Genomic DNA, 72,089 nt, shown 5'->3' on the forward strand with positions numbered 1-72,089 from the left:
GCTGAGCGCTTTTTCTGAATTGTGCCGCTCCCGTCACTCTGGTTAGGTTGGCATCGAAAAAAACGCTCTCGGGTGCTTTAGAGTGCCGAGTTATTCACTGCGCATGAAGAAATGACCACCTCCAACGTTTGGTTTATGTTTAATAAGCATTTTTAATTGTATTGCTTTAATCGCATTTTCTCGGCGAGCTGAGCACTTTTTCTGAATTGTGCCGCTCCCGTCACTCTGGTTAGGTTGGCATCGAAAAAAACGCTCTCGGGTGCTTTACAGTGCCGAGTTTATCACTGCGCATGAAGAAATGACCACCTCCAACGTTTGGTTTATGTTTTATAAGCATTTTTAATTTTATTGCTTAAATCGCATTTTCTCGGCGAGCTGAGCACTTTTTCTGAATTGTGCCGCTCCCGTCACTCTGGTTAGGTTGGCATCGAAAAAAACGCTCTCGGGTGCTTTAGAGTGCCGAGTTTATTACTGCGCATTAAGAAATGACCACCTCCAACGTTTGGTTTATGTTTAATAAGCATTTTTAATTTTATTGCTTAAATCGCATTTTCTCGGCGAGCTGAGCAATTTTTCTGAATTGTGCCGCTCCCGTCACTCTGGTTAGGTTGGCATCGAAAAAAACGCTCTCGGGTGCTTTAGAGTGCCGAGTTATTCACTGCGCATGAAGAAATGACCACCTCCAACGTTTGGTTTATGTTTTATAAGCATTTTAAATTTTATTGCTTAAATCGCATTTTCTCCGCGAGCTGAGCACTTTTTCTGAATTGTGCCGCTCCCGTCACTCTGGTTAGGTTGGCATCGAAAAAAACGCTCTCGGGTGCTTTAGAGTGCCGAGTTTATCACTGCGCATGAAGAAATGACCACCTCCAACGTTTGGTTTATGTTTTATAAGCATTTTTAATTTTATTGCTTGAATCGCATTTTCTCGGCGAGCTGAGCACTTTTTCTGAATTGTGCCGCTCCCGTCACTCTGGTTAGGTTGGCATCGAAAAAAACGCTCTCGGGTGCTTTAGAGTGCCGAGTTATTCACTGCGCATGAAGAAATGACCACCTCCAACGTTTGGTTTATGTTTTATAAGCATTTTTAATTTTATTGCTTAAATCGCATTTTCTCGGCGAGCTGAGCACTTTTTCTGAATTGTGCCGCTCCCGTCACTCTGGTTAGGTTGGCATCGAAAAAAACGCTATCGGGTGCTTTAGAGTGCCGAGTTATTCACTGCGCATGAAGAAATGACCACCTCCAACGTTTGGTTTATGTTTAATAAGCATTTTTAATTTTATTGCTTAAATCGCATTTTCTCGGCGAGCTGAGCACTTTTTCTGAATTGTGCCGCTCCCCTCACTCTGGTTAGGTTGGCATCGAAAAAAACGCTCTCGGGTGCTTTAGAGTGCCGAGTTTATTACTGCGCATTAAGAAATGACCACCTCCAACGTTTGGTTTATGTTTTATAAGCATTTTTAATTTTATTGCTTAAATCGCATTTTCTCGGCGAGCTGAGCACTTTTTCTGAATTGTGCCGCTCCCGTCACTCTAGTTAGGTTGGCATCGAAAAAAACGCTCTCGGGTGCTTTAGAGTGCCGAGTTTATTACTGCGCATTAAGAAATGACCACCTCCAACGTTTGGTTTATGTTTTATAAGCATTTTTAATTTTATTGCTTAAATCGCATTTTCTCGGCGAGCTGAGCACTTTTTCTGAATTGTGCCGCTCCCGTCACTCTGGTTAGGTTGGCATCGAAAAAAACGCTCTCGGGTGCTTTAGAGTGCCGAGTTTATTACTGCGCATTAAGAAATGACCACCTCCAACGTTTGGTTTATGTTTTATAAGCATTTTTAATTTTATTGCTTAAATCGCATTTTCTCGGCGAGCTGAGCACTTTTTCTGAATTGTGCCGCTCCCGTCACTCTGGTTAGGTTGGCATCGAAAAAAACGCTCTCGGGTGCTTTAGAGTGCCGAGTTTATTACTGCGCATTAAGAAATGACCACCTCCAACGTTTGGTTTATGTTTTATAAGCATTTTTAATTTTATTGCTTAAATCGCATTTTCTCGGCGAGCTGAGCACTTTTTCTGAATTGTGCCGCTCCCGTCACTCTGGTTAGGTTGGCATCGAAAAAAACGCTCTCGGGTGCTTTAGATTGCCGAGTTTATTACTGCGCATTAAGAAATGACCACCTCCAACGTTTGGTTTACGTTTTATAAGCATTTTTAATTTTATTGCTTAAATCGCATTTTCTCGGCGAGCTGAGCACTTTTTCTGAATTGTGCCGCTCCCGTCACTCTGGTTAGGTTGGCATCGAAAAAAACGCTCTCGGGTGCTTTAGAGTGCCGAGTTATTCACTGCGCATGAAGAAATGTCCACCTCCAACGTTTGGTTTATGCTTAATAAGCATTTTTAATTTTATTGCTTGAATCGCATTTTCTCGGCGAGCTGAGCACTTTTTCTGAATTGTGCCGCTCCCGTCACTCTGGTTAGGTTAATTGGCATCGAAAAAAACGCTCTCGGGTGCTTTAGAGTGCCGAGTTTATCACTGCGCATGAAGAAATGACCACCTCCAACGTTTGGTTTATGTTTAATAAGCATTTTTAATTTTATTGCTTAAATCGCATTTTCTCGGCGAGCTGAGCGCTTTTTCTGAATTGTGCCGCTCCCGTCACTCTGGTTAGGTTGGCATCAAAAAAAACGCTCTCGGGTGCTTTAGAGTGCCGAGTTTATTACTGCGCATTAAGAAATGACCACCTCCAACGTTTGGTTTATGTTTTATAAGCATTTTTAATTTTATTGCTTAAATCGCATTTTCTCGGCGAGCTGAGCACTTTTTCTGAATTGTGCCGCTCCCGTCACTCTGGTTAGGTTGGCATCGAAAAAAACGCTCTCGGGTGCTTTAGAGTGCCGAGTTTATCACTGCGCATGAAGAAATGACCACCTCCAACGTTTGGTTTATGTTTTATAAGCATTTTTAATTTTATTGCTTAAATCGCATTTTCTCGGCGAGCTGAGCACTTTTTCTGAATTGTGCCGCTCCCGTCACTCTGGTTAGGTTGGCATCGAAAAAAACGCTCTCGGGTGCTTTAGAGTGCCGAGTTTATCACTGCGCATGAAGAAATGATCACCTCCAACGTTTGGTTTATGTTTTATAAGCATTTTTAAATTTATTGCTTAAATCGCATTTTCTCGGCGAGCTGAGCGCTTTTTCTGAATTGTGCCGCTCCCGTCACTCTGGTTAGGTTGGCATCGAAAAAAACGCTCTCGGGTGCTTTAGAGTGCCGAGTTATTCACTGCGCATGAAGAAATGACCACCTCCAACGTTTGGTTTATGTTTTATAAGCATTTTTAGTTTTATTGCTTAAATCGCATTTTCTCGGCGAGCTGAGCACTTTTTCTGAATTGTGCCGCTCCCGTCACTCTGGTTAGGTTGGCATCGAAAAAAACGCTCTCGGGTGCTTTAGAGTGCCGAGTTTATCACTGCGCATGAAGAAATGACCACCTCCAACGTTTGGTTTATGTTTAATAAGCATTTTTAATTTTATTGCTTAAATCGCATTTTCTCGGCCAGCTGAGCACTTTTTCTGAATTGTGCCGCTCCCGTCACTCTGGTTAGGTTGGCATCGAAAAAAACGCTCTCGGGTGCTTTAGAGTGCCGACTTTATCACTGCGCATGAAGAAATGACCACCTCCAACGTTTGGTTTATGTTTTATAAGCATTTTTAATTTTATTGCTTAAATCGCATTTTCTCGGCGAGCTGAGCGCTTTTTCTGAATTGTGCCGCTCCCGTCACTCTGGTTAGGTTGGCATCGAAAAAAACGCTCTCGGGTGCTTTAGAGTGCCGAGTTTATTACTGCGCATTAAGAAATGACCACCTCAAACGTTTGGTTTATGTTTTATAAGCATTTTTAATTTTATTGCTTAAATCGCATTTTCTCGGCGAGCTGAGCACTTTTTCTGAATTGTGCCGCTCCCGTCACTCTGGTTAGGTTGGCATCGAGAAAAACGCTATCGGGTGCTTTAGAGTGCCGAGTTATTCACTGCGCATGAAGAAATGACCACCTCCAACGTTTGGTTTATGTTTAATAAGCATTTTTAATTTTATTGCTTAAATCGCATTTTCTCGGCGAGCTGAGCACTTTTTCTGAACTGTGCCGCTCCCGTCACTCTGGTTAGGTTGGCATCGAAAAAAACGCTCTCGGGTGCTTTAGAGTGCCGAGTTTATTACTGCGCATTAAGAAATGACCACCTCCAACGTTAGGTTTATGTTTTATAAGCATTTTTAATTTTATTGCTTAAATCGCATTTTCTCGGCGAGCTGAGCACTTTTTCTGAATTGTGCCGCTCCCGTCACTCTGGTTAGGTTGGCATCGAAAAAAACGCTCTCGGGTGCTTTAGAGTGCCGAGTTTATTACTGCGCATTAAGAAATGACCACCTCCAACGTTTGGTTTATGTTTTATAAGCATTTTTAATTTTATTGCTTAAATCGCATTTTCTCGGCGAGCTGAGCACTTTTTCTGAATTGTGCCGCTCCCGTCACTCTGGTTAGGTTGGCATCGAAAAAAACGCTCTCGGGTGCTTTAGAGTGCCGAGTTTATCACTGTGCATGAAGAAATGACCACCTCCAACGTTTGGTTTATGTTTTATAAGCATTTTCTTTAGGCTGAAGTATCTCTTGGAGCGTACGCTCGGCCGGGTTGAACAACGTCTCGCACAGCGCGTGCTTGGTCAATGGTATGCCTCGCTCATTCACGTAAGGAATACCTTTTTCGGTGCACATGTTCTGCAATTGCCCCAGACTGTGAGTCCTCATCGCGTTGTCTATGCTCATCCGTTGTTGCGGTACATGGTCCGTGAACAGCATGGCGCACAGCTCCGACTTTGTCATATCCCGACCGTTGATGGTGGTTTCGAATCCTTGCCGTCGCACGTGCTCCGCTATGTCGGAACGCGTATTCCGCATGCACGTGTTGTATGACGTATAGAGGTTGGATCGGTTCCTCTTGGTTGTAGCCATGGTCGCGTCTGTACGATGTACCGAAGCCTCGGTACATCGCACATGCACGCAGCCGTGCGATGGGATTCACTTTTTCTGAGCGATGCCCCTATCCATGATCACAATGTCCGGGTCGCCGCACATGAACTGAAGTTGAGTAGTGTTGTATCTAGCCAGGACGCGGTCGACGGCCTCGTGGTGGGGCGAGCCGCTCATGGTGCAATCATTTTCTTTAGGCTGAAGTATCTCTTGGAGCGTACGCTCGGCCGGGTTGAACAACGTCTCGCACAGCGCGTGCTTGGTCAGTGGTATGCCTCGCTCATTCACGTAAGGAATACCTTTTTCGGTGCACATGTTCTGCAATTGCCCCAGACTGTGAGTCCTCATCGCGTTGTCTATGCTCATCCGTTGTTGCGGTACATGGTCCGTGAACAGCATGGCGCACAGCTCCGACTTTGTCATATCCCGACCGTTGATGGTGGTTTCGAATCCTTGCCGTCGCACGTGCTCCGCTATGTCGGAACGCGTATTCCGCATGCACGTGTTGTATGACGTATAGAGGTTGGATCGGTTCCTCTTGGTTGTAGCCATGGTCGCGTCTGTACGATGTACCGAAGCCTCGGTACATCGCACATGCACGCAGCCGTGCGATGGGATTCACTTTTTCTGAGCGATGCCCCTATCCATGATCACAATGTCCGGGTCGCCGCACATGAACTGAAGTTGAGTAGTGTTGTATCTAGCCAGGACGCGGTCGACGGCCTCGTGGTGGGGCGAGCCGCTCATGGTGCAATCATTTTCTTTAGGCTGAAGTATCTCTTGGAGCGTACGCTCGGCCGGGTTGAACAACGTCTCGCACAGCGCGTGCTTGGTCAGTGGTATGCCTCGCTCATTCACGTAAGGAATACCTTTTTCGGTGCACATGTTCTGCAATTGCCCCAGACTGTGAGTCCTCATCGCGTTGTCTATGCTCATCCGTTGTTGCGGTACATGGTCCGTGAACAGCATGGCGCACAGCTCCGACTTTGTCATATCCCGACCGTTGATGGTGGTTTCGAATCCTTGCCGTCGCACGTGCTCCGCTATGTCGGAACGCGTATTCCGCATGCACGTGTTGTATGACGTATAGAGGTTGGATCGGTTCCTCTTGGTTGTAGCCATGGTCGCGTCTGTACCGAAGCCTCGGTACATCGCACATGCACGCAGCCGTGCGATGGGATTCACTTTTTCTGAGCGATGCCCCTATCCATGATCACAATGTCCGGGTCGCCGCACATGAACTGAAGTTGAGTAGTGTTGTATCTAGCCAGGACGCGGTCGACGGCCTCGTGGTGGGGCGAGCCGCTCATGGTGCAATCATTTTCTTTAGGCTGAAGTATCTCTTGGAGCGTACGCTCGGCCGGGTTGAACAACGTCTCGCACAGCGCGTGCTTGGTCAGTGGTATGCCTCGCTCATTCACGTAAGGAATACCTTTTTCGGTGCACATGTTCTGCAATTGCCCCAGACTGTGAGTCCTCATCGCGTTGTCTATGCTCATCCGTTGTTGCGGTACATGGTCCGTGAACAGCATGGCGCACAGCTCCGACTTTGTCATATCCCGACCGTTGATGGTGGTTTCGAATCCTTGCCGTCGCACGTGCTCCGCTATGTCGGAACGCGTATTCCGCATGCACGTGTTGTATGACGTATAGAGGTTGGATCGGTTCCTCTTGGTTGTAGCCATGGTCGCGTCTGTACGATGTACCGAAGCCTCGGTACATCGCACATGCACGCAGCCGTGCGATGGGATTCACTTTTTCTGAGCGATGCCCCTATCCATGATCACAATGTCCGGGTCGCCGCACATGAACTGAAGTTGAGTAGTGTTGTATCTAGCCAGGACGCGGTCGACGGCCTCGTGGTGGGGCGAGCCGCTCATGGTGCAATCATTTTCTTTAGGCTGAAGTATCTCTTGGAGCGTACGCTCGGCCGGGTTGAACAACGTCTCGCACAGCGCGTGCTTGGTCAGTGGTATGCCTCGCTCATTCACGTAAGGAATACCTTTTTCGGTGCACATGTTCTGCAATTGCCCCAGACTGTGAGTCCTCATCGCGTTGTCTATGCTCATCCGTTGTTGCGGTACATGGTCCGTGAACAGCATGGCGCACAGCTCCGACTTTGTCATATCCCGACCGTTGATGGTGGTTTCGAATCCTTGCCGTCGCACGTGCTCCGCTATGTCGGAACGCGTATTCCGCATGCACGTGTTGTATGACGTATAGAGGTTGGATCGGTTCCTCTTGGTTGTAGCCATGGTCGCGTCTGTACGATGTACCGAAGCCTCGGTACATCGCACATGCACGCAGCCGTGCGATGGGATTCACTTTTTCTGAGCGATGCCCCTATCCATGATCACAATGTCCGGGTCGCCGCACATGAACTGAAGTTGAGTAGTGTTGTATCTAGCCAGGACGCGGTCGACGGCCTCGTGGTGGGGCGAGCCGCTCATGGTGCAATCATTTTCTTTAGGCTGAAGTATCTCTTGGAGCGTACGCTCGGCCGGGTTGAACAACGTCTCGCACAGCGCGTGCTTGGTCAGTGGTATGCCTCGCTCATTCACGTAAGGAATACCTTTTTCGGTGCACATGTTCTGCAATTGCCCCAGACTGTGAGTCCTCATCGCGTTGTCTATGCTCATCCGTTGTTGCGGTACATGGTCCGTGAACAGCATGGCGCACAGCTCCGACTTTGTCATATCCCGACCGTTGATGGTGGTTTCGAATCCTTGCCGTCGCACGTGCTCCGCTATGTCGGAACGCGTATTCCGCATGCACGTGTTGTATGACGTATAGAGGTTGGATCGGTTCCTCTTGGTTGTAGCCATGGTCGCGTCTGTACGATGTACCGAAGCCTCGGTACATCGCACATGCACGCAGCCGTGCGATGGGATTCACTTTTTCTGAGCGATGCCCCTATCCATGATCACAATGTCCGGGTCGCCGCACATGAACTGAAGTTGAGTAGTGTTGTATCTAGCCAGGACGCGGTCGACGGCCTCGTGGTGGGGTGAGCCGCTCATGGTGCAATCATTTTCTTTAGGCTGAAGTATCTCTTGGAGCGTACGCTCGGCCGGGTTGAACAACGTCTCGCACAGCGCGTGCTTGGTCAGTGGTATGCCTCGCTCATTCACGTAAGGAATACCTTTTTCGGTGCACATGTTCTGCAATTGCCCCAGACTGTGAGTCCTCATCGCGTTGTCTATGCTCATCCGTTGTTGCGGTACATGGTCCGTGAACAGCATGGCGCACAGCTCCGACTTTGTCATATCCCGACCGTTGATGGTGGTTTCGAATCCTTGCCGTCGCACGTGCTCCGCTATGTCGGAACGCGTATTCCGCATGCACGTGTTGTATGACGTATAGAGGTTGGATCGGTTCCTCTTGGTTGTAGCCATGGTCGCGTCTGTACGATGTACCGAAGCCTCGGTACATCGCACATGCACGCAGCCGTGCGATGGGATTCACTTTTTCTGAGCGATGCCCCTATCCATGATCACAATGTCCGGGTCGCCGCACATGAACTGAAGTTGAGTAGTGTTGTATCTAGCCAGGACGCGGTCGACGGCCTCGTGGTGGGGTGAGCCGCTCATGGTGCAATCATTTTCTTTAGGCTGAAGTATCTCTTGGAGCGTACGCTCGGCCGGGTTGAACAACGTCTCGCACAGCGCGTGCTTGGTCAGTGGTATGCCTCGCTCATTCACGTAAGGAATACCTTTTTCGGTGCACATGTTCTGCAATTGCCCCAGACTGTGAGTCCTCATCGCGTTGTCTATGCTCATCCGTTGTTGCGGTACATGGTCCGTGAACAGCATGGCGCACAGCTCCGACTTTGTCATATCCCGACCGTTGATGGTGGTTTCGAATCCTTGCCGTCGCACGTGCTCCGCTATGTCGGAACGCGTATTCCGCATGCACGTGTTGTATGACGTATAGAGGTTGGATCGGTTCCTCTTGGTTGTAGCCATGGTCGCGTCTGTACGATGTACCGAAGCCTCGGTACATCGCACATGCACGCAGCCGTGCGATGGGATTCACTTTTTCTGAGCGATGCCCCTATCCATGATCACAATGTCCGGGTCGCCGCACATGAACTGAAGTTGAGTAGTGTTGTATCTAGCCAGGACGCGGTCGACGGCCTCGTGGTGGGGTGAGCCGCTCATGGTGCAATCATTTTCTTTAGGCTGAAGTATCTCTTGGAGCGTACGCTCGGCCGGGTTGAACAACGTCTCGCACAGCGCGTGCTTGGTCAGTGGTATGCCTCGCTCATTCACGTAAGGAATACCTTTTTCGGTGCACATGTTCTGCAATTGCCCCAGACTGTGAGTCCTCATCGCGTTGTCTATGCTCATCCGTTGTTGCGGTACATGGTCCGTGAACAGCATGGCGCACAGCTCCGACTTTGTCATATCCCGACCGTTGATGGTGGTTTCGAATCCTTGCCGTCGCACGTGCTCCGCTATGTCGGAACGCGTATTCCGCATGCACGTGTTGTATGACGTATAGAGGTTGGATCGGTTCCTCTTGGTTGTAGCCATGGTCGCGTCTGTACGATGTACCGAAGCCTCGGTACATCGCACATGCACGCAGCCGTGCGATGGGATTCACTTTTTCTGAGCGATGCCCCTATCCATGATCACAATGTCCGGGTCGCCGCACATGAACTGAAGTTGAGTAGTGTTGTATCTAGCCAGGACGCGGTCGACGGCCTCGTGGTGGGGTGAGCCGCTCATGGTGCAATCATTTTCTTTAGGCTGAAGTATCTCTTGGAGCGTACGCTCGGCCGGGTTGAACAACGTCTCGCACAGCGCGTGCTTGGTCAGTGGTATGCCTCGCTCATTCACGTAAGGAATACCTTTTTCGGTGCACATGTTCTGCAATTGCCCCAGACTGTGAGTCCTCATCGCGTTGTCTATGCTCATCCGTTGTTGCGGTACATGGTCCGTGAACAGCATGGCGCACAGCTCCGACTTTGTCATATCCCGACCGTTGATGGTGGTTTCGAATCCTTGCCGTCGCACGTGCTCCGCTATGTCGGAACGCGTATTCCGCATGCACGTGTTGTATGACGTATAGAGGTTGGATCGGTTCCTCTTGGTTGTAGCCATGGTCGCGTCTGTACGATGTACCGAAGCCTCGGTACATCGCACATGCACGCAGCCGTGCGATGGGATTCACTTTTTCTGAGCGATGCCCCTATCCATGATCACAATGTCCGGGTCGCCGCACATGAACTGAAGTTGAGTAGTGTTGTATCTAGCCAGGACGCGGTCGACGGCCTCGTGGTGGGGTGAGCCGCTCATGGTGCAATCATTTTCTTTAGGCTGAAGTATCTCTTGGAGCGTACGCTCGGCCGGGTTGAACAACGTCTCGCACAGCGCGTGCTTGGTCAGTGGTATGCCTCGCTCATTCACGTAAGGAATACCTTTTTCGGTGCACATGTTCTGCAATTGCCCCAGACTGTGAGTCCTCATCGCGTTGTCTATGCTCATCCGTTGTTGCGGTACATGGTCCGTGAACAGCATGGCGCACAGCTCCGACTTTGTCATATCCCGACCGTTGATGGTGGTTTCGAATCCTTGCCGTCGCACGTGCTCCGCTATGTCGGAACGCGTATTCCGCATGCACGTGTTGTATGACGTATAGAGGTTGGATCGGTTCCTCTTGGTTGTAGCCATGGTCGCGTCTGTACGATGTACCGAAGCCTCGGTACATCGCACATGCACGCAGCCGTGCGATGGGATTCACTTTTTCTGAGCGATGCCCCTATCCATGATCACAATGTCCGGGTCGCCGCACATGAACTGAAGTTGAGTAGTGTTGTATCTAGCCAGGACGCGGTCGACGGCCTCGTGGTGGGGTGAGCCGCTCATGGTGCAATCATTTTCTTTAGGCTGAAGTATCTCTTGGAGCGTACGCTCGGCCGGGTTGAACAACGTCTCGCACAGCGCGTGCTTGGTCAGTGGTATGCCTCGCTCATTCACGTAAGGAATACCTTTTTCGGTGCACATGTTCTGCAATTGCCCCAGACTGTGAGTCCTCATCGCGTTGTCTATGCTCATCCGTTGTTGCGGTACATGGTCCGTGAACAGCATGGCGCACAGCTCCGACTTTGTCATATCCCGACCGTTGATGGTGGTTTCGAATCCTTGCCGTCGCACGTGCTCCGCTATGTCGGAACGCGTATTCCGCATGCACGTGTTGTATGACGTATAGAGGTTGGATCGGTTCCTCTTGGTTGTAGCCATGGTCGCGTCTGTACGATGTACCGAAGCCTCGGTACATCGCACATGCACGCAGCCGTGCGATGGGATTCACTTTTTCTGAGCGATGCCCCTATCCATGATCACAATGTCCGGGGTCGCCGCACATGAACTGAAGTTGAGTAGTGTTGTATCTAGCCAGGACGCGGTCGACGGCCTCGTGGTGGGGTGAGCCGCTCATGGTGCAATCATTTTCTTTAGGCTGAAGTATCTCTTGGAGCGTACGCTCGGCCGGGTTGAACAACGTCTCGCACAGCGCGTGCTTGGTCAGTGGTATGCCTCGCTCATTCACGTAAGGAATACCTTTTTCGGTGCACATGTTCTGCAATTGCCCCAGACTGTGAGTCCTCATCGCGTTGTCTATGCTCATCCGTTGTTGCGGTACATGGTCCGTGAACAGCATGGCGCACAGCTCCGACTTTGTCATATCCCGACCGTTGATGGTGGTTTCGAATCCTTGCCGTCGCACGTGCTCCGCTATGTCGGAACGTGTATTCCGCATGCACGTGTTGTATGACGTATAGAGGTTGGATCGGTTCCTCTTGGTTGTAGCCATGGTCGCGTCTGTACGATGTACCGAAGCCTCGGTACATCGCCCATGCACGCAGCCGTGCGATGGGATTCACTTTTTCTGAGCGATGCCCCTATCCATGATCACAATGTCCGGGGTCGCCGCACATGAACTGAAGTTGAGTAGTGTTGTATCTAGCCAGGACGCGGTCGACGGCCTCGTGGTGGGGTGAGCCGCTCATGGTGCAATCATTTTCTTTAGGCTGAAGTATCTCTTGGAGCGTACGCTCGGCCGGGTTGAACAACGTCTCGCACAGCGCGTGCTTGGTCAGTGGTATGCCTCGCTCATTCACGTAAGGAATACCTTTTTCGGTGCACATGTTCTGCAATTGCCCCAGACTGTGAGTCCTCATCGCGTTGTCTATGCTCATCCGTTGTTGCGGTACATGGTCCGTGAACAGCATGGCGCACAGCTCCGACTTTGTCATATCCCGACCGTTGATGGTGGTTTCGAATCCTTGCCGTCGCACGTGCTCCGCTATGTCGGAACGCGTATTCCGCATGCACGTGTTGTATGACGTATAGAGGTTGGATCGGTTCCTCTTGGTTGTAGCCATGGTCGCGTCTGTACGATGTACCGAAGCCTCGGTACATCGCACATGCACGCAGCCGTGCGATGGGATTCACTTTTTCTGAGCGATGCCCCTATCCATGATCACAATGTCCGGGGTCGCCGCACATGAACTGAAGTTGAGTAGTGTTGTATCTAGCCAGGACGCGGTCGACGGCCTCGTGGTGGGGTGAGCCGCTCATGGTGCAATCATTTTCTTTAGGCTGAAGTATCTCTTGGAGCGTACGCTCGGCCGGGTTGAACAACGTCTCGCACAGCGCGTGCTTGGTCAGTGGTATGCCTCGCTCATTCACGTAAGGAATACCTTTTTCGGTGCACATGTTCTGCAATTGCCCCAGACTGTGAGTCCTCATCGCGTTGTCTATGCTCATCCGTTGTTGCGGTACATGGTCCGTGAACAGCATGGCGCACAGCTCCGACTTTGTCATATCCCGACCGTTGATGGTGGTTTCGAATCCTTGCCGTCGCACGTGCTCCGCTATGTCGGAACGCGTATTCCGCATGCACGTGTTGTATGACGTATAGAGGTTGGATCGGTTCCTCTTGGTTGTAGCCATGGTCGCGTCTGTACGATGTACCGAAGCCTCGGTACATCGCACATGCACGCAGCCGTGCGATGGGATTCACTTTTTCTGAGCGATGCCCCTATCCATGATCACAATGTCCGGGGTCGCCGCACATGAACTGAAGTTGAGTAGTGTTGTATCTAGCCAGGACGCGGTCGACGGCCTCGTGGTGGGGTGAGCCGCTCATGGTGCAATCATTTTCTTTAGGCTGAAGTATCTCTTGGAGCGTACGCTCGGCCGGGTTGAACAACGTCTCGCACAGCGCGTGCTTGGTCAGTGGTATGCCTCGCTCATTCACGTAAGGAATACCTTTTTCGGTGCACATGTTCTGCAATTGCCCCAGACTGTGAGTCCTCATCGCGTTGTCTATGCTCATCCGTTGTTGCGGTACATGGTCCGTGAACAGCATGGCGCACAGCTCCGACTTTGTCATATCCCGACCGTTGATGGTGGTTTCGAATCCTTGCCGTCGCACGTGCTCCGCTATGTCGGAACGCGTATTCCGCATGCACGTGTTGTATGACGTATAGAGGTTGGATCGGTTCCTCTTGGTTGTAGCCATGGTCGCGTCTGTACGATGTACCGAAGCCTCGGTACATCGCACATGCACGCAGCCGTGCGATGGGATTCACTTTTTCTGAGCGATGCCCCTATCCATGATCACAATGTCCGGGGTCGCCGCACATGAACTGAAGTTGAGTAGTGTTGTATCTAGCCAGGACGCGGTCGACGGCCTCGTGGTGGGGTGAGCCGCTCATGGTGCAATCATTTTCTTTAGGCTGAAGTATCTCTTGGAGCGTACGCTCGGCCGGGTTGAACAACGTCTCGCACAGCGCGTGCTTGGTCAGTGGTATGCCTCGCTCATTCACGTAAGGAATACCTTTTTCGGTGCACATGTTCTGCAATTGCCCCAGACTGTGAGTCCTCATCGCGTTGTCTATGCTCATCCGTTGTTGCGGTACATGGTCCGTGAACAGCATGGCGCACAGCTCCGACTTTGTCATATCCCGACCGTTGATGGTGGTTTCGAATCCTTGCCGTCGCACGTGCTCCGCTATGTCGGAACGCGTATTCCGCATGCACGTGTTGTATGACGTATAGAGGTTGGATCGGTTCCTCTTGGTTGTAGCCATGGTCGCGTCTGTACGATGTACCGAAGCCTCGGTACATCGCACATGCACGCAGCCGTGCGATGGGATTCACTTTTTCTGAGCGATGCCCCTATCCATGATCACAATGTCCGGGTCGCCGCACATGAACTGAAGTTGAGTAGTGTTGTATCTAGCCAGGACGCGGTCGACGGCCTCGTGGTGGGGTGAGCCGCTCATGGTGCAATCATTTTCTTTAGGCTGAAGTATCTCTTGGAGCGTACGCTCGGCCGGGTTGAACAACGTCTCGCACAGCGCGTGCTTGGTCAGTGGTATGCCTCGCTCCTTCACGTAAGGAATACCTTTTTCGGTGCACATGTTCTGCAATTGCCCCAGACTGTGAGTCCTCATCGCGTTGTCTATGCTCATCCGTTGTTGCGGTACATGGTCCGTGAACAGCATGGCGCACAGCTCCGACTTTGTCATATCCCGACCGTTGATGGTGGTTTCGAATCCTTGCCGTCGCACGTGCTCCGCTATGTCGGAACGCGTATTCCGCATGCACGTGTTGTATGACGTATAGAGGTTGGATCGGTTCCTCTTGGTTGTAGCCATGGTCGCGTCTGTACGATGTACCGAAGCCTCGGTACATCGCACATGCACGCAGCCGTGCGATGGGATTCACTTTTTCTGAACGATGCCCCTATCCATGATCACAATGTCCGGGTCGCCGCACATGAACTGAAGTTGAGTAGTGTTGTATCTAGCCAGGACGCGGTCGACGGCCTCGTGGTGGGGTGAGCCGCTCATGGTGCAATCATTTTCTTTAGGCTGAAGTATCTCTTGGAGCGTACGCTCGGCCGGGTTGAACAACGTCTCGCACAGCGCGTGCTTGGTCAGTGGTATGCCTCGCTCCTTCACGTAAGGAATACCTTTTTCGGTGCACATGTTCTGCAATTGCCCCAGACTGTGAGTCCTCATCGCGTTGTCTATGCTCATCCGTTGTTGCGGTACATGGTCCGTGAACAGCATGGCGCACAGCTCCGACTTTGTCATATCCCGACCGTTGATGGTGGTTTCGAATCCTTGCCGTCGCACGTGCTCCGCTATGTCGGAACGCGTATTCCGCATGCACGTGTTGTATGACGTATAGAGGTTGGATCGGTTCCTCTTGGTTGTAGCCATGGTCGCGTCTGTACGATGTACCGAAGCCTCGGTACATCGCACATGCACGCAGCCGTGCGATGGGATTCACTTTTTCTGAGCGATGCCCCTATCCATGATCACAATGTCCGGGTCGCCGCACATGAACTGAAGTTGAGTAGTGTTGTATCTAGCCAGGACGCGGTCGACGGCCTCGTGGTGGGGTGAGCCGCTCATGGTGCAATCATTTTCTTTAGGCTGAAGTATCTCTTGGAGCGTACGCTCGGCCGGGTTGAACAACGTCTCGCACAGCGCGTGCTTGGTCAGTGGTATGCCTCGCTCATTCACGTAAGGAATACCTTTTTCGGTGCACATGTTCTGCAATTGCCCCAGACTGTGAGTCCTCATCGCGTTGTCTATGCTCATCCGTTGTTGCGGTACATGGTCCGTGAACAGCATGGCGCACAGCTCCGACTTTGTCATATCCCGACCGTTGATGGTGGTTTCGAATCCTTGCCGTCGCACGTGCTCCGCTATGTCGGAACGCGTATTCCGCATGCACGTGTTGTATGACGTATAGAGGTTGGATCGGTTCCTCTTGGTTGTAGCCATGGTCGCGTCTGTACGATGTACCGAAGCCTCGGTACATCGCACATGCACGCAGCCGTGCGATGGGATTCACTTTTTCTGAGCGATGCCCCTATCCATGATCACAATGTCCGGGTCGCCGCACATGAACTGAAGTTGAGTAGTGTTGTATCTAGCCAGGACGCGGTCGACGGCCTCGTGGTGGGGTGAGCCGCTCATGGTGCAATCATTTTCTTTAGGCTGAAGTATCTCTTGGAGCGTACGCTCGGCCGGGTTGAACAACGTCTCGCACAGCGCGTGCTTGGTCAGTGGTATGCCTCGCTCATTCACGTAAGGAATACCTTTTTCGGTGCACATGTTCTGCAATTGCCCCAGACTGTGAGTCCTCATCGCGTTGTCTATGCTCATCCGTTGTTGCGGTACATGGTCCGTGAACAGCATGGCGCACAGCTCCGACTTTGTCATATCCCGACCGTTGATGGTGGTTTCGAATCCTTGCCGTCGCACGTGCTCCGCTATGTCGGAACGCGTATTCCGCATGCACGTGTTGTATGACGTATAGAGGTTGGATCGGTTCCTCTTGGTTGAAGCCATGGTCGCGTCTGTACGATGTACCGAAGCCTCGGTACATCGCACATGCACGCAGCCGTGCGATGGGATTCACTTTTTCTGAGCGATGCCCCTATCCATGATCACAATGTCCGGGTCGCCGCACATGAACTGAAGTTGAGTAGTGTTGTATCTAGCCAGGACGCGGTCGACGGCCTCGTGGTGGGGTGAGCCGCTCATGGTGCAATCATTTTCTGTAGGCTGAAGTATCTCTTGGAGCGTACGCTCGGCCGGGTTGAACAACGTCTCGCACAGCGCGTGCTTGGTCAGTGGTATGCCTCGCTCATTCACGTAAGGAATACCTTTTTCGGTGCACATGTTCTGCAATTGCCCCAGACTGTGAGTCCTCATCGCGTTGTCTATGCTCATCCGTTGTTGCGGTACATGGTCCGTGAACACCATGGCGCACAGCTCCGACTTTGTCATATCCCGACCGTTGATGGTGGTTTCGAATCCTTGCCGTCGCACGTGCTCCGCTATGTCGGAACGCGTATTCCGCATGCACGTGTTGTATGACGTATAGAGGTTGGATCGGTTCCTCTTGGTTGTAGCCATGGTCGCGTCTGTACGATGTACCGAAGCCTCGGTACATCGCACATGCACGCAGCCGTGCGATGGGATTCACTTTTTCTGAGCGATGCCCCTATCCATGATCACAATGTCCGGGTCGCCGCACATGAACTGAAGTTGAGTAGTGTTGTATCTAGCCAGGACGCGGTCGACGGCCTCGTGGTGGGGTGAGCCGCTCATGGTGCAATCATTTTCTTTAGGCTGAAGTATCTCTTGGAGCGTACGCTCGGCCGGGTTGAACAACGTCTCGCACAGCGCGTGCTTGGTCAGTGGTATGCCTCGCTCATTCACGTAAGGAATACCTTTTTCGGTGCACATGTTCTGCAATTGCCCCAGACTGTGAGTCCTCATCGCGTTGTCTATGCTCATCCGTTGTTGCGGTACATGGTCCGTGAACAGCATGGCGCACAGCTCCGACTTTGTCATATCCCGACCGTTGATGGTGGTTTCGAATCCTTGCCGTCGCACGTGCTCCGCTATGTCGGAACGCGTATTCCGCATGCACGTGTTGTATGACGTATAGAGGTTGGATCGGTTCCTCTTGGTTGTAGCCATGGTTGCGTCTGTACGATGTACCGAAGCCTCGGTACATCGCACATGCACGCAGCCGTGCGATGGGATTCACTTTTTCTGAGCGATGCCCCTATCCATGATCACAATGTCCGGGTCGCCGCACATGAACTGAAGTTGAGTAGTGTTGTATCTAGCCAGGACGCGGTCGACGGCCTCGTGGTGGGGTGAGCCGCTCATGGTGCAATCATTTTCTTTAGGCTGAAGTATCTCTTGGAGCGTACGCTCGGCCGGGTTGAACAACGTCTCGCACAGCGCGTGCTTGGTCAGTGGTATGCCTCGCTCATTCACGTAAGGAATACCTTTTTCGGTGCACATGTTCTGCAATTGCCCCAGACTGTGAGTCCTCATCGCGTTGTCTATGCTCATCCGTTGTTGCGGTACATGGTCCGTGAACAGCATGGCGCACAGCTCCGACTTTGTCATATCCCGACCGTTGATGGTGGTTTCGAATCCTTGCCGTCGCACGTGCTCCGCTATGTCGGAACGCGTATTCCGCATGCACGTGTTGTATGACGTATAGAGGTTGGATCGGTTCCTCTTGGTTGTAGCCATGGTCGCGTCTGTACGATGTACCGAAGCCTCGGTACATCGCACATGCACGCAGCCGTGCGATGGGATTCACTTTTTCTGAGCGATGCCCCTATCCATGATCACAATGTCCGGGTCGCCGCACATGAACTGAAGTTGAGTAGTGTTGTATCTAGCCAGGACGCGGTCGACGGCCTCGTGGTGGGGTGAGCCGCTCATGGTGCAATCATTTTCTTTAGGCTGAAGTATCTCTTGGAGCGTACGCTCGGCCGGGTTGAACAACGTCTCGCACAGCGCGTGCTTGGTCAGTGGTATGCCTCGCTCATTCACGTAAGGAATACCTTTTTCGGTGCACATGTTCTGCAATTGCCCCAGACTGTGAGTCCTCATCGCGTTGTCTATGCTCATCCGTTGTTGCGGTACATGGTCCGTGAACAGCATGGCGCACAGCTCCGACTTTGTCATATCCCGACCGTTGATGGTGGTTTCGAATCCTTGCCGTCGCACGTGCTCCGCTATGTCAGAACGCGTATTCCGCATGCACGTGTTGTATGACGTATAGAGGTTGGATCGGTTCCTCTTGGTTGTAGCCATGGTCGCGTCTGTACGATGTACCGAAGCCTCGGTACATCGCACATGCACGCAGCCGTGCGATGGGATTCACTTTTTCTGAGCGATGCCCCTATCCATGATCACAATGTCCGGGTCGCCGCACATGAACTGAAGTTGAGTAGTGTTGTATCTAGCCAGGACGCGGTCGACGGCCTCGTGGTGGGGTGAGCCGCTCATGGTGCAATCATTTTCTTTAGGCTGAAGTATCTCTTGGAGCGTACGCTCGGCCGGGTTGAACAACGTCTCGCACAGCGCGTGCTTGGTCAGTGGTATGCCTCGCTCATTCACGTAAGGAATACCTTTTTCGGTGCACATGTTCTGCAATTGCCCCAGACTGTGAGTCCTCATCGCGTTGTCTATGCTCATCCGTTGTTGCGGTACATGGTCCGTGAACAGCATGGCGCACAGCTCCGACTTTGTCATATCCCGACCGTTGATGGTGGTTTCGAATCCTTGCCGTCGCACGTGCTCCGCTATGTCGGAACGCGTATTCCGCATGCACGTGTTGTATGACGTATAGAGGTTGGATCGGTTCCTCTTGGTTGTAGCCATGGTCGCGTCTGTACGATGTACCGAAGCCTCGGTACATCGCACATGCACGCAGCCGTGCGATGGGATTCACTTTTTCTGAGCGATGCCCCTATCCATGATCACAATGTCCGGGTCGCCGCACATGAACTGAAGTTGAGTAGTGTTGTATCTAGCCAGGACGCGGTCGACGGCCTCGTGGTGGGGTGAGCCGCTCATGGTGCAATCATTTTCTTTAGGCTGAAGTATCTCTTGGAGCGTACGCTCGGCCGGGTTGAACAACGTCTCGCACAGCGCGTGCTTGGTCAGTGGTATGCCTCGCTCATTCACGTAAGGAATACCTTTTTCGGTGCACATGTTCTGCAATTGCCCCAGACTGTGAGTCCTCATCGCGTTGTCTATGCTCATCCGTTGTTGCGGTACATGGTCCGTGAACAGCATGGCGCACAGCTCCGACTTTGTCATATCCCGACCGTTGATGGTGGTTTCGAATCCTTGCCGTCGCACGTGCTCCGCTATGTCGGAACGCGTATTCCGCATGCACGTGTTGTATGACGTATAGAGGTTGGATCGGTTCCTCTTGGTTGTAGCCATGGTCGCGTCTGTACGATGTACCGAAGCCTCGGTACATCGCACATGCACGCAGCCGTGCGATGGGATTCACTTTTTCTGAGCGATGCCCCTATCCATGATCACAATGTCCGGGTCGCCGCACATGAACTGAAGTTGAGTAGTGTTGTATCTAGCCAGGACGCGGTCGACGGCCTCGTGGTGGGGTGAGCCGCTCATGGTGCAATCATTTTCTTTAGGCTGAAGTATCTCTTGGAGCGTACGCTCGGCCGGGTTGAACAACGTCTCGCACAGCGCGTGCTTGGTCAGTGGTATGCCTCGCTCATTCACGTAAGGAATACCTTTTTCGGTGCACATGTTCTGCAATTGCCCCAGACTGTGAGTCCTCATCGCGTTGTCTATGCTCATCCGTTGTTGCGGTACATGGTCCGTGAACAGCATGGCGCACAGCTCCGACTTTGTCATATCCCGACCGTTGATGGTGGTTTCGAATCCTTGCCGTCGCACGTGCTCCGCTATGTCGGAACGCGTATTCCGCATGCACGTGTTGTATGACGTATAGAGGTTGGATCGGTTCCTCTTGGTTGTAGCCATGGTCGCTTCTGTACGATGTACCGAAGCCTCGGTACATCGCACATGCACGCAGCCGTGCGATGGGATTCACTTTTTCTGAGCGATGCCCCTATCCATGATCACAATGTCCGGGTCGCCGCACATGAACTGAAGTTGAGTAGTGTTGTATCTAGCCAGGACGCGGTCGACGGCCTCGTGGTGGGGTGAGCCGCTCATGGTGCAATCATTTTCTTTAGGCTGAAGTATCTCTTGGAGCGTACGCTCGGCCGGGTTGAACAACGTCTCGCACAGCGCGTGCTTGGTCAGTGGTATGCCTCGCTCATTCACGTAAGGAATACCTTTTTCGGTGCACATGTTCTGCAATTGCCCCAGACTGTGAGTCCTCATCGCGTTGTCTATGCTCATCCGTTGTTGCGGTACATGGTCCGTGAACAGCATGGCGCACAGCTCCGACTTTGTCATATCCCGACCGTTGATGGTGGTTTCGAATCCTTGCCGTCGCACGTGCTCCGCTATGTCGGAACGCGTATTCCGCATGCACGTGTTGTATGACGTATAGAGGTTGGATCGGTTCCTCTTGGTTGTAGCCATGGTCGCGTCTGTACGATGTACCGAAGCCTCGGTACATCGCACATGCACGCAGCCGTGCGATGGGATTCACTTTTTCTGAGCGATGCCCCTATCCATGATCACAATGTCCGGGTCGCCGCACATGAACTGAAGTTGAGTAGTGTTGTATCTAGCCAGGACGCGGTCGACGGCCTCGTGGTGGGGTGAGCCGCTCATGGTGCAATCATTTTCTTTAGGCTGAAGTATCTCTTGGAGCGTACGCTCGGCCGGGTTGAACAACGTCTCGCACAGCGCGTGCTTGGTCAGTGGTATGCCTCGCTCATTCACGTAAGGAATACCTTTTTCGGTGCACATGTTCTGCAATTGCCCCAGACTGTGAGTCCTCATCGCGTTGTCTATGCTCATCCGTTGTTGCGGTACATGGTCCGTGAACAGCATGGCGCACAGCTCCGACTTTGTCATATCCCGACCGTTGATGGTGGTTTCGAATCCTTGCCGTCGCACGTGCTCCGCTATGTCGGAACGCGTATTCCGCATGCACGTGTTGTATGACGTATAGAGGTTGGATCGGTTCCTCTTGGTTGTAGCCATGGTCGCGTCTGTACGATGTACCGAAGCCTCGGTACATCGCACATGCACGCAGCCGTGCGATGGGATTCACTTTTTCTGAGCGATGCCCCTATCCATGATCACAATGTCCGGGTCGCCGCACATGAACTGAAGTTGAGTAGTGTTGTATCTAGCCAGGACGCGGTCGACGGCCTCGTGGTGGGGTGAGCCGCTCATGGTGCAATCATTTTCTTTAGGCTGAAGTATCTCTTGGAGCGTACGCTCGGCCGGGTTGAACAACGTCTCGCACAGCGCGTGCTTGGTCAGTGGTATGCCTCGCTCATTCACGTAAGGAATACCTTTTTCGGTGCACATGTTCTGCAATTGCCCCAGACTGTGAGTCCTCATCGCGTTGTCTATGCTCATCCGTTGTTGCGGTACATGGTCCGTGAACAGCATGGCGCACAGCTCCGACTTTGTCATATCCCGACCGTTGATGGTGGTTTCGAATCCTTGCCGTCGCACGTGCTCCGCTATGTCGGAACGCGTATTCCGCATGCACGTGTTGTATGACGTATAGAGGTTGGATCGGTTCCTCTTGGTTGTAGCCATGGTCGCGTCTGTACGATGTACCGAAGCCTCGGTACATCGCACATGCACGCAGCCGTGCGATGGGATTCACTTTTTCTGAGCGATGCCCCTATCCATGATCACAATGTCCGGGTCGCCGCACATGAACTGAAGTTGAGTAGTGTTGTATCTAGCCAGGACGCGGTCGACGGCCTCGTGGTGGGGTGAGCCGCTCATGGTGCAATCATTTTCTTTAGGCTGAAGTATCTCTTGGAGCGTACGCTCGGCCGGGTTGAACAACGTCTCGCACAGCGCGTGCTTGGTCAGTGGTATGCCTCGCTCATTCACGTAAGGAATACCTTTTTCGGTGCACATGTTCTGCAATTGCCCCAGACTGTGAGTCCTCATCGCGTTGTCTATGCTCATCCGTTGTTGCGGTACATGGTCCGTGAACAGCATGGCGCACAGCTCCGACTTTGTCATATCCCGACCGTTGATGGTGGTTTCGAATCCTTGCCGTCGCACGTGCTCCGCTATGTCGGAACGCGTATTCCGCATGCACGTGTTGTATGACGTATAGAGGTTGGATCGGTTCCTCTTGGTTGTAGCCATGGTCGCGTCTGTACGATGTACCGAAGCCTCGGTACATCGCACATGCACGCAGCCGTGCGATGGGATTCACTTTTTCTGAGCGATGCCCCTATCCATGATCACAATGTCCGGGTCGCCGCACATGAACTGAAGTTGAGTAGTGTTGTATCTAGCCAGGACGCGGTCGACGGCCTCGTGGTGGGGTGAGCCGCTCATGGTGCAATCATTTTCTTTAGGCTGAAGTATCTCTTGGAGCGTACGCTCGGCCGGGTTGAACAACGTCTCGCACAGCGCGTGCTTGGTCAGTGGTATGCCTCGCTCATTCACGTAAGGAATACCTTTTTCGGTGCACATGTTCTGCAATTGCCCCAGACTGTGAGTCCTCATCGCGTTGTCTATGCTCATCCGTTGTTGCGGTACATGGTCCGTGAACAGCATGGCGCACAGCTCCGACTTTGTCATATCCCGACCGTTGATGGTGGTTTCGAATCCTTGCCGTCGCACGCGCTCCGCTATGTCGGAACGCGTATTCCGCATGCACGTGTTGTATGACGTATAGAGGTTGGATCGGTTCCTCTTGGTTGTAGCCATGGTCGCGTCTGTACGATGTACCGAAGCCTCGGTACATCGCACATGCACGCAGCCGTGCGATGGGATTCACTTTTTCTGAGCGATGCCCCTATCCATGATCACAATGTCCGGGTCGCCGCACATGAACTGAAGTTGAGTAGTGTTGTATCTAGCCAGGACGCGGTCGACGGCCTCGTGGTGGGGTGAGCCGCTCATGGTGCAATCATTTTCTTTAGGCTGAAGTATCTCTTGGAGCGTACGCTCGGCCGGGTTGAACAACGTCTCGCACAGCGCGTGCTTGGTCAGTGGTATGCCTCGCTCATTCACGTAAGGAATACCTTTTTCGGTGCACATGTTCTGCAATTGCCCCAGACTGTGAGTCCTCATCGCGTTGTCTATGCTCATCCGTTGTTGCGGTACATGGTCCGTGAACAGCATGGCGCACAGCTCCGACTTTGTCATATCCCGACCGTTGATGGTGGTTTCGAATCCTTGCCGTCGCACGCGCTCCGCTATGTCGGAACGCGTATTCCGCATGCACGTGTTGTATGACGTATAGAGGTTGGATCGGTTCCTCTTGGTTGTAGCCATGGTCGCGTCTGTACGATGTACCGAAGCCTCGGTACATCGCACATGCACGCAGCCGTGCGATGGGATTCACTTTTTCTGAGCGATGCCCCTATCCATGATCACAATGTCCGGGTCGCCGCACATGAACTGAAGTTGAGTAGTGTTGTATCTAGCCAGGACGCGGTCGACGGCCTCGTGGTGGGGTGAGCCGCTCATGGTGCAATCATTTTCTTTAGGCTGAAGTATCTCTTGGAGCGTACGCTCGGCCGAGTTGAACAACGTCTCGCACAGCGCGTGCTTGGTCAGTGGTATGCCTCGCTCATTCACGTAAGGAATACCTTTTTCGGTGCACATGTTCTGCAATTGCCCCAGACTGTGAGTCCTCATCGCGTTGTCTATGCTCATCCGTTGTTGCGGTACATGGTCCGTGAACAGCATGGCGCACAGCTCCGACTTTGTCATATCCCGACCGTTGATGGTGGTTTCGAATCCTTGCCGTCGCACGTGCTCCGCTATGTCGGAACGCGTATTCCGCATGCACGTGTTGTATGACGTATAGAGGTTGGATCGGTTCCTCTTGGTTGTAGCCATGGTCGCGTCTGTACGATGTACCGAAGCCTCGGTACATCGCACATGCACGCAGCCGTGCGATGGGATTCACTTTTTCTGAGCGATGCCCCTATCCATGATCACAATGTCCGGGTCGCCGCACATGAACTGAAGTTGAGTAGTGTTGTATCTAGCCAGGACGCGGTCGACGGCCTCGTGGTGGGGTGAGCCGCTCATGGTGCAATCATTTTCTTTAGGCTGAAGTATCTCTTGGAGCGTACGCTCGGCCGGGTTGAACAACGTCTCGCACAGCGCGTGCTTGGTCAGTGGTATGCCTCGCTCATTCACGTAAGGAATACCTTTTTCGGTGCACATGTTCTGCAATTGCCCCAGACTGTGAGTCCTCATCGCGTTGTCTATGCTCATCCGTTGTTGCGGTACATGGTCCGTGAACAGCATGGCGCACAGCTCCGACTTTGTCATATCCCGACCGTTGATGGTGGTTTCGAATCCTTGCCGTCGCACGTGCTCCGCTATGTCGGAACGCGTATTCCGCATGCACGTGTTGTATGACGTATAGAGGTTGGATCGGTTCCTCTTGGTTGTAGCCATGGTCGCGTCTGTACGATGTACCGAAGCCTCGGTACATCGCACATGCACGCAGCCGTGCGATGGGATTCACTTTTTCTGAGCGATGCCCCTATCCATGATCACAATGTCCGGGTCGCCGCACATGAACTGAAGTTGAGTAGTGTTGTATCTAGCCAGGACGCGGTCGACGGCCTCGTGGTGGGGTGAGCCGCTCATGGTGCAATCATTTTCTTCAGGCTGAAGTATCTCTTGGAGCGTACGCTCGGCCGGGTTGAACAACGTCTCGCACAGCGCGTGCTTGGTCAGTGGTATGCCTCGCTCATTCACGTAAGGAATACCTTTTTCGGTGCACATGTTCTGCAATTGCCCCAGACTGTGAGTCCTCATCGCGTTGTCTATGCTCATCCGTTGTTGCGGTACATGGTCCGTGAACAGCATGGCGCACAGCTCCGACTTTGTCATATCCCGACCGTTGATGGTGGTTTCGAATCCTTGCCGTCGCACGTGCTCCGCTATGTCGGAACGCGTATTCCGCATGCACGTGTTGTATGACGTATAGAGGTTGGATCGGTTCCTCTTGGTTGTAGCCATGGTCGCGTCTGTACGATGTACCGAAGCCTCGGTACATCGCACATGCACGCAGCCGTGCGATGGGATTCACTTTTTCTGAGCGATGCCCCTATCCATGATCACAATGTCCGGGTCGCCGCACATGAACTGAAGTTGAGTAGTGTTGTATCTAGCCAGGACGCGGTCGACGGCCTCGTGGTGGGGTGAGCCGCTCATGGTGCAATCATTTTCTTTAGGCTGAAGTATCTCTTGGAGCGTACGCTCGGCCGGGTTGAACAACGTCTCGCACAGCGCGTGCTTGGTCAGTGGTATGCCTCGCTCATTCACGTAAGGAATACCTTTTTCGGTGCACATGTTCTGCAATTGCCCCAGACTGTGAGTCCTCATCGCGTTGTCTATGCTCATCCGTTGTTGCGGTACATGGTCCGTGAACAGCATGGCGCACAGCTCCGACTTTGTCATATCCCGACCGTTGATGGTGGTTTCGAATCCTTGCCGTCGCACGTGCTCCGCTATGTCGGAACGCGTATTCCGCATGCACGTGTTGTATGACGTATAGAGGTTGGATCGGTTCCTCTTGGTTGTAGCCATGGTCGCGTCTGTACGATGTACCGAAGCCTCGGTACATCGCACATGCACGCAGCCGTGCGATGGGATTCACTTTTTCTGAGCGATGCCCCTATCCATGATCACAATGTCCGGGTCGCCGCACATGAACTGAAGTTGAGTAGTGTTGTATCTAGCCAGGACGCGGTCGACGGCCTCGTGGTGGGGTGAGCCGCTCATGGTGCAATCATTTTCTTTAGGCTGAAGTATCTCTTGGAGCGTACGCTCGGCCGGGTTGAACAACGTCTCGCACAGCGCGTGCTTGGTCAGTGGTATGCCTCGCTCATTCACGTAAGGAATACCTTTTTCGGTGCACATGTTCTGCAATTGCCCCAGACTGTGAGTCCTCATCGCGTTGTCTATGCTCATCCGTTGTTGCGGTACATGGTCCGTGAACAGCATGGCGCACAGCTCCGACTTTGTCATATCCCGACCGTTGATGGTGGTTTCGAATCCTTGCCGTCGCACGTGCTCCGCTATGTCGGAACGCGTATTCCGCATGCACGTGTTGTATGACGTATAGAGGTTGGATCGGTTCCTCTTGGTTGTAGCCATGGTCGCGTCTGTACGATGTACCGAAGCCTCGGTACATCGCACATGCACGCAGCCGTGCGATGGGATTCACTTTTTCTGAGCGATGCCCCTATCCATGATCACAATGTCCGGGTCGCCGCACATGAACTGAAGTTGAGTAGTGTTGTATCTAGCCAGGACGCGGTCGACGGCCTCGTGGTGGGGTGAGCCGCTCATGGTGCAATCATTTTCTTTAGGCTGAAGTATCTCTTGGAGCGTACGCTCGGCCGGGTTGAACAACGTCTCGCACAGCGCGTGCTTGGTCAGTGGTATGCCTCGCTCATTCACGTAAGGAATACCTTTTTCGGTGCACATGTTCTGCAATTGCCCCAGACTGTGAGTCCTCATCGCGTTGTCTATGCTCATCCGTTGTTGCGGTACATGGTCCGTGAACAGCATGGCGCACAGCTCCGACTTTGTCATATCCCGACCGTTGATGGTGGTTTCGAATCCTTGCCGTCGCACGTGCTCCGCTATGTCGGAACGCGTATTCCGCATGCACGTGTTGTATGACGTATAGAGGTTGGATCGGTTCCTCTTGGTTGTAGCCATGGTCGCGTCTGTACGATGTACCGAAGCCTCGGTACATCGCACATGCACGCAGCCGTGCGATGGGATTCACTTTTTCTGAGCGATGCCCCTATCCATGATCACAATGTCCGGGTCGCCGCACATGAACTGAAGTTGAGTAGTGTTGTATCTAGCCAGGACGCGGTCGACGGCCTCGTGGTGGGGTGAGCCGCTCATGGTGCAATCATTTTCTTTAGGCTGAAGTATCTCTTGGAGCGTACGCTCGGCCGGGTTGACCAACGTCTCGCACAGCGCGTGCTTGGTCAGTGGTATGCCTCGCTCATTCACGTAAGGAATACCTTTTTCGGTGCACATGTTCTGCAATTGCCCCAGACTGTGAGTCCTCATCGCGTTGTCTATGCTCATCCGTTGTTGCGGTACATGGTCCGTGAACAGCATGGCGCACAGCTCCGACTTTGTCATATCCCGACCGTTGATGGTGGTTTCGAATCCTTGCCGTCGCACGTGCTCCGCTATGTCGGAACGCGTATTCCGCATGCACGTGTTGTATGACGTATAGAGGTTGGATCGGTTCCTCTTGGTTGTAGCCATGGTCGCGTCTGTACGATGTACCGAAGCCTCGGTACATCGCACATGCACGCAGCCGTGCGATGGGATTCACTTTTTCTGAGCGATGCCCCTATCCATGATCACAATGTCCGGGTCGCCGCACATGAACTGAAGTTGAGTAGTGTTGTATCTAGCCAGGACGCGGTCGACGGCCTCGTGGTGGGGTGAGCCGCTCATGGTGCAATCATTTTCTTTAGGCTGAAGTATCTCTTGGAGCGTACGCTCGGCCGGGTTGAACAACGTCTCGCACAGCGCGTGCTTGGTCAGTGGTATGCCTCGCTCATTCACGTAAGGAATACCTTTTTCGGTGCACATGTTCTGCAATTGCCCCAGACTGTGAGTCCTCATCGCGTTGTCTATGCTCATCCGTTGTTGCGGTACATGGTCCGTGAACAGCATGGCGCACAGCTCCGACTTTGTCATATCCCGACCGTTGATGGTGGTTTCGAATCCTTGCCGTCGCACGTGCTCCGCTATGTCGGAACGCGTATTCCGCATGCACGTGTTGTATGACGTATAGAGGTTGGATCGGTTCCTCTTGGTTGTAGCCATGGTCGCGTCTGTACGATGTACCGAAGCCTCGGTACATCGCACATGCACGCAGCCGTGCGATGGGATTCACTTTTTCTGAGCGATGCCCCTATCCATGATCACAATGTCCGGGTCGCCGCACATGAACTGAAGTTGAGTAGTGTTGTATCTAGCCAGGACGCGGTCGACGGCCTCGTGGTGGGGTGAGCCGCTCATGGTGCAATCATTTTCTTTAGGCTGAAGTATCTCTTGGAGCGTACGCTCGGCCGGGTTGAACAACGTCTCGCACAGCGCGTGCTTGGTCAGTGGTATGCCTCGCTCATTCACGTAAGGAATACCTTTTTCGGTGCACATGTTCTGCAATTGCCCCAGACTGTGAGTCCTCATCGCGTTGTCTATGCTCATCCGTTGTTGCGGTACATGGTCCGTGAACAGCATGGCGCACAGCTCCGACTTTGTCATATCCCGACCGTTGATGGTGGTTTCGAATCCTTGCCGTCGCACGTGCTCCGCTATGTCGGAACGCGTATTCCGCATGCACGTGTTGTATGACGTATAGAGGTTGGATCGGTTCCTCTTGGTTGTAGCCATGGTCGCGTCTGTACGATGTACCGAAGCCTCGGTACATCGCACATGCACGCAGCCGTGCGATGGGATTCACTTTTTCTGAGCGATGCCCCTATCCATGATCACAATGTCCGGGTCGCCGCACATGAACTGAAGTTGAGTAGTGTTGTATCTAGCCAGGACGCGGTCGACGGCCTCGTGGTGGGGTGAGCCGCTCATGGTGCAATCATTTTCTTTAGGCTGAAGTATCTCTTGGAGCGTACGCTCGGCCGGGTTGAACAACGTCTCGCACAGCGCGTGCTTGGTCAGTGGTATGCCTCGCTCATTCACGTAAGGAATACCTTTTTCGGTGCACATGTTCTGCAATTGCCCCAGACTGTGAGTCCTCATCGCGTTGTCTATGCTCATCCGTTGTTGCGGTACATGGTCCGTGAACAGCATGGCGCACAGCTCCGACTTTGTCATATCCCGACCGTTGATGGTGGTTTCGAATCCTTGCCGTCGCACGTGCTCCGCTATGTCGGAACGCGTATTCCGCATGCACGTGTTGTATGACGTATAGAGGTTGGATCGGTTCCTCTTGGTTGTAGCCATGGTCGCGTCTGTACGATGTACCGAAGCCTCGGTACATCGCACATGCACGCAGCCGTGCGATGGGATTCACTTTTTCTGAGCGATGCCCCTATCCATGATCACAATGTCCGGGTCGCCGCACATGAACTGAAGTTGAGTAGTGTTGTATCTAGCCAGGACGCGGTCGACGGCCTCGTGGTGGGGTGAGCCGCTCATGGTGCAATCATTTTCTTTAGGCTGAAGTATCTCTTGGAGCGTACGCTCGGCCGGGTTGAACAACGTCTCGCACAGCGCGTGCTTGGTCAGTGGTATGCCTCGCTCATTCACGTAAGGAATACCTTTTTCGGTGCACATGTTCTGCAATTGCCCCAGACTGTGAGTCCTCATCGCGTTGTCTATGCTCATCCGTTGTTGCGGTACATGGTCCGTGAACAGCATGGCGCACAGCTCCGACTTTGTCATATCCCGACCGTTGATGGTGGTTTCGAATCCTTGCCGTCGCACGTGCTCCGCTATGTCGGAACGCGTATTCCGCATGCACGTGTTGTATGACGTATAGAGGTTGGATCGGTTCCTCTTGGTTGTAGCCATGGTCGCGTCTGTACGATGTACCGAAGCCTCGGTACATCGCACATGCACGCAGCCGTGCGATGGGATTCACTTTTTCTGAGCGATGCCCCTATCCATGATCACAATGTCCGGGTCGCCGCACATGAACTGAAGTTGAGTAGTGTTGTATCTAGCCAGGACGCGGTCGACGGCCTCGTGGTGGGGTGAGCCGCTCATGGTGCAATCATTTTCTTTAGGCTGAAGTATCTCTTGGAGCGTACGCTCGGCCGGGTTGAACAACGTCTCGCACAGCGCGTGCTTGGTCAGTGGTATGCCTCGCTCATTCACGTAAGGAATACCTTTTTCGGTGCACATGTTCTGCAATTGCCCCAGACTGTGAGTCCTCATCGCGTTGTCTATGCTCATCCGTTGTTGCGGTACATGGTCCGTGAACAGCATGGCGCACAGCTCCGACTTTGTCACATCCCGACCGTTGATGGTGGTTTCGAATCCTTGCCGCCGCACGTGCTCCGCTATGTCGGAACGCGTATTCCGCATGCACGTGTTGTATGACGTATAGAGGTTGGATCGGTTCCTCTTGGTTGTAGCCATGGTCGCGTCTGTACGATGTACCGAAGCCTCGGTACATCGCACATGCACGCAGCCGTGCGATGGGATTCACTTTTTCTGAGCGATGCCCCTATCCGTGATCACAATGTCCGGGTCGCCGCACATGAACTGAAGTTGAGTAGTGTTGTATCTAGCCAGGACGCGGTCGACGGCCTCGTGGTGGGGTGAGCCGCTCATGGTGCAATCATTTTCTTTAGGCTGAAGTATCTCTTGGAGCGTACGCTCGGCCGGGTTGAACAACGTCTCGCACAGCGCGTGCTTGGTCAGTGGTATGCCTCGCTCATTCACGTAAGGAATACCTTTTTCGGTGCACATGTTCTGCAATTGCCCCAGACTGTGAGTCCTCATCGCGTTGTCTATGCTCATCCGTTGTTGCGGTACATGGTCCGTGAACAGCATGGCGCACAGCTCCGACTTTGTCATATCCCGACCGTTGATGGTGGTTTCGAATCCTTGCCGCCGCACGTGCTCCGCTATGTCGGAACGCGTATTCCGCATGCACGTGTTGTATGACGTATAGAGGTTGGATCGGTTCCTCTTGGTTGTAGCCATGGTCGCGTCTGTACGATGTACCGAAGCCTCGGTACATCGCACATGCACGCAGCCGTGCGATGGGATTCACTTTTTCTGAGCGATGCCCCTATCCATGATCACAATGTCCGGGTCGCCGCACATGAACTGAAGTTGAGTAGTGTTGTATCTAGCCAGGACGCGGTCGACGACCTCGTGGTGGGGTGAGCCGCTCATGGTGCAATCATTTTCTTTAGGCTGAAGTATCTCTTGGAGCGTACACTCGGCCGGGTTGAACAACGTCTCGCACAGCGCGTGCTTGGTCAGTGGTATGCCTCGCTCATTCACGTAAGGAATACCTTTTTCGGTGCACATGTTCTGCAATTGCCCCAGACTGTGAGTCCTCATCGCGTTGTCTATGCTCATCCGTTGTTGCGGTACATGGTCCGTGAACAGCATGGCGCACAGCTCCGACTTTGTCATATCCCGACCGTTGATGGTGGTTTCGAATCCTTGCCGCCGCACGTGCTCCGCTATGTCGGAACGCGTATTCCGCATGCACGTGTTGTATGACGTATAGAGGTTGGATCGGTTCCTCTTGGTTGTAGCCATGGTCGCGTCTGTACGATGTACCGAAGCCTCGGTACATCGCACATGCACGCAGCCGTGCGATGGGATTCACTTTTTCTGAGCGATGCCCCTATCCATGATCACAATGTCCGGGTCGCCGCACATGAACTGAAGTTGAGTAGTGTTGTATCTAGCCAGGACGCGGTCGACGGCCTCGTGGTGGGGTGAGCCGCTCATGGTGCAATCATTTTCTTTAGGCTGAAGTATCTCTTGGAGCGTACGCTCGGCCGGGTTGAACAACGTCTCGCACAGCGCGTGCTTGGTCAGTGGTATGCCTCGCTCATTCACGTAAGGAATACCTTTTTCGGTGCACATGTTCTGCAATTGCCCCAGACTGTGAGTCCTCATCGCGTTGTCTATGCTCATCCGTTGTTGCGGTACATGGTCCGTGAACAGCATGGCGCACAGCTCCGACTTTGTCATATCCCGACCGTTGATGGTGGTTTCGAATCCTTGCCGCCGCACGTGCTCCGCTATGTCGGAACGCGTATTCCGCATGCACGTGTTGTATGACGTATAGAGGTTGGATCGGTTCCTCTTGGTTGTAGCCATGGTCGCGTCTGTACGATGTACCGAAGCCTCGGTACATCGCACATGCACGCAGCCGTGCGATGGGATTCACTTTTTCTGAGCGATGCCCCTATCCATGATCACAATGTCCGGGTCGCCGCACATGAACTGAAGTTGAGTAGTGTTGTATCTAGCCAGGACGCGGTCGACGACCTCGTGGTGGGGTGAGCCGCTCATGGTGCAATCATTTTCTTTAGGCTGAAGTATCTCTTGGAGCGTACACTCGGCCGGGTTGAACAACGTCTCGCACAGCGCGTGCTTGGTCAGTGGTATGCCTCGCTCATTCACGTAAGGAATACCTTTTTCGGTGCACATGTTCTGCAATTGCCCCAGACTGTGAGTCCTCATCGCGTTGTCTATGCTCATCCGTTGTTGCGGTACATGGTCCGTGAACAGCATGGCGCACAGCTCCGACTTTGTCATATCCCGACCGTTGATGGTGGTTTCGAATCCTTGCCGCCGCACGTGCTCCGCTATGTCGGAACGCGTATTCCGCATGCACGTGTTGTATGACGTATAGAGGTTGGATCGGTTCCTCTTGGTTGTAGCCATGGTCGCGTCTGTACGATGTACCGAAGCCTCGGTACATCGCACATGCACGCAGCCGTGCGATGGGATTCACTTTTTCTGAGCGATGCCCCTATCCATGATCACAATGTCCGGGTCGCCGCACATGAACTGAAGTTGAGTAGTGTTGTATCTAGCCAGGACGCGGTCGACGGCCTCGTGGTGGGGTGAGCCGCTCATGGTGCAATCATTTTCTTTAGGCTGAAGTATCTCTTGGAGCGTACGCTCGGCCGGGTTGAACAACGTCTCGCACAGCGCGTGCTTGGTCAGTGGTATGCCTCGCTCATTCACGTAAGGAATACCTTTTTCGGTGCACATGTTCTGCAATTGCCCCAGACTGTGAGTCCTCATCGCGTTGTCTATGCTCATCCGTTGTTGCGGTACATGGTCCGTGAACAGCATGGCGCACAGCTCCGACTTTGTCATATCCCGACCGTTGATGGTGGTTTCGAATCCTTGCCGCCGCACGTGCTCCGCTATGTCGGAACGCGTATTCCGCATGCACGTGTTGTATGACGTATAGAGGTTGGATCGGTTCCTCTTGGTTGTAGCCATGGTCGCGTCTGTACGATGTACCGAAGCCTCGGTACATCGCACATGCACGCAGCCGTGCGATGGGATTCACTTTTTCTGAGCGATGCCCCTATCCATGATCACAATGTCCGGGTCGCCGCACATGAACTGAAGTTGAGTAGTGTTGTATCTAGCCAGGACGCGGTCGACGGCCTCGTGGTGGGGTGAGCCGCTCATGGTGCAATCATTTTCTTTAGGCTGAAGTATCTCTTGGAGCGTACGCTCGGCCGGGTTGAACAACGTCTCGCACAGCGCGTGCTTGGTCAGTGGTATGCCTCGCTCATTCACGTAAGGAATACCTTTTTCGGTGCACATGTTCTGCAATTGCCCCAGACTGTGAGTCCTCATCGCGTTGTCTATGCTCATCCGTTGTTGCGGTACATGGTCCGTGAACAGCATGGCGCACAGCTCCGACTTTGTCATATCCCGACCGTTGATGGTGGTTTCGAATCCTTGCCGCCGCACGTGCTCCGCTATGTCGGAACGCGTATTCCGCATGCACGTGTTGTATGACGTATAGAGGTTGGATCGGTTCCTCTTGGTTGTAGCCATGGTCGCGTCTGTACGATGTACCGAAGCCTCGGTACATCGCACATGCACGCAGCCGTGCGATGGGATTCACTTTTTCTGAGCGATGCCCCTATCCATGATCACAATGTCCGGGTCGCCGCACATGAACTGAAGTTGAGTAGTGTTGTATCTAGCCAGGACGCGGTCGACGGCCTCGTGGTGGGGTGAGCCGCTCATGGTGCAATCATTTTCTTTAGGCTGAAGTATCTCTTGGAGCGTACGCTCGGCCGGGTTGAACAACGTCTCGCACAGCGCGTGCTTGGTCAGTGGTATGCCTCGCTCATTCACGTAAGGAATACCTTTTTCGGTGCACATGTTCTGCAATTGCCCCAGACTGTGAGTCCTCATCGCGTTGTCTATGCTCATCCGTTGTTGCGGTACATGGTCCGTGAACAGCATGGCGCACAGCTCCGACTTTGTCACATCCCGACCGTTGATGGTGGTTTCGAATCCTTGCCGCCGCACGTGCTCCGCTATGTCGGAACGCGTATTCCGCATGCACGTGTTGTATGACGTATAGAGGTTGGACCGGTTCCTCTTGGTTGTAGCCATGGTCGCGTCTGTACGATGTACCGAAGCCTCGGTACATCGCACATGCACGCAGCCGTGCGATGGGATTCACTTTTTCTGAGCGATGCCCCTATCCATGATCACAATGTCCGGGTCGCCGCACATGAACTGAAGTTGAGTAGTGTTGTATCTAGCCAGGACGCGGTCGACGGCCTCGTGGTGGGGTGAGCCGCTCATGGTGCAATCATTTTCTTTAGGCTGAAGTATCTCTTGGAGCGTACGCTCGGCCGGGTTGAACAACGTCTCGCACAGCGCGTGCTTGGTCAGTGGTATGCCTCGCTCATTCACGTAAGGAATACCTTTTTCGGTGCACATGTTCTGCAATTGCCCCAGACTGTGAGTCCTCATCGCGTTGTCTATGCTCATCCGTTGTTGCGGTACATGGTCCGTGAACAGCATGGCGCACAGCTCCGACTTTGTCATATCCCGACCGTTGATGGTGGTTTCGAATCCTTGCCGCCGCACGTGCTCCGCTATGTCGGAACGCGTATTCCGCATGCACGTGTTGTATGACGTATAGAGGTTGGATCGGTTCCTCTTGGTTGTAGCCATGGTCGCGTCTGTACGATGTACCGAAGCCTCGGTACATCGCACATGCACGCAGCCGTGCGATGGGATTCACTTTTTCTGAGCGATGCCCCTATCCATGATCACAATGTCCGGGTCGCCGCACATGAACTGAAGTTGAGTAGTGTTGTATCTAGCCAGGACGCGGTCGACGGCCTCGTGGTGGGGTGAGCCGCTCATGGTGCAATCATTTTCTTTAGGCTGAAGTATCTCTTGGAGCGTACGCTCGGCCGGGTTGAACAACGTCTCGCACAGCGCGTGCTTGGTCAGTGGTATGCCTCGCTCATTCACGTAAGGAATACCTTTTTCGGTGCACATGTTCTGCAATTGCCCCAGACTGTGAGTCCTCATCGCGTTGTCTATGCTCATCCGTTGTTGCGGTACATGGTCCGTGAACAGCATGGCGCACAGCTCCGACTTTGTCATATCCCGACCGTTGATGGTGGTTTCGAATCCTTGCCGCTGCACGTGCTCCGCTATGTCGGAACGCGTATTCCGCATGCACGTGTTGTATGACGTATAGAGGTTGGATCGGTTCCTCTTGGTTGTAGCCATGGTCGCGTCTGTACGATGTACCGAAGCCTCGGTACATCGCACATGCACGCAGCCGTGCGATGGGATTCACTTTTTCTGAGCGATGCCCCTATCCATGATCACAATGTCCGGGTCGCCGCACATGAACTGAAGTTGAGTAGTGTTGTATCTAGCCAGGACGCGGTCGACGGCCTCGTGGTGGGGTGAGCCGCTCATGGTGCAATCATTTTCTTTAGGCTGAAGTATCTCTTGGAGCGTACGCTCGGCCGGGTTGAACAACGTCTCGCACAGCGCGTGCTTGGTCAGTGGTATGCCTCGCTCATTCACGTAAGGAATACCTTTTTCGGTGCACATGTTCTGCAATTGCCCCAGACTGTGAGTCCTCATCGCGTTGTCTATGCTCATCCGTTGTTGCGGTACATGGTCCGTGAACAGCATGGCGCACAGCTCCGACTTTGTCATATCCCGACCGTTGATGGTGGTTTCGAATCCTTGCCGTCGCACGTGCTCCGCTATGTCGGAACGCGTATTCCGCATGCACGTGTTGTATGACGTATAGAGGTTGGATCGGTTCCTCTTGGTTGTAGCCATGGTCGCGTCTGTACGATGTACCGAAGCCTCGGTACATCGCACATGCACGCAGCCGTGCGATGGGATTCACTTTTTCTGAGCGATGCCCCTATCCATGATCACAATGTCCGGGTCGCCGCACATGAACTGAAGTTGAGTAGTGTTGTATCTAGCCAGGACGCGGTCGACGGCCTCGTGGTGGGGTGAGCCGCTCATGGTGCAATCATTTTCTTTAGGCTGAAGTATCTCTTGGAGCGTACGCTCGGCCGGGTTGAACAACGTCTCGCACAGCGCGTGCTTGGTCAGTGGTATGCCTCGCTCATTCACGTAAGGAATACCTTTTTCGGTGCACATGTTCTGCAATTGCCCCAGACTGTGAGTCCTCATCGCGTTGTCTATGCTCATCCGTTGTTGCGGTACATGGTCCGTGAACAGCATGGCGCACAGCTCCGACTTTGTCATATCCCGACCGTTGATGGTGGTTTCGAATCCTTGCCGTCGCACGTGCTCCGCTATGTCGGAACGCGTATTCCGCATGCACGTGTTGTATGACGTATAGAGGTTGGATCGGTTCCTCTTGGTTGTAGCCATGGTCGCGTCTGTACGATGTACCGAAGCCTCGGTACATCGCACATGCACGCAGCCGTGCGATGGGATTCACTTTTTCTGAGCGATGCCCCTATCCATGATCACAATGTCCGGGTCGCCGCACATGAACTGAAGTTGAGTAGTGTTGTATCTAGCCAGGACGCGGTCGACGGCCTCGTGGTGGGGTGAGCCGCTCATGGTGCAATCATTTTCTTTAGGCTGAAGTATCTCTTGGAGCGTACGCTCGGCCGGGTTGAACAACGTCTCGCACAGCGCGTGCTTGGTCAGTGGTATGCCTCGCTCATTCACGTAAGGAATACCTTTTTCGGTGCACATGTTCTGCAATTGCCCCAGACTGTGAGTCCTCATCGCGTTGTCTATGCTCATCCGTTGTTGCGGTACATGGTCCGTGAACAGCATGGCGCACAGCTCCGACTTTGTCATATCCCGACCGTTGATGGTGGTTTCGAATCCTTGCCGTCGCACGTGCTCCGCTATGTCGGAACGCGTATTCCGCATGCACGTGTTGTATGACGTATAGAGGTTGGATCGGTTCCTCTTGGTTGTAGCCATGGTCGCGTCTGTACGATGTACCGAAGCCTCGGTACATCGCACATGCACGCAGCCGTGCGATGGGATTCACTTTTTCTGAGCGATGCCCCTATCCATGATCACAATGTCCGGGTCGCCGCACATGAACTGAAGTTGAGTAGTGTTGTATCTAGCCAGGACGCGGTCGACGGCCTCGTGGTGGGGTGAGCCGCTCATGGTGCAATCATTTTCTTTAGGCTGAAGTATCTCTTGGAGCGTACGCTCGGCCGGGTTGAGCAACGTCTCGCACAGCGCGTGCTTGGTCAGTGGTATGCCTCGCTCATTCACGTAAGGAATACCTTTTTCGGTGCACATGTTCTGCAATTGCCCCAGACTGTGAGTCCTCATCGCGTTGTCTATGCTCATCCGTTGTTGCGGTACATGGTCCGTGAACAGCATGGCGCACAGCTCCGACTTTGTCATATCCCGACCGTTGATGGTGGTTTCGAATCCTTGCCGTCGCACGTGCTCCGCTATGTCGGAACGCGTATTCCGCATGCACGTGTTGTATGACGTATAGAGGTTGGATCGGTTCCTCTTGGTTGTAGCCATGGTCGCGTCTGTACGATGTACCGAAGCCTCGGTACATCGCACATGCACGCAGCCGTGCGATGGGATTCACTTTTTCTGAGCGATGCCCCTATCCATGATCACAATGTCCGGGTCGCCGCACATGAACTGAAGTTGAGTAGTGTTGTATCTAGCCAGGACGCGGTCGACGGCCTCGTGGTGGGGTGAGCCGCTCATGGTGCAATCATTTTCTTTAGGCTGAAGTATCTCTTGGAGCGTACGCTCGGCCGGGTTGAGCAACGTCTCGCACAGCGCGTGCTTGGTCAGTGGTATGCCTCGCTCATTCACGTAAGGAATACCTTTTTCGGTGCACATGTTCTGCAATTGCCCCAGACTGTGAGTCCTCATCGCGTTGTCTATGCTCATCCGTTGTTGCGGTACATGGTCCGTGAACAGCATGGCGCACAGCTCCGACTTTGTCATATCCCGACCGTTGATGGTGGTTTCGAATCCTTGCCGTCGCACGTGCTCCGCTATGTCGGAACGCGTATTCCGCATGCACGTGTTGTATGACGTATAGAGGTTGGATCGGTTCCTCTTGGTTGTAGCCATGGTCGCGTCTGTACGATGTACCGAAGCCTCGGTACATCGCACATGCACGCAGCCGTGCGATGGGATTCACTTTTTCTGAGCGATGCCCCTATCCATGATCACAATGTCCGGGTCGCCGCACATGAACTGAAGTTGAGTAGTGTTGTATCTAGCCAGGACGCGGTCGACGGCCTCGTGGTGGGGCGAGCCGCTCATGGTGCAATCATTTTCTTTAGGCTGAAGTATCTCTTGGAGCGTACGCTCGGCCGGGTTGAACAACGTCTCGCACAGCGCGTGCTTGGTCAGTGGTATGCCTCGCTCATTCACGTAAGGAATACCTTTTTCGGTGCACATGTTCTGCAATTGCCCCAGACTGTGAGTCCTCATCGCGTTGTCTATGCTCATCCGTTGTTGCGGTACATGGTCCGTGAACAGCATGGCGCACAGCTCCGACTTTGTCATATCCCGACCGTTGATGGTGGTTTCGAATCCTTGCCGTCGCACGTGCTCCGCTATGTCGGAACGCGTATTCCGCATGCACGTGTTGTATGACGTATAGAGGTTGGATCGGTTCCTCTTGGTTGTAGCCATGGTCGCGTCTGTACGATGTACCGAAGCCTCGGTACATCGCACATGCACGCAGCCGTGCGATGGGATTCACTTTTTCTGAGCGATGCCCCTATCCATGATCACAATGTCCGGGTCGCCGCACATGAACTGAAGTTGAGTAGTGTTGTATCTAGCCAGGACGCGGTCGACGGCCTCGTGGTGGGGCGAGCCGCTCATGGTGCAATCATTTTCTTTAGGCTGAAGTATCTCTTGGAGCGTACGCTCGGCCGGGTTGAACAACGTCTCGCACAGCGCGTGCTTGGTCAGTGGTATGCCTCGCTCATTCACGTAAGGAATACCTTTTTCGGTGCACATGTTCTGCAATTGCCCCAGACTGTGAGTCCTCATCGCGTTGTCTATGCTCATCCGTTGTTGCGGTACATGGTCCGTGAACAGCATGGCGCACAGCTCCGACTTTGTCATATCCCGACCGTTGATGGTGGTTTCGAATCCTTGCCGTCGCACGTGCTCCGCTATGTCGGAACGCGTATTCCGCATGCACGTGTTGTATGACGTATAGAGGTTGGATCGGTTCCTCTTGGTTGTAGCCATGGTCGCGTCTGTACGATGTACCGAAGCCTCGGTACATCGCACATGCACGCAGCCGTGCGATGGGATTCACTTTTTCTGAGCGATGCCCCTATCCATGATCACAATGTCCGGGTCGCCGCACATGAACTGAAGTTGAGTAGTGTTGTATCTAGCCAGGACGCGGTCGACGGCCTCGTGGTGGGGCGAGCCGCTCATGGTGCAATCATTTTCTTTAGGCTGAAGTATCTCTTGGAGCGTACGCTCGGCCGGGTTGAACAACGTCTCGCACAGCGCGTGCTTGGTCAGTGGTATGCCTCGCTCATTCACGTAAGGAATACCTTTTTCGGTGCACATGTTCTGCAATTGCCCCAGACTGTGAGTCCTCATCGCGTTGTCTATGCTCATCCGTTGTTGCGGTACATGGTCCGTGAACAGCATGGCGCACAGCTCCGACTTTGTCATATCCCGACCGTTGATGGTGGTTTCGAATCCTTGCCGTCGCACGTGCTCCGCTATGTCGGAACGCGTATTCCGCATGCACGTGTTGTATGACGTATAGAGGTTGGATCGGTTCCTCTTGGTTGTAGCCATGGTCGCGTCTGTACGATGTACCGAAGCCTCGGTACATCGCACATGCACGCAGCCGTGCGATGGGATTCACTTTTTCTGAGCGATGCCCCTATCCATGATCACAATGTCCGGGTCGCCGCACATGAACTGAAGTTGAGTAGTGTTGTATCTAGCCAGGACGCGGTCGACGGCCTCGTGGTGGGGCGAGCCGCTCATGGTGCAATCATTTTCTTTAGGCTGAAGTATCTCTTGGAGCGTACGCTCGGCCGGGTTGAACAACGTCTCGCACAGCGCGTGCTTGGTCAGTGGTATGCCTCGCTCATTCACGTAAGGAATACCTTTTTCGGTGCACATGTTCTGCAATTGCCCCAGACTGTGAGTCCTCATCGCGTTGTCTATGCTCATCCGTTGTTGCGGTACATGGTCCGTGAACAGCATGGGGCACAGCTCCGACTTTGTCATATCCCGACCGTTGATGGTGGTTTCGAATCCTTGCCGTCGCACGTGCTCCGCTATGTCGGAACGCGTATTCCGCATGCACGTGTTGTATGACGTATAGAGGTTGGATCGGTTCCTCTTGGTTGTAGCCATGGTCGCGTCTGTACGATGTACCGAAGCCTCGGTACATCGCACATGCACGCAGCCGTGCGATGGGATTCACTTTTTCTGAGCGATGCCCCTATCCATGATCACAATGTCCGGGTCGCCGCACATGAACTGAAGTTGAGTAGTGTTGTATCTAGCCAGGACGCGGTCGACGGCCTCGTGGTGGGGCGAGCCGCTCATGGTGCAATCATTTTCTTTAGGCTGAAGTATCTCTTGGAGCGTACGCTCGGCCGGGTTGAACAACGTCTCGCACAGCGCGTGCTTGGTCAGTGGTATGCCTCGCTCATTCACGTAAGGAATACCTTTTTCGGTGCACATGTTCTGCAATTGCCCCAGACTGTGAGTCCTCATCGCGTTGTCTATGCTCATCCGTTGTTGCGGTACATGGTCCGTGAACAGCATGGCGCACAGCTCCGACTTTGTCATATCCCGACCGTTGATGGTGGTTTCGAATCCTTGCCGTCGCACGTGCTCCGCTATGTCGGAACGCGTATTCCGCATGCACGTGTTGTATGACGTATAGAGGTTGGATCGGTTCCTCTTGGTTGTAGCCATGGTCGCGTCTGTACGATGTACCGAAGCCTCGGTACATCGCACATGCACGCAGCCGTGCGATGGGATTCACTTTTTCTGAGCGATGCCCCTATCCATGATCACAATGTCCGGGTCGCCGCACATGAACTGAAGTTGAGTAGTGTTGTATCTAGCCAGGACGCGGTCGACGGCCTCGTGGTGGGGCGAGCCGCTCATGGTGCAATCATTTTCTTTAGGCTGAAGTATCTCTTGGAGCGTACGCTCGGCCGGGTTGAACAACGTCTCGCACAGCGCGTGCTTGGTCAGTGGTATGCCTCGCTCATTCACGTAAGGAATACCTTTTTCGGTGCACATGTTCTGCAATTGCCCCAGACTGTGAGTCCTCATCGCGTTGTCTATGCTCATCCGTTGTTGCGGTACATGGTCCGTGAACAGCATGGCGCACAGCTCCGACTTTGTCATATCCCGACCGTTGATGGTGGTTTCGAATCCTTGCCGTCGCACGTGCTCCGCTATGTCGGAACGCGTATTCCGCATGCACGTGTTGTATGACGTATAGAGGTTGGATCGGTTCCTCTTGGTTGTAGCCATGGTCGCGTCTGTACGATGTACCGAAGCCTCGGTACATCGCACATGCACGCAGCCGTGCGATGGGATTCACTTTTTCTGAGCGATGCCCCTATCCATGATCACAATGTCCGGGTCGCCGCACATGAACTGAAGTTGAGTAGTGTTGTATCTAGCCAGGACGCGGTCGACGGCCTCGTGGTGGGGCGAGCCGCTCATGGTGCAATCATTTTCTTTAGGCTGAAGTATCTCTTGGAGCGTACGCTCGGCCGGGTTGAACAACGTCTCGCACAGCGCGTGCTTGGTCAGTGGTATGCCTCGCTCATTCACGTAAGGAATACCTTTTTCGGTGCACATGTTCTGCAATTGCCCCAGACTGTGAGTCCTCATCGCGTTGTCTATGCTCATCCGTTGTTGCGGTACATGGTCCGTGAACAGCATGGCGCACAGCTCCGACTTTGTCATATCCCGACCGTTGATGGTGGTTTCGAATCCTTGCCGTCGCACGTGCTCCGCTATGTCGGAACGCGTATTCCGCATGCACGTGTTGTATGACGTATAGAGGTTGGATCGGTTCCTCTTGGTTGTAGCCATGGTCGCGTCTGTACGATGTACCGAAGCCTCGGTACATCGCACATGCACGCAGCCGTGCGATGGGATTCACTTTTTCTGAGCGATGCCCCTATCCATGATCACAATGTCCGGGTCGCCGCACATGAACTGAAGTTGAGTAGTGTTGTATCTAGCCAGGACGCGGTCGACGGCCTCGTGGTGGGGCGAGCCGCTCATGGTGCAATCATTTTCTTTAGGCTGAAGTATCTCTTGGAGCGTACGCTCGGCCGGGTTGAACAACGTCTCGCACAGCGCGTGCTTGGTCAGTGGTATGCCTCGCTCATTCACGTAAGGAATACCTTTTTCGGTGCACATGTTCTGCAATTGCCCCAGACTGTGAGTCCTCATCGCGTTGTCTATGCTCATCCGTTGTTGCGGTACATGGTCCGTGAACAGCATGGGGCACAGCTCCGACTTTGTCATATCCCGACCGTTGATGGTGGTTTCGAATCCTTGCCGTCGCACGTGCTCCGCTATGTCGGAACGCGTATTCCGCATGCACGTGTTGTATGACGTATAGAGGTTGGATCGGTTCCTCTTGGTTGTAGCCATGGTCGCGTCTGTACGATGTACCGAAGCCTCGGTACATCGCACATGCACGCAGCCGTGCGATGGGATTCACTTTTTCTGAGCGATGCCCCTATCCATGATCACAATGTCCGGGTCGCCGCACATGAACTGAAGTTGAGTAGTGTTGTATCTAGCCAGGACGCGGTCGACGGCCTCGTGGTGGGGCGAGCCGCTCATGGTGCAATCATTTTCTTTAGGCTGAAGTATCTCTTGGAGCGTACGCTCGGCCGGGTTGAACAACGTCTCGCACAGCGCGTGCTTGGTCAGTGGTATGCCTCGCTCATTCACGTAAGGAATACCTTTTTCGGTGCACATGTTCTGCAATTGCCCCAGACTGTGAGTCCTCATCGCGTTGTCTATGCTCATCCGTTGTTGCGGTACATGGTCCGTGAACAGCATGGCGCACAGCTCCGACTTTGTCATATCCCGACCGTTGATGGTGGTTTCGAATCCTTGCCGTCGCACGTGCTCCGCTATGTCGGAACGCGTATTCCGCATGCACGTGTTGTATGACGTATAGAGGTTGGATCGGTTCCTCTTGGTTGTAGCCATGGTCGCGTCTGTACGATGTACCGAAGCCTCGGTACATCGCACATGCACGCAGCCGTGCGATGGGATTCACTTTTTCTGAGCGATGCCCCTATCCATGATCACAATGTCCGGGTCGCCGCACATGAACTGAAGTTGAGTAGTGTTGTATCTAGCCAGGACGCGGTCGACGGCCTCGTGGTGGGGCGAGCCGCTCATGGTGCAATCATTTTCTTTAGGCTGAAGTATCTCTTGGAGCGTACGCTCGGCCGGGTTGAACAACGTCTCGCACAGCGCGTGCTTGGTCAGTGGTATGCCTCGCTCATTCACGTAAGGAATACCTTTTTCGGTGCACATGTTCTGCAATTGCCCCAGACTGTGAGTCCTCATCGCGTTGTCTATGCTCATCCGTTGTTGCGGTACATGGTCCGTGAACAGCATGGCGCACAGCTCCGACTTTGTCATATCCCGACCGTTGATGGTGGTTTCGAATCCTTGCCGTCGCACGTGCTCCGCTATGTCGGAACGCGTATTCCGCATGCACGTGTTGTATGACGTATAGAGGTTGGATCGGTTCCTCTTGGTTGTAGCCATGGTCGCGTCTGTACGATGTACCGAAGCCTCGGTACATCGCACATGCACGCAGCCGTGCGATGGGATTCACTTTTTCTGAGCGATGCCCCTATCCATGATCACAATGTCCGGGTCGCCGCACATGAACTGAAGTTGAGTAGTGTTGTATCTAGCCAGGACGCGGTCGACGGCCTCGTGGTGGGGCGAGCCGCTCATGGTGCAATCATTTTCTTTAGGCTGAAGTATCTCTTGGAGCGTACGCTCGGCCGGGTTGAACAACGTCTCGCACAGCGCGTGCTTGGTCAGTGGTATGCCTCGCTCATTCACGTAAGGAATACCTTTTTCGGTGCACATGTTCTGCAATTGCCCCAGACTGTGAGTCCTCATCGCGTTGTCTATGCTCATCCGTTGTTGCGGTACATGGTCCGTGAACAGCATGGCGCACAGCTCCGACTTTGTCATATCCCGACCGTTGATGGTGGTTTCGAATCCTTGCCGTCGCACGTGCTCCGCTATGTCGGAACGCGTATTCCGCATGCACGTGTTGTATGACGTATAGAGGTTGGATCGGTTCCTCTTGGTTGTAGCCATGGTCGCGTCTGTACGATGTACCGAAGCCTCGGTACATCGCACATGCACGCAGCCGTGCGATGGGATTCACTTTTTCTGAGCGATGCCCCTATCCATGATCACAATGTCCGGGTCGCCGCACATGAACTGAAGTTGAGTAGTGTTGTATCTAGCCAGGACGCGGTCGACGGCCTCGTGGTGGGGCGAGCCGCTCATGGTGCAATCATTTTCTTTAGGCTGAAGTATCTCTTGGAGCGTACGCTCGGCCGGGTTGAACAACGTCTCGCACAGCGCGTGCTTGGTCAGTGGTATGCCTCGCTCATTCACGTAAGGAATACCTTTTTCGGTGCACATGTTCTGCAATTGCCCCAGACTGTGAGTCCTCATCGCGTTGTCTATGCTCATCCGTTGTTGCGGTACATGGTCCGTGAACAGCATGGCGCACAGCTCCGACTTTGTCATATCCCGACCGTTGATGGTGGTTTCGAATCCTTGCCGTCGCACGTGCTCCGCTATGTCGGAACGCGTATTCCGCATGCACGTGTTGTATGACGTATAGAGGTTGGATCGGTTCCTCTTGGTTGTAGCCATGGTCGCGTCTGTACGATGTACCGAAGCCTCGGTACATCGCACATGCACGCAGCCGTGCGATGGGATTCACTTTTTCTGAGCGATGCCCCTATCCATGATCACAATGTCCGGGTCGCCGCACATGAACTGAAGTTGAGTAGTGTTGTATCTAGCCAGGACGCGGTCGACGGCCTCGTGGTGGGGCGAGCCGCTCATGGTGCAATCATTTTCTTTAGGCTGAAGTATCTCTTGGAGCGTACGCTCGGCCGGGTTGAACAACGTCTCGCACAGCGCGTGCTTGGTCAGTGGTATGCCTCGCTCATTCACGTAAGGAATACCTTTTTCGGTGCACATGTTCTGCAATTGCCCCAGACTGTGAGTCCTCATCGCGTTGTCTATGCTCATCCGTTGTTGCGGTACATGGTCCGTGAACAGCATGGCGCACAGCTCCGACTTTGTCATATCCCGACCGTTGATGGTGGTTTCGAATCCTTGCCGTCGCACGTGCTCCGCTATGTCGGAACGCGTATTCCGCATGCACGTGTTGTATGACGTATAGAGGTTGGATCGGTTCCTCTTGGTTGTAGCCATGGTCGCGTCTGTACGATGTACCGAAGCCTCGGTACATCGCACATGCACGCAGCCGTGCGATGGGATTCACTTTTTCTGAGCGATGCCCCTATCCATGATCACAATGTCCGGGTCGCCGCACATGAACTGAAGTTGAGTAGTGTTGTATCTAGCCAGGACGCGGTCGACGGCCTCGTGGTGGGGCGAGCCGCTCATGGTGCAATCATTTTCTTTAGGCTGAAGTATCTCTTGGAGCGTACGCTCGGCCGGGTTGAACAACGTCTCGCACAGCGCGTGCTTGGTCAGTGGTATGCCTCGCTCATTCACGTAAGGAATACCTTTTTCGGTGCACATGTTCTGCAATTGCCCCAGACTGTGAGTCCTCATCGCGTTGTCTATGCTCATCCGTTGTTGCGGTACATGGTCCGTGAACAGCATGGCGCACAGCTCCGACTTTGTCATATCCCGACCGTTGATGGTGGTTTCGAATCCTTGCCGTCGCACGTGCTCCGCTATGTCGGAACGCGTATTCCGCATGCCCGTGTTGTATGACGTATAGAGGTTGGATCGGTTCCTCTTGGTTGTAGCCATGGTCGCGTCTGTACGATGTACCGAAGCCTCGCTACATCGCACATGCACGCAGCCGTGCGATGGGATTCACTTTTTCTGAGCGATGCCCCTATCCATGATCACAATGTCCGGGGTCGCCGCACATGAACTGAAGTTGAGTAGTGTTGTATCTAGCCAGGACGCGGTCGACGGCCTCGTGGTGGGGTGAGCCGCTCATGGTGCAATCATTTTCTTTAGGCTGAAGTATCTCTTGGAGCGTACGCTCGGCCGGGTTGAACAACGTCTCGCACAGCGCGTGCTTGGTCAGTGGTATGCCTCGCTCATTCACGTAAGGAATACCTTTTTCGGTGCACATGTTCTGCAATTGCCCCAGACTGTGAGTCCTCATCGCGTTGTCTATGCTCATCCGTTGTTGCGGTACATGGTCCGTGAACAGCATGGCGCACAGCTCCGACTTTGTCATATCCCGACCGTTGATGGTGGTTTCGAATCCTTGCCGTCGCACGTGCTCCGCTATGTCGGAACGCGTATTCCGCATGCACGTGTTGTATGACGAATAGAGGTTGGATCGGTTCCTCTTGGTTGTAGCCATGGTCGCGTCTGTACGATGTACCGAAGCCTCGGTACATCGCACATGCACGCAGCCGTGCGATGGGATTCACTTTTTCTGAGCGATGCCCCTATCCATGATCACAATGTCCGGGGTCGCCGCACATGAACTGAAGTTGAGTAGTGTTGTATCTAGCCAGGACGCGGTCGACGGCCTCGTGGTGGGGTGAGCCGCTCATGGTGCAATCATTTTCTTTAGGCTGAAGTATCTCTTGGAGCGTACGCTCGGCCGGGTTGAACAACGTCTCGCACAGCGCGTGCTTGGTCAGTGGTATGCCTCGCTCATTCACGTAAGGAATACCTTTTTCGGTGCACATGTTCTGCAATTGCCCCAGACTGTGAGTCCTCATCGCGTTGTCTATGCTCATCCGTTGTTGCGGTACATGGTCCGTGAACAGCATGGCGCACAGCTCCGACTTTGTCATATCCCGACCGTTGATGGTGGTTTCGAATCCTTGCCGTCGCACGTGCTCCGCTATGTCGGAACGCGTATTCCGCATGCACGTGTTGTATGACGTATAGAGGTTGGATCGGTTCCTCTTGGTTGTAGCCATGGTCGCGTCTGTACGATGTACCGAAGCCTCGGTACATCGCACATGCACGCAGCCGTGCGATGGGATTCACTTTTTCTGAGCGATGCCCCTATCCATGATCACAATGTCCGGGGTCGCCGCACATGAACTGAAGTTGAGTAGTGTTGTATCTAGCCAGGACGCGGTCGACGGCCTCGTGGTGGGGTGAGCCGCTCATGGTGCAATCATTTTCTTTAGGCTGAAGTATCTCTTGGAGCGTACGCTCGGCCGGGTTGAACAACGTCTCGCACAGCGCGTGCTTGGTCAGTGGTATGCCTCGCTCATTCACGTAAGGAATACCTTTTTCGGTGCACATGTTCTGCAATTGCCCCAGACTGTGAGTCCTCATCGCGTTGTCTATGCTCATCCGTTGTTGCGGTACATGGTCCGTGAACAGCATGGCGCACAGCTCCGACTTTGTCATATCCCGACCGTTGATGGTGGTTTCGAATCCTTGCCGTCGCACGTGCTCCGCTATGTCGGAACGCGTATTCCGCATGCACGTGTTGTATGACGTATAGAGGTTGGATCGGTTCCTCTTGGTTGTAGCCATGGTCGCGTCTGTACGATGTACCGAAGCCTCGGTACATCGCACATGCACGCAGCCGTGCGATGGGATTCACTTTTTCTGAGCGATGCCCCTATCCATGATCACAATGTCCGGGGTCGCCGCACATGAACTGAAGTTGAGTAGTGTTGTATCTAGCCAGGACGCGGTCGACGGCCTCGTGGTGGGGTGAGCCGCTCATGGTGCAATCATTTTCTTTAGGCTGAAGTATCTCTTGGAGCGTACGCTCGGCCGGGTTGAACAACGTCTCGCACAGCGCGTGCTTGGTCAGTGGTATGCCTCGCTCATTCACGTAAGGAATACCTTTTTCGGTGCACATGTTCTGCAATTGCCCCAGACTGTGAGTCCTCATCGCGTTGTCTATGCTCATCCGTTGTTGCGGTACATGGTCCGTGAACAGCATGGCGCACAGCTCCGACTTTGTCATATCCCGACCGTTGATGGTGGTTTCGAATCCTTGCCGTCGCATGTGCTCCGCTATGTCGGAACGCGTATTCCGTATGCACGTGTTGTATGACGTATAGAGGTTGGATCGGTTCCTCTTGGTTGTAGCCATGGTCGCGTCTGTACGATGTACCGAAGCCTCGGTACATCGCACATGCACGCAGCCGTGCGATGGGATTCACTTTTTCTGAGCGATGCCCCTATCCATGATCACAATGTCCGGGGTCGCCGCACATGAACTGAAGTTGAGTAGTGTTGTATCTAGCCAGGACGCGGTCGACGGCCTCGTGGTGGGGTGAGCCGCTCATGGTGCAATCATTTTCTTTAGGCTGAAGTATCTCTTGGAGCGTACGCTCGGCCGGGTTGAACAACGTCTCGCACAGCGCGTGCTTGGTCAGTGGTATGCCTCGCTCATTCACGTAAGGAATACCTTTTTCGGTGCACATGTTCTGCAATTGCCCCAGACTGTGAGTCCTCATCGCGTTGTCTATGCTCATCCGTTGTTGCGGTACATGGTCCGTGAACAGCATGGCGCACAGCTCCGACTTTGTCATATCCCGACCGTTGATGGTGGTTTCGAATCCTTGCCGTCGCACGTGCTCCGCTATGTCGGAACGCGTATTCCGCATGCACGTGTTGTATGACGTACAGAGGTTGGATCGGTTCCTCTTGGTTGTAGCCATGGTCGCGTCTGTACGATGTACCGAAGCCTCGGTACATCGCACATGCACGCAGCCGTGCGATGGGATTCACTTTTTCTGAGCGATGCCCCTATCCATGATCACAATGTCCGGGTCGCCGCACATGAACTGAAGTTGAGTAGTGTTGTATCTAGCCAGGACGCGGTCGACGGCCTCGTGGTGGGGTGAGCCGCTCATGGTGCAATCATTTTCTTTAGGCTGAAGTATCTCTTGGAGCGTACGCTCGGCCGGGTTGAACAACGTCTCGCACAGCGCGTGCTTGGTCAGTGGTATGCCTCGCTCATTCACGTAAGGAATACCTTTTTCGGTGCACATGTTCTGCAATTGCCCCAGACTGTGAGTCCTCATCGCGTTGTCTATGCTCATCCGTTGTTGCCGTACATGGTCCGTGAACAGCATGGCGCACAGCTCCGACTTTGTCATATCCCGACCGTTGATGGTGGTTTCGAATCCTTGCCGTCGCACGTGCTCCGCTATGTCGGAACGCGTATTCCGCATGCACGTGTTGTATGACGTATAGAGGTTGGATCGGTTCCTCTTGGTTGTAGCCATGGTCGCGTCTGTACGATGTACCGAAGCCTCGGTACATCGCACATGCACGCAGCCGTGCGATGGGATTCACTTTTTCTGAGCGATGCCCCTATCCGTGATCACAATGTCCGGGTCGCCGCACATGAACTGAAGTTGAGTAGTGTTGTATCTAGCCAGGACGCGGTCGACGGCCTCGTGGTGGGGTGAGCCGCTCATGGTGCAATCATTTTCTTTAGGCTGAAGTATCTCTTGGAGCGTACGCTCGGCCGGGTTGAACAACGTCTCGCACAGCGCGTGCTTGGTCAGTGGTATGCCTCGCTCATTCACGTAAGGAATACCTTTTTCGGTGCACATGTTCTGCAATTGCCCCAGACTGTGAGTCCTCATCGCGTTGTCTATGCTCATCCGTTGTTGCGGTACATGGTCCGTGAACAGCATGGCGCACAGCTCCGACTTTGTCATATCCCGACCGTTGATGGTGGTTTCGAATCCTTGCCGTCGCACGTGCTCCGCTATGTCGGAACGCGTATTCCGCATGCACGTGTTGTATGACGTATAGAGGTTGGATCGGTTCCTCTTGGTTGTAGCCATGGTCGCGTCTGTACGATGTACCGAAGCCTCGGTACATCGCACATGCACGCAGCCGTGCGATGGGATTCACTTTTTCTGAGCGATGCCCCTATCCATGATCACAATGTCCGGGTCGCCGCACATGAACTGAAGTTGAGTAGTGTTGTATCTAGCCAGGACGCGGTCGACGGCCTCGTGGTGGGGCGAGCCGCTCATGGTGCAATCATTTTCTTTAGGCTGAAGTATCTCTTGGAGCGTACGCTCGGCCGGGTTGAACAACGTCTCGCACAGCGCCTGCTTGGTCAGTGGTATGCCTCGCTCATTCACGTAAGGAATACCTTTTTCGGTGCACATGTTCTGCAATTGCCCCAGACTGTGAGTCCTCATCGCGTTGTCTATGCTCATCCGTTGTTGCGGTACATGGTCCGTGAACAGCATGGCGCACAGCTCCGACTTTGTCATATCCCGACCGTTGATGGTGGTTTCGAATCCTTGCCGTCGCACGTGCTCCGCTATGTCGGAACGCGTATTCCGCATGCACGTGTTGTATGACGTATAGAGGTTGGATCGGTTCCTCTTGGTTGTAGCCATGGTCGCGTCTGTACGATGTACCGAAGCCTCGGTACATCGCACATGCACGCAGCCGTGCGATGGGATTCACTTTTTCTGAGCGATGCCCCTATCCATGATCACAATGTCCGGGTCGCCGCACATGAACTGAAGTTGAGTAGTGTTGTATCTAGCCAGGACGCGGTCGACGGCCTCGTGGTGGGGCGAGCCGCTCATGGTGCAATCATTTTCTTTAGGCTGAAGTATCTCTTGGAGCGTACGCTCGGCCGGGTTGAACAACGTCTCGCACAGCGCGTGCTTGGTCAGTGGTATGCCTCGCTCATTCACGTAAGGAATACCTTTTTCGGTGCACATGTTCTGCAATTGCCCCAGACTGTGAGTCCTCATCGCGTTGTCTATGCTCATCCGTTGTTGCGGTACATGGTCCGTGAACAGCATGGCGCACAGCTCCGACTTTGTCATATCCCGACCGTTGATGGTGGTTTCGAATCCTTGCCGTCGCACGTGCTCCGCTATGTCGGAACGCGTATTCCGCATGCACGTGTTGTATGACGTATAGAGGTTGGATCGGTTCCTCTTGGTTGTAGCCATGGTCGCGTCTGTACGATGTACCGTAGCCTCGGTACATCGCACATGCACGCAGCCGTGCGATGGGATTCACTTTTTCTGAGCGATGCCCCTATCCATGATCACAATGTCCGGGTCGCCGCACATGAACTGAAGTTGAGTAGTGTTGTATCTAGCCAGGACGCGGTCGACGGCCTCGTGGTGGGGCGAGCCGCTCATGGTGCAATCATTTTCTTTAGGCTGAAGTATCTCTTGGAGCGTACGCTCGGCCGGGTTGAACAACGTCTCGCACAGCGCGTGCTTGGTCAGTGGTATGCCTCGCTCATTCACGTAAAGAATACCTTTTTCGGTGCACATGTTCTGCAATTGCCCCAGACTGTGAGTCCTCATCGCGTTGTCTATGCTCATCCGTTGTTGCGGTACATGGTCCGTGAACAGCATGGCGCACAGCTCCGACTTTGTCATATCCCGACCGTTGATGGTGGTTTCGAATCCTTGCCGTCGCACGTGCTCCGCTATGTCGGAACGCGTATTCCGCATGCACGTGTTGTATGACGTATAGAGGTTGGATCGGTTCCTCTTGGTTGTAGCCATGGTCGCGTCTGTACGATGTACCGAAGCCTCGGTACATCGCACATGCACGCAGCCGTGCGATGGGATTCACTTTTTCTGAGCGATGCCCCTATCCATGATCACAATGTCCGGGTCGCCGCACATGAACTGAAGTTGAGTAGTGTTGTATCTAGCCAGGACGCGGTCGACGGCCTCGTGGTGGGGCGAGCCGCTCATGGTGCAATCATTTTCTTTAGGCTGAAGTATCTCTTGGAGCGTACGCTCGGCCGGGTTGAACAACGTCTCGCACAGCGCGTGCTTGGTCAGTGGTATGCCTCGCTCATTCACGTAAGGAATACCTTTTTCGGTGCACATGTTCTGCAATTGCCCCAGACTGTGAGTCCTCATCGCGTTGTCTATGCTCATCCGTTGTTGCGGTACATGGTCCGTGAACAGCATGGCGCACAGCTCCGACTTTGTCATATCCCGACCGTTGATGGTGGTTTCGAATCCTTGCCGTCGCACGTGCTCCGCTATGTCGGAACGCGTATTCCGCATGCACGTGTTGTATGACGTATAGAGGTTGGATCGGTTCCTCTTGGTTGTAGCCATGGTCGCGTCTGTACGATGTACCGAAGCCTCGGTACATCGCACATGCACGCAGCCGTGCGATGGGATTCACTTTTTCTGAGCGATGCCCCTATCCATGATCACAATGTCCGGGTCGCCGCACATGAACTGAAGTTGAGTAGTGTTGTATCTAGCCAGGACGCGGTCGACGGCCTCGTGGTGGGGCGAGCCGCTCATGGTGCAATCATTTTCTTTAGGCTGAAGTATCTCTTGGAGCGTACGCTCGGCCGGGTTGAACAACGTCTCGCACAGCGCGTGCTTGGTCAGTGGTATGCCTCGCTCATTCACGTAAGGAATACCTTTTTCGGTGCACATGTTCTGCAATTGCCCCAGACTGTGAGTCCTCATCGCGTTGTCTATGCTCATCCGTTGTTGCGGTACATGGTCCGTGAACAGCATGGCGCACAGCTCCGACTTTGTCATATCCCGACCGTTGATGGTGGTTTCGAATCCTTGCCGTCGCACGTGCTCCGCTATGTCGGAACGCGTATTCCGCATGCACGTGTTGTATGACGTATAGAGGTTGGATCGGTTCCTCTTGGTTGTAGCCGTGGTCGCGTCTGTACGATGTACCGAAGCCTCGGTACATCGCACATGCACGCAGCCGTGCGATGGGATTCACTTTTTCTGAGCGATGCCCCTATCCATGATCACAATGTCCGGGTCGCCGCACATGAACTGAAGTTGAGTAGTGTTGTATCTAGCCAGGACGCGGTCGACGGCCTCGTGGTGGGGTGAGCCGCTCATGGTGCAATCATTTTCTTTAGGCTGAAGTATCTCTTGGAGCGTACGCTCGGCCGGGTTGAACAACGTCTCGCACAGCGCGTGCTTGGTCAGTGGTATGCCTCGCTCATTCACGTAAGGAATACCTTTTTCGGTGCACATGTTCTGCAATTGCCCCAGACTGTGAGTCCTCATCGCGTTGTCTATGCTCATCCGTTGTTGCGGTACATGGTCCGTGAACAGCATGGCGCACAGCTCCGACTTTGTCATATCCCGACCGTTGATGGTGGTTTCGAATCCTTGCCGTCGCACGTGCTCCGCTATGTCGGAACGCGTATTCCGCATGCACGTGTTGTATGACGTATAGAGGTTGGATCGGTTCCTCTTGGTTGTAGCCGTGGTCGCGTCTGTACGATGTACCGAAGCCTCGGTACATCGCACATGCACGCAGCCGTGCGATGGGATTCACTTTTTCTGAGCGATGCCCCTATCCATGATCACAATGTCCGGGTCGCCGCACATGAACTGAAGTTGAGTAGTGTTGTATCTAGCCAGGACGCGGTCGACGGCCTCGTGGTGGGGTGAGCCGCTCATGGTGCAATCATTTTCTTTAGGCTGAAGTATCTCTTGGAGCGTACGCTCGGCCGGGTTGAACAACGTCTCGCACAGCGCGTGCTTGGTCAGTGGTATGCCTCGCTCATTCACGTAAGGAATACCTTTTTCGGTGCACATGTTCTGCAATTGCCCCAGACTGTGAGTCCTCATCGCGTTGTCTATGCTCATCCGTTGTTGCGGTACATGGTCCGTGAACAGCATGGCGCACAGCTCCGACTTTGTCATATCCCGACCGTTGATGGTGGTTTCGAATCCTTGCCGTCGCACGTGCTCCGCTATGTCGGAACGCGTATTCCGCATGCACGTGTTGTATGACGTATAGAGGTTGGATCGGTTCCTCTTGGTTGTAGCCGTGGTCGCGTCTGTACGATGTACCGAAGCCTCGGTACATCGCACATGCACGCAGCCGTGCGATGGGATTCACTTTTTCTGAGCGATGCCCCTATCCATGATCACAATGTCCGGGTCGCCGCACATGAACTGAAGTTGAGTAGTGTTGTATCTAGCCAGGACGCGGTCGACGGCCTCGTGGTGGGGTGAGCCGCTCATGGTGCAATCATTTTCTTTAGGCTGAAGTATCTCTTGGAGCGTACGCTCGGCCGGGTTGAACAACGTCTCGCACAGCGCGTGCTTGGTCAGTGGTATGCCTCGCTCATTCACGTAAGGAATACCTTTTTCGGTGCACATGTTCTGCAATTGCCCCAGACTGTGAGTCCTCATCGCGTTGTCTATGCTCATCCGTTGTTGCGGTACATGGTCCGTGAACAGCATGGCGCACAGCTCCGACTTTGTCATATCCCGACCGTTGATGGTGGTTTCGAATCCTTGCCGTCGCACGTGCTCCGCTATGTCGGAACGCGTATTCCGCATGCACGTGTTGTATGACGTATAGAGGTTGGATCGGTTCCTCTTGGTTGTAGCCGTGGTCGCGTCTGTACGATGTACCGAAGCCTCGGTACATCGCACATGCACGCAGCCGTGCGATGGGATTCACTTTTTCTGAGCGATGCCCCTATCCATGATCACAATGTCCGGGTCGCCGCACATGAACTGAAGTTGAGTAGTGTTGTATCTAGCCAGGACGCGGTCGACGGCCTCGTGGTGGGGTGAGCCGCTCATGGTGCAATCATTTTCTTTAGGCTGAAGTATCTCTTGGAGCGTACGCTCGGCCGGGTTGAACAACGTCTCGCACAGCGCGTGCTTGGTCAGTGGTATGCCTCGCTCATTCACGTAAGGAATACCTTTTTCGGTGCACATGTTCTGCAATTGCCCCAGACTGTGAGTCCTCATCGCGTTGTCTATGCTCATCCGTTGTTGCGGTACATGGTCCGTGAACAGCATGGCGCACAGCTCCGACTTTGTCATATCCCGACCGTTGATGGTGGTTTCGAATCCTTGCCGTCGCACGTGCTCCGCTATGTCGGAACGCGTATTCCGCATGCACGTGTTGTATGACGTATAGAGGTTGGATCGGTTCCTCTTGGTTGTAGCCGTGGTCGCGTCTGTACGATGTACCGAAGCCTCGGTACATCGCACATGCACGCAGCCGTGCGATGGGATTCACTTTTTCTGAGCGATGCCCCTATCCATGATCACAATGTCCGGGTCGCCGCACATGAACTGAAGTTGAGTAGTGTTGTATCTAGCCAGGACGCGGTCGACGGCCTCGTGGTGGGGTGAGCCGCTCATGGTGCAATCATTTTCTTTAGGCTGAAGTATCTCTTGGAGCGTACGCTCGGCCGGGTTGAACAACGTCTCGCACAGCGCGTGCTTGGTCAGTGGTATGCCTCGCTCATTCACGTAAGGAATACCTTTTTCGGTGCACATGTTCTGCAATTGCCCCAGACTGTGAGTCCTCATCGCGTTGTCTATGCTCATCCGTTGTTGCGGTACATGGTCCGTGAACAGCATGGCGCACAGCTCCGACTTTGTCATATCCCGACCGTTGATGGTGGTTTCGAATCCTTGCCGTCGCACGTGCTCCGCTATGTCGGAACGCGTATTCCGCATGCACGTGTTGTATGACGTATAGAGGTTGGATCGGTTCCTCTTGGTTGTAGCCGTGGTCGCGTCTGTACGATGTACCGAAGCCTCGGTACATCGCACATGCACGCAGCCGTGCGATGGGATTCACTTTTTCTGAGCGATGCCCCTATCCATGATCACAATGTCCGGGTCGCCGCACATGAACTGAAGTTGAGTAGTGTTGTATCTAGCCAGGACGCGGTCGACGGCCTCGTGGTGGGGTGAGCCGCTCATGGTGCAATCATTTTCTTTAGGCTGAAGTATCTCTTGGAGCGTACGCTCGGCCGGGTTGAACAACGTCTCGCACAGCGCGTGCTTGGTCAGTGGTATGCCTCGCTCATTCACGTAAGGAATACCTTTTTCGGTGCACATGTTCTGCAATTGCCCCAGACTGTGAGTCCTCATCGCGTTGTCTATGCTCATCCGTTGTTGCGGTACATGGTCCGTGAACAGCATGGCGCACAGCTCCGACTTTGTCATATCCCGACCGTTGATGGTGGTTTCGAATCCTTGCCGTCGCACGTGCTCCGCTATGTCGGAACGCGTATTCCGCATGCACGTGTTGTATGACGTATAGAGGTTGGATCGGTTCCTCTTGGTTGTAGCCGTGGTCGCGTCTGTACGATGTACCGAAGCCTCGGTACATCGCACATGCACGCAGCCGTGCGATGGGATTCACTTTTTCTGAGCGATGCCCCTATCCATGATCACAATGTCCGGGTCGCCGCACATGAACTGAAGTTGAGTAGTGTTGTATCTAGCCAGGACGCGGTCGACGGCCTCGTGGTGGGGTGAGCCGCTCATGGTGCAATCATTTTCTTTAGGCTGAAGTATCTCTTGGAGCGTACGCTCGGCCGGGTTGAACAACGTCTCGCACAGCGCGTGCTTGGTCAGTGGTATGCCTCGCTCATTCACGTAAGGAATACCTTTTTCGGTGCACATGTTCTGCAATTGCCCCAGACTGTGAGTCCTCATCGCGTTGTCTATGCTCATCCGTTGTTGCGGTACATGGTCCGTGAACAGCATGGCGCACAGCTCCGACTTTGTCATATCCCGACCGTTGATGGTGGTTTCGAATCCTTGCCGTCGCACGTGCTCCGCTATGTCGGAACGCGTATTCCGCATGCACGTGTTGTATAACGTATAGAGGTTGGATCGGTTCCTCTTGGTTGTAGCCGTGGCCGTGTCTGTACGATGTACCGAAGCCTCGGTACATCGCACATGCACGCAGCCGTGCGATGGGATTCACTTTTTCTGAGCGATGCCCCTATCCATGATCACAATGTCCGGGTCGCCGCACATGAACTGAAGTTGAGTAGTGTTGTATCTAGCCAGGACGCGGTCGACGGCCTCGTGGTGGGGTGAGCCGCTCATGGTGCAATCATTTTCTTTAGGCTGAAGTATCTCTTGGAGCGTACGCTCGGCCGGGTTGAACAACGTCTCGCACAGCGCGTGCTTGGTCAGTGGTATGCCTCGCTCATTCACGTAAGGAATACCTTTTTCGGTGCACATGTTCTGCAATTGCCCCAGACTGTGAGTCCTCATCGCGTTGTCTATGCTCATCCGTTGTTGCGGTACATCGTCCGTGAACAGCATGGCGCACAGCTCCGACTTTGTCATATCCCGACCGTTGATGGTGGTTTCGAATCCTTGCCGTCGCACGTGCTCCGCTATGTCGGAACGCGTATTCCGCATGCACGTGTTGTATGACGTATAGAGGTTGGATCGGTTCCTCTTGGTTGTAGCCGTGGTCGCGTCTGTACGATGTACCGAAGCCTCGGTACATCGCACATGCACGCAGCCGTGCGATGGGATTCACTTTTTCTGAGCGATGCCCCTATCCATGATCACAATGTCCGGGTCGCCGCACATGAACTGAAGTTGAGTAGTGTTGTATCTAGCCAGGACGCGGTCGACGGCCTCGTGGTGGGGTGAGCCGCTCATGGTGCAATCATTTTCTTTAGGCTGAAGTATCTCTTGGAGCGTACGCTCGGCCGGGTTGAACAACGTCTCGCACAGCGCGTGCTTGGTCAGTGGTATGCCTCGCTCATTCACGTAAGGAATACCTTTTTCGGTGCACATGTTCTGCAATTGCCCCAGACTGTGAGTCCTCATCGCGTTGTCTATGCTCATCCGTTGTTGCGGTACATGGTCCGTGAACAGCATGGCGCACAGCTCCGACTTTGTCATATCCCGACCGTTGATGGTGGTTTCGAATCCTTGCCGTCGCACGTGCTCCGCTATGTCGGAACGCGTATTCCGCATGCACGTGTTGTATGACGTATAGAGGTTGGATCGGTTCCTCTTGGTTGTAGCCATGGTCGCGTCTGTACGATGTACCGAAGCCTCGGTACATCGCACATGCACGCAGCCGTGCGATGGGATTCACTTTTTCTGAGCGATGCCCCTATCCATGATCACAATGTCCGGGTCGCCGCACATGAACTGAAGTTGAGTAGTGTTGTATCTAGCCAGGACGCGGTCGACGGCCTCGTGGTGGGGTGAGCCGCTCATGGTGCAATCATTTTCTTTAGGCTGAAGTATCTCTTGGAGCGTACGCTCGGCCGGGTTGAACAACGTCTCGCACAGCGCGTGCTTGGTCAGTGGTATGCCTCGCTCATTCACGTAAGGAATACCTTTTTCGGTGCACATGTTCTGCAATTGCCCCAGACTGTGAGTCCTCATCGCGTTGTCTATGCTCATCCGTTGTTGCGGTACATGGTCCGTGAACAGCATGGCGCACAGCTCCGACTTTGTCATATCCCGACCGTTGATGGTGGTTTCGAATCCTTGCCGTCGCACGTGCTCCGCTATGTCGGAACGCGTATTCCGCATGCACGTGTTGTATGACGTATAGAGGTTGGATCGGTTCCTCTTGGTTGTAGCCATGGTCGCGTCTGTACGATGTACCGAAGCCTCGGTACATCGCACATGCACGCAGCCGTGCGATGGGATTCACTTTTTCTGAGCGATGCCCCTATCCATGATCACAATGTCCGGGTCGCCGCACATGAACTGAAGTTGAGTAGTGTTGTATCTAGCCAGGACGCGGTCGACGGCCTCGTGGTGGGGTGAGCCGCTCATGGTGCAATCATTTTCTTTAGGCTGAAGTATCTCTTGGAGCGTACGCTCGGCCGGGTTGAACAACGTCTCGCACAGCGCGTGCTTGGTCAGTGGTATGCCTCGCTCATTCACGTAAGGAATACCTTTTTCGGTGCACATGTTCTGCAATTGCCCCAGACTGTGAGTCCTCATCGCGTTGTCTATGCTCATCCGTTGTTGCGGTACATGGTCCGTGAACAGCATGGCGCACAGCTCCGACTTTGTCATATCCCGACCGTTGATGGTGGTTTCGAATCCTTGCCGTCGCACGTGCTCCGCTATGTCGGAACGCGTATTCCGCATGCACGTGTTGTATGACGTATAGAGGTTGGATCGGTTCCTCTTGGTTGTAGCCGTGGTCGCGTCTGTACGATGTACCGAAGCCTCGGTACATCGCACATGCACGCAGCCGTACGATGGGATTCACTTTTTCTGAGCGATGCCCCTATCCATGATCACAATGTCCGGGTCGCCGCACATGAACTGAAGTTGAGTAGTGTTGTATCTAGCCAGGACGCGGTCGACGGCCTCGTGGTGGGGTGAGCCGCTCATGGTGCAATCATTTTCTTTAGGCTGAAGTATCTCTTGGAGCGTACGCTCGGCCGGGTTGAACAACGTCTCGCACAGCGCGTGCTTGGTCAGTGGTATGCCTCGCTCATTCACGTAAGGAATACCTTTTTCGGTGCACATGTTCTGCAATTGCCCCAGACTGTGAGTCCTCATCGCGTTGTCTATGCTCATCCGTTGTTGCGGTACATGGTCCGTGAACAGCATGGCGCACAGCTCCGACTTTGTCATATCCCGACCGTTGATGGTGGTTTCGAATCCTTGCCGTCGCACGTGCTCCGCTATGTCGGAACGCGTATTCCGCATGCACGTGTTGTATGACGTATAGAGGTTGGATCGGTTCCTCTTGGTTGTAGCCGTGGTCGCGTCTGTACGATGTACCGAAGCCTCGGTACATCGCACATGCACGCAGCCGTGCGATGGGATTCACTTTTTCTGAGCGATGCCCCTATCCATGATCACAATGTCCGGGTCGCCGCACATGAACTGAAGTTGAGTAGTGTTGTATCTAGCCAGGACGCGGTCGACGGCCTCGTGGTGGGGTGAGCCGCTCATGGTGCAATCATTTTCTTTAGGCTGAAGTATCTCTTGGAGCGTACGCTCGGCCGGGTTGAACAACGTCTCGCACAGCGCGTGCTTGGTCAGTGGTATGCCTCGCTCATTCACGTAAGGAATACCTTTTTCGGTGCACATGTTCTGCAATTGCCCCAGACTGTGAGTCCTCATCGCGTTGTCTATGCTCATCCGTTGTTGCGGTACATGGTCCGTGAACAGCATGGCGCACAGCTCCGACTTTGTCATATCCCGACCGTTGATGGTGGTTTCGAATCCTTGCCGTCGCACGTGCTCCGCTATGTCGGAACGCGTATTCCGCATGCACGTGTTGTATGACGTATAGAGGTTGGATCGGTTCCTCTTGGTTGTAGCCGTGGTCGCGTCTGTACGATGTACCGAAGCCTCGGTACATACGATGTACCGAAGCCTCGGTACATCGCACATGCACGCAGCCGTGCGATGGGATTCACTTTTTCTGAGCGATGCCCCTATCCATGATCACAATGTCCGGGTCGCCGCACATGAACTGAAGTTGAGTAGTGTTGTATCTAGCCAGGACGCGGTCGACGGCCTCGTGGTGGGGTGAGCCGCTCATGGTGCAATCATTTTCTTTAGGCTGAAGTATCTCTTGGAGCGTACGCTCGGCCGGGTTGAACAACGTCTCGCACAGCGCGTGCTTGGTCAGTGGTATGCCTCGCTCATTCACGTAAGGAATACCTTTTTCGGTGCACATGTTCTGCAATTGCCCCAGACTGTGAGTCCTCATCGCGTTGTCTATGCTCATCCGTTGTTGCGGTACATGGTCCGTGAACAGCATGGCGCACAGCTCCGACTTTGTCATATCCCGACCGTTGATGGTGGTTTGGAATCCTTGCCGTCGCACGTGCTCCGCTATGTTGGAACGCGTATTCCGCATGCACGTGTTGTACGACGTATAGAGGTTGGATCGGTTCCTCTTGGTTGTAGCCGTGGTCGCGTTTGTACGATGTACCGAAGCCTCGGTACATCGCACATGCACGCAGCCGTGCGATGGGATTCACTTTTTCTGAGCGATGCCCCTATCCATGATCACAATGTCCGGGTCGCCGCACATGAACTGAAGTTGAGTAGTGTTGTATCTAGCCAGGACGCGGTCGACGGCCTCGTGGTGGGGTGAGCCGCTCATGGTGCAATCATTTTCTTTAGGCTGAAGTATCTCTTGGAGCGTACGCTCGGCCGGGTTGAACAACGTCTCGCACAGCGCGTGCTTGGTCAGTGGTATGCCTCGCTCATTCACGTAAGGAATACCTTTTTCGGTGCACATGTTCTGCAATTGCCCCAGACTGTGAGTCCTCATCGCGTTGTCTATGCTCATCCGTTGTTGCGGTACATGGTCCGTGAACAGCATGGCGCACAGCTCCGACTTTGTCATATCCCGACCGTTGATGGTGGTTTCGAATCCTTGCCGTCGCACGTGCTCCGCTATGTCGGAACGCGTATTCCGCATGCACGTGTTGTATGACGTATAGAGGTTGGATCGGTTCCTCTTGGTTGTAGCCGTGGTCGCGTCTGTACGATGTACCGAAGCCTCGGTACATCGCACATGCACGCAGCCGTGCGATGGGATTCACTTTTTCTGAGCGATGCCCCTATCCATGATCACAATGTCCGGGTCGCCGCACATGAACTGAAGTTGAGTAGTGTTGTATCTAGCCAGGACGCGGTCGACGGCCTCGTGGTGGGGTGAGCCGCTCATGGTGCAATCATTTTCTTTAGGCTGAAGTATCTCTTGGAGCGTACGCTCGGCCGGGTTGAACAACGTCTCGCACAGCGCGTGCTTGGTCAGTGGTATGCCTCGCTCATTCACGTAAGGAATACCTTTTTCGGTGCACATGTTCTGCAATTGCCCCAGATTGTGAGTCCTCATCGCGTTGTCTATGCTCATCCGTTGTTGCGGTACATGGTCCGTGAACAGCATGGCGCACAGCTCCGACTTTGTCATATCCCGACCGTTGATGGTGGTTTCGAATCCTTGCCGTCGCACGTGCTCCGCTATGTCGGAACGCGTATTCCGCATGCACGTGTTGTATGACGTATAGAGGTTGGATCGGTTCCTCTTGGTTGTAGCCGTGGTCGCGTCTGTACGATGTACCGAAGCCTCGGTACATCGCACATGCACGCAGCCGTGCGATGGGATTCACTTTTTCTGAGCGATGCCCCTATCCATGATCACAATGTCCGGGTCGCCGCACATGAACTGAAGTTGAGTAGTGTTGTATCTAGCCAGGACGCGGTCGACGGCCTCGTGGTGGGGTGAGCCGCTCATGGTGCAATCATTTTCTTTAGGCTGAAGTATCTCTTGGAGCGTACGCTCGGCCGGGTTGAACAACGTCTCGCACAGCGCGTGCTTGGTCAGTGGTATGCCTTGCTCATTCACGTAAGGAATACCTTTTTCGGTGCACATGTTCTGCAATTGCCCCAGACTGTGAGTCCTCATCGCGTTGTCTATGCTCATCCGTTGTTGCGGTACATGGTCCGTGAACAGCATGGCGCACAGCTCCGACTTTGTCATATCCCGACCGTTGATGGTGGTTTCGAATCCTTGCCGTCGCACGTGCTCCGCTATGTCGGAACGCGTATTCCGCATGCACGTGTTGTATGACGTATAGAGGTTGGATCGGTTCCTCTTGGTTGTAGCCGTGGTCGCGTCTGTACGATGTACCGAAGCCTCGGTACATCGCACATGCACGCAGCCGTGCGATGGGATTCACTTTTTCTGAGCGATGCCCCTATCCATGATCACAATGTCCGGGTCGCCGCACATGAACTGAAGTTGAGTAGTGTTGTATCTAGCCAGGACGCGGTCGACGGCCTCGTGGTGGGGTGAGCCGCTCATGGTGCAATCATTTTCTTTAGGCTGAAGTATCTCTTGGAGCGTACGCTCGGCCGGGTTGAACAACGTCTCGCACAGCGCGTGCTTGGTCAGTGGTATGCCTCGCTCATTCACGTAAGGAATACCTTTTTCGGTGCACATGTTCTGCAATTGCCCCAGACTGTGAGTCCTCATCGCGTTGTCTATGCTCATCCGTTGTTGCGGTACATGGTCCGTGAACAGCATGGCGCACAGCTCCGACTTTGTCATATCCCGACCGTTGATGGTGGTTTCGAATCCTTGCCGTCGCACGTGCTCCGCTATGTCGGAACGCGTATTCCGCATGCACGTGTTGTATGACGTATAGAGGTTGGATCGGTTCCTCTTGGTTGTAGCCGTGGTCGCGTCTGTACGATGTACCGAAGCCTCAGTACATCGCACATGCACGCAGCCGTGCGATGGGATTCACTTTTTCTGAGCGATGCCCCTATCCATGATCACAATGTCCGGGTCGCCGCACATGAACTGAAGTTGAGTAGTGTTGTATCTAGCCAGGACGCGGTCGACGGCCTCGTGGTGGGGTGAGCCGCTCATGGTGCAATCATTTTCTTTAGGCTGAAGTATCTCTTGGAGCGTACGCTCGGCCGGGTTGAACAACGTCTCGCACAGCGCGTGCTTGGTCAGTGGTATGCCTCGCTCATTCACGTAAGGAATACCTTTTTCGGTGCACATGTTCTGCAATTGCCCCAGACTGTGAGTCCTCATCGCGTTGTCTATGCTCATCCGTTGTTGCGGTACATGGTCCGTGAACAGCATGGCGCACAGCTCCGACTTTGTCATATCCCGACCGTTGATGGTGGTTTCGAATCCTTGCCGTCGCACGTGCTCCGCTATGTCGGAACGCGTATTCCGCATGCACGTGTTGTATGACGTATAGAGGTTGGATCGGTTCCTCTTGGTTGTAGCCGTGGTCGCGTCTGTACGATGTACCGAAGCCTCGGTACATCGCACATGCACGCAGCCGTGCGATGGGATTCACTTTTTCTGAGCGATGCCCCTATCCATGATCACAATGTCCGGGTCGCCGCACATGAACTGAAGTTGAGTAGTGTTGTATCTAGCCAGGACGCGGTCGACGGCCTCGTGGTGGGGTGAGCCGCTCATGGTGCAATCATTTTCTTTAGGCTGAAGTATCTCTTGGAGCGTACGCTCGGCCGGGTTGAACAACGTCTCGCACAGCGCGTGCTTGGTCAGTGGTATGCCTCGCTCATTCACGTAAGGAATACCTTTTTCGGTGCACATGTTCTGCAATTGCCCCAGACTGTGAGTCCTCATCGCGTTGTCTATGCTCATCCGTTGTTGCGGTACATGGTCCGTGAACAGCATGGCGCACAGCTCCGACTTTGTCATATCCCGACCGTTGATGGTGGTTTCGAATCCTTGCCGTCGCACGTGCTCCGCTATGTCGGAACGCGTATTCCGCATGCACGTGTTGTATGACGTATAGAGGTTGGATCGGTTCCTCTTGGTTGTAGCCATGGTCGCGTCTGTACGATGTACCGAAGCCTCGGTACATCGCACATGCACGCAGCCGTGCGATGGGATTCACTTTTTCTGAGCGATGCCCCTATCCATGATCACAATGTCCGGGTCGCCGCACATGAACTGAAGTTGAGTAGTGTTGTATCTAGCCAGGACGCGGTCGACGGCCTCGTGGTGGGGTGAGCCGCTCATGGTGCAATCATTTTCTTTAGGCTGAAGTATCTCTTGGAGCGTACGCTCGGCCGGGTTGAACAACGTCTCGCACAGCGCGTGCTTGGTCAGTGGTATGCCTCGCTCATTCACGTAAGGAATACCTTTTTCGGTGCACATGTTCTGCAATTGCCCCAGACTGTGAGTCCTCATCGCGTTGTCTATGCTCATCCGTTGTTGCGGTACATGGTCCGTGAACAGCATGGCGCACAGCTCCGACTTTGTCATATCCCGACCGTTGATGGTGGTTTCGAATCCTTGCCGTCGCACGTGCTCCGCTATGTCGGAACGCGTATTCCGCATGCACGTGTTGTATGACGTATAGAGGTTGGATCGGTTCCTCTTGGTTGTAGCCATGGTCGCGTCTGTACGATGTACCGAAGCCTCGGTACATCGCACATGCACGCAGCCGTGCGATGGGATTCACTTTTTCTGAGCGATGCCCCTATCCATGATCACAATGTCCGGGTCGCCGCACATGAACTGAAGTTGAGTAGTGTTGTATCTAGCCAGGACGCGGTCGACGGCCTCGTGGTGGGGTGAGCCGCTCATGGTGCAATCATTTTCTTTAGGCTGAAGTATCTCTTGGAGCGTACGCTCGGCCGGGTTGAACAACGTCTCGCACAGCGCGTGCTTGGTCAGTGGTATGCCTCGCTCATTCACGTAAGGAATACCTTTTTCGGTGCACATGTTCTGCAATTGCCCCAGACTGTGAGTCCTCATCGCGTTGTCTATGCTCATCCGTTGTTGCGGTACATGGTCCGTGAACAGCATGGCGCACAGCTCCGACTTTGTCATATCCCGACCGTTGATGGTGGTTTCGAATCCTTGCCGTCGCACGTGCTCCGCTATGTCGGAACGCGTATTCCGCATGCACGTGTTGTATGACGTATAGAGGTTGGATCGGTTCCTCTTGGTTGTAGCCGTGGTCGCGTCTGTACGATGTACCGAAGCCTCGGTACATCGCACATGCACGCAGCCGTGCGATGGGATTCACTTTTTCTGAGCGATGCCCCTATCCATGATCACAATGTCCGGGTCGCCGCACATGAACTGAAGTTGAGTAGTGTTGTATCTAGCCAGGACGCGGTCGACGGCCTCGTGGTGGGGTGAGCCGCTCATGGTGCAATCATTTTCTTTAGGCTGAAGTATCTCTTGGAGCGTACGCTCGGCCGGGTTGAACAACGTCTCGCACAGCGCGTGCTTGGTCAGTGGTATGCCTCGCTCATTCACGTAAGGAATACCTTTTTCGGTGCACATGTTCTGCAATTGCCCCAGACTGTGAGTCCTCATCGCGTTGTCTATGCTCATCCGTTGTTGCGGTACATGGTCCGTGAACAGCATGGCGCACAGCTCCGACTTTGTCATATCCCGACCGTTGATGGTGGTTTCGAATCCTTGCCGTCGCACGTGCTCCGCTATGTCGGAACGCGTATTCCGCATGCACGTGTTGTATGACGTATAGAGGTTGGATCGGTTCCTCTTGGTTGTAGCCATGGTCGCGTCTGTACGATGTACCGAAGCCTCGGTACATCGCACATGCACGCAGCCGTGCGATGGGATTCACTTTTTCTGAGCGATGCCCCTATCCATGATCACAATGTCCGGGTCGCCGCACATGAACTGAAGTTGAGTAGTGTTGTATCTAGCCAGGACGCGGTCGACGGCCTCGTGGTGGGGTGAGCCGCTCATGGTGCAATCATTTTCTTTAGGCTGAAGTATCTCTTGGAGCGTACGCTCGGCCGGGTTGAACAACGTCTCGCACAGCGCGTGCTTGGTCAGTGGTATGCCTCGCTCATTCACGTAAGGAATACCTTTTTCGGTGCACATGTTCTGCAATTGCCCCAGACTGTGAGTCCTCATCGCGTTGTCTATGCTCATCCGTTGTTGCGGTACATGGTCCGTGAACAGCATGGCGCACAGCTCCGACTTTGTCATATCCCGACCGTTGATGGTGGTTTCGAATCCTTGCCGTCGCACGTGCTCCGCTATGTCGGAACGCGTATTCCGCATGCACGTGTTGTATGACGTATAGAGGTTGGATCGGTTCCTCTTGGTTGTAGCCGTGGTCGCGTCTGTACGATGTACCGAAGCCTCGGTACATCGCACATGCACGCAGCCGTGCGATGGGATTCACTTTTTCTGAGCGATGCCCCTATCCATGATCACAATGTCCGGGTCGCCGCACATGAACTGAAGTTGAGTAGTGTTGTATCTAGCCAGGACGCGGTCGACGGCCTCGTGGTGGGGTGAGCCGCTCATGGTGCAATCATTTTCTTTAGGCTGAAGTATCTCTTGGAGCGTACGCTCGGCCGGGTTGAACAACGTCTCGCACAGCGCGTGCTTGGTCAGTGGTATGCCTCGCTCATTCACGTAAGTAATACCTTTTTCGGTGCACATGTTCTGCAATTGCCCCAGACTGTGAGTCCTCATCGCGTTGTCTATGCTCATCCGTTGTTGCGGTACATGGTCCGTGAACAGCATGGCGCACAGCTCCGACTTTGTCATATCCCGACCGTTGATGGTGGTTTCGAATCCTTGCCGTCGCACGTGCTCCGCTATGTCGGAACGCGTATTCCGCATGCACGTGTTGTATGACGTATAGAGGTTGGATCGGTTCCTCTTGGTTGTAGCCGTGGTCGCGTCTGTACGATGTACCGAAGCCTCGGTACATCGCACATGCACGCAGCCGTGCGATGGGATTCACTTTTTCTGAGCGATGCCCCTATCCATGATCACAATGTCCGGGTCGCCGCACATGAACTGAAGTTGAGTAGTGTTGTATCTAGCCAGGACGCGGTCGACGGCCTCGTGGTGGGGTGAGCCGCTCATGGTGCAATCATTTTCTTTAGGCTGAAGTATCTCTTGGAGCGTACGCTCGGCCGGGTTGAACAACGTCTCGCACAGCGCGTGCTTGGTCAGTGGTATGCCTCGCTCATTCACGTAAGGAATACCTTTTTCGGTGCACATGTTCTGCAATTGCCCCAGACTGTGAGTCCTCATCGCGTTGTCTATGCTCATCCGTTGTTGCGGTACATGGTCCGTGAACAGCATGGCGCACAGCTCCGACTTTGTCATATCCCGACCGTTGATGGTGGTTTCGAATCCTTGCCGTCGCACGTGCTCCGCTATGTCGGAACGCGTATTCCGCATGCACGTGTTGTATGACGTATAGAGGTTGGATCGGTTCCTCTTGGTTGTAGCCGTGGTCGCGTCTGTACGATGTACCGAAGCCTCGGTACATCGCACATGCACGCAGCCGTGCGATGGGATTCACTTTTTCTGAGCGATGCCCCTATCCATGATCACAATGTCCGGGTCGCCGCACATGAACTGAAGTTGAGTAGTGTTGTATCTAGCCAGGACGCGGTCGACGGCCTCGTGGTGGGGTGAGCCGCTCATGGTGCAATCATTTTCTTTAGGCTGAAGTATCTCTTGGAGCGTACGCTCGGCCGGGTTGAACAACGTCTCGCACAGCGCGTGCTTGGTCAGTGGTATGCCTCGCTCATTCACGTAAGGAATACCTTTTTCGGTGCACATGTTCTGCAATTGCCCCAGACTGTGAGTCCTCATCGCGTTGTCTATGCTCATCCGTTGTTGCGGTACATGGTCCGTGAACAGCATGGCGCACAGCTCCGACTTTGTCATATCCCGACCGTTGATGGTGGTTTCGAATCCTTGCCGTCGCACGTGCTCCGCTATGTCGGAACGCGTATTCCGCATGCACGTGTTGTATGACGTATAGAGGTTGGATCGGTTCCTCTTGGTTGTAGCCGTGGTCGCGTCTGTACGATGTACCGAAGCCTCGGTACATCGCACATGCACGCAGCCGTGCGATGGGATTCACTTTTTCTGAGCGATGCCCCTATCCATGATCACAATGTCCGGGTCGCCGCACATGAACTGAAGTTGAGTAGTGTTGTATCTAGCCAGGACGCGGTCGACGGCCTCGTGGTGGGGTGAGCCGCTCATGGTGCAATCATTTTCTTTAGGCTGAAGTATCTCTTGGAGCGTACGCTCGGCCGGGTTGAACAACGTCTCGCACAGCGCGTGCTTGGTCAGTGGTATGCCTCGCTCATTCACGTAAGGAATACCTTTTTCGGTGCACATGTTCTGCAATTGCCCCAGACTGTGAGTCCTCATCGCGTTGTCTATGCTCATCCGTTGTTGCGGTACATGGTCCGTGAACAGCATGGCGCACAGCTCCGACTTTGTCATATCCCGACCGTTGATGGTGGTTTCGAATCCTTGCCGTCGCACGTGCTCCGCTATGTCGGAACGCGTATTCCGCATGCACGTGTTGTATGACGTATAGAGGTTGGATCGGTTCCTCTTGGTTGTAGCCGTGGTCGCGTCTGTACGATGTACCGAAGCCTCGGTACATCGCACATGCACGCAGCCGTGCGATGGGATTCACTTTTTCTGAGCGATGCCCCTATCCATGATCACAATGTCCGGGTCGCCGCACATGAACTGAAGTTGAGTAGTGTTGTATCTAGCCAGGACGCGGTCGACGGCCTCGTGGTGGGGTGAGCCGCTCATGGTGCAATCATTTTCTTTAGGCTGAAGTATCTCTTGGAGCGTACGCTCGGCCGGGTTGAACAACGTCTCGCACAGCGCGTGCTTGGTCAGTGGTATGCCTCGCTCATTCACGTAAGGAATACCTTTTTCGGTGCACATGTTCTGCAATTGCCCCAGACTGTGAGTCCTCATCGCGTTGTCTATGCTCATCCGTTGTTGCGGTACATGGTCCGTGAACAGCATGGCGCACAGCTCCGACTTTGTCATATCCCGACCGTTGATGGTGGTTTCGAATCCTTGCCGTTGCACGTGCTCCGCTATGTCGGAACGCGTATTCCGCATGCACGTGTTGTATGACGTATAGAGGTTGGATCGGTTCCTCTTGGTTGTAGCCGTGGTCGCGTCTGTACGATGTACCGAAGCCTCGGTACATCGCACATGCACGCAGCCGTGCGATGGGATTCACTTTTTCTGAGCGATGCCCCTATCCATGATCACAATGTCCGGGTCGCCGCACATGAACTGAAGTTGAGTAGTGTTGTATCTAGCCAGGACGCGGTCGACGGCCTCGTGGTGGGGTGAGCCGCTCATGGTGCAATCATTTTCTTTAGGCTGAAGTATCTCTTGGAGCGTACGCTCGGCCGGGTTGAACAACGTCTCGCACAGCGCGTGCTTGGTCAGTGGTATGCCTCGCTCATTCACGTAAGGAATACCTTTTTCGGTGCACATGTTCTGCAATTGCCCCAGACTGTGAGTCCTCATCGCGTTGTCTATGCTCATCCGTTGTTGCGGTACATGGTCCGTGAACAGCATGGCGCACAGCTCCGACTTTGTCATATCCCGACCGTTGATGGTGGTTTCGAATCCTTGCCGTCGCACGTGCTCCGCTATGTCGGAACGCGTATTCCGCATGCACGTGTTGTATGACGTATAGAGGTTGGATCGGTTCCTCTTGGTTGTAGCCGTGGTCGCGTCTGTACGATGTACCGAAGCCTCGGTACATCGCACATGCACGCAGCCGTGCGATGGGATTCACTTTTTCTGAGCGATGCCCCTATCCATGATCACAATGTCCGGGTCGCCGCACATGAACTGAAGTTGAGTAGTGTTGTATCTAGCCAGGACGCGGTCGACGGCCTCGTGGTGGGGTGAGCCGCTCATGGTGCAATCATTTTCTTTAGGCTGAAGTATCTCTTGGAGCGTACGCTCGGCCGGGTTGAACAACGTCTCGCACAGCGCGTGCTTGGTCAGTGGTATGCCTCGCTCATTCACGTAAGTAATACCTTTTTCGGTGCACATGTTCTGCAATTGCCCCAGACTGTGAGTCCTCATCGCGTTGTCTATGCTCATCCGTTGTTGCGGTACATGGTCCGTGAACAGCATGGCGCACAGCTCCGACTTTGTCATATCCCGACCGTTGATGGTGGTTTCGAATCCTTGCCGTCGCACGTGCTCCGCTATGTCGGAACGCGTATTCCGCATGCACGTGTTGTATGACGTATAGAGGTTGGATCGGTTCCTCTTGGTTGTAGCCGTGGTCGCGTCTGTACGATGTACCGAAGCCTCGGTACATCGCACATGCACGCAGCCGTGCGATGGGATTCACTTTTTCTGAGCGATGCCCCTATCCATGATCACAATGTCCGGGTCGCCGCACATGAACTGAAGTTGAGTAGTGTTGTATCTAGCCAGGACGCGGTCGACGGCCTCGTGGTGGGGTGAGCCGCTCATGGTGCAATCATTTTCTTTAGGCTGAAGTATCTCTTGGAGCGTACGCTCGGCCGGGTTGAACAACGTCTCGCACAGCGCGTGCTTGGTCAGTGGTATGCCTCGCTCATTCACGTAAGGAATACCTTTTTCGGTGCACATGTTCTGCAATTGCCCCAGACTGTGAGTCCTCATCGCGTTGTCTATGCTCATCCGTTGTTGCGGTACATGGTCCGTGAACAGCATGGCGCACAGCTCCGACTTTGTCATATCCCGACCGTTGATGGTGGTTTCGAATCCTTGCCGTCGCACGTGCTCCGCTATGTCGGAACGCGTATTCCGCATGCACGTGTTGTATGACGTATAGAGGTTGGATCGGTTCCTCTTGGTTGTAGCCGTGGTCGCGTCTGTACGATGTACCGAAGCCTCGGTACATCGCACATGCACGCAGCCGTGCGATGGGATTCACTTTTTCTGAGCGATGCCCCTATCCATGATCACAATGTCCGGGTCGCCGCACATGAACTGAAGTTGAGTAGTGTTGTATCTAGCCAGGACGCGGTCGACGGCCTCGTGGTGGGGTGAGCCGCTCATGGTGCAATCATTTTCTTTAGGCTGAAGTATCTCTTGGAGCGTACGCTCGGCCGGGTTGAACAACGTCTCGCACAGCGCGTGCTTGGTCAGTGGTATGCCTCGCTCATTCACGTAAGGAATACCTTTTTCGGTGCACATGTTCTGCAATTGCCCCAGACTGTGAGTCCTCA

This window comes from Syngnathus typhle, unplaced genomic scaffold (genome assembly GCF_033458585.1).
Source record: "Syngnathus typhle isolate RoL2023-S1 ecotype Sweden unplaced genomic scaffold, RoL_Styp_1.0 HiC_scaffold_105, whole genome shotgun sequence".
Classification (NCBI taxonomy): Eukaryota; Metazoa; Chordata; class Actinopteri; order Syngnathiformes; family Syngnathidae; genus Syngnathus; species Syngnathus typhle.